Source organism: Platichthys flesus, chromosome 12 (assembly GCF_949316205.1).
Source record: "Platichthys flesus chromosome 12, fPlaFle2.1, whole genome shotgun sequence".
In the NCBI taxonomy this organism is placed as follows: domain Eukaryota; kingdom Metazoa; phylum Chordata; class Actinopteri; order Pleuronectiformes; family Pleuronectidae; genus Platichthys; species Platichthys flesus.
This window is the reverse complement of record NC_084956.1, coordinates 7,782,884-7,854,972: the sequence shown is the minus strand read 5'-3', so window position 1 is coordinate 7,854,972 and position 72,089 is coordinate 7,782,884. Positions and strand designations below refer to the sequence as shown.

The window sequence follows — 72,089 nt, the reverse complement described above, 5'->3', positions numbered from 1 at the left end:
GCTACAAATCATTTCTGAAAGTGCCCCAACTCTTGTTGTTACTTACAAACCCTCTGTCTGTACAAAGCTGTGTTAAAACAACGTTATTAGGACAACACTGTGCTACAGGAAGGGCTGCTGTGTGTTGACACAGAAACAGAGTGGAGAGAAAAAGAAGAGGAAAAGAAAGAAAGATAGGCTGGTTGGTTGGTTGGTCCACAGTTCTTCCTTCAACGAGACAATGAACCAAAGAATCGGAATACAAAAACTAAGAAGTTAAAGGACCAGCACCGTCTCCAGAGCTATAAGACATTCTTAAAGCAAATTACCATATGAACTTCTGAAAAGGTGGATCAATTCTTCTGAACAATATTTGATATCTGTTGTAGGAATATCGTTACATGTTTTGTTCACTAAAGAAAATGTAAAACCAACTTGAATTATATACTTCAATTTAGTAACACACAAATGACCAAATTTAATTATTTTAAATCTAACTTGACAATTGTGTTAATGTGCTTGTTAACTTGAAGTTGAACTAACTTAATTAGTTTGTGCGTTACCAATTAGAGTATTTTGTTAAGTTGGTCCAACAATTTCCTTTTTTCGTAGAAGTGCAACAAGAAGAGCCCATGATTCATTGATTTGAAAATCTCCTGTTGTTTGAATGTTCAATGCTTTCATTTCAGAAACACTGAGACACTGAATTCAGTTAATTGAACTACTGGAAAAATGGAGGTGTTCTCTCACTTTAGTGTTAAACTGTAAACACCCTCCTAAGTGTGTAGGTCTGGAGGAAAGGTTGGGGAAACACTGCTTGTATAATTAGAAACCTCCTTTCAATCTCGTGCTGGAATAACCAATTTGCCTGTGACCTGTGTCATACGGCTTTAATTACCTCTATCCAATTAGATACGACTCTTTAGCCCACCCTGCAGCCAGCACCTTGAATTTGCTTTTACAGGAATATTCCCTTTTGATTTCAGGTCACTTTTCATCATGATTGTGCTGTCTTTCAAAACCATGCATGAGACTGACTTGCTTCGATTCTGCTGAGTCACAGCCTGTATGCATGTGTATCTGCAAGACAGAAGCTAGAGAATGATTGATTGAATAACTGATTCATTTATTTATTTCTATTATTGCCAGATGCACATTAAGATCAAACATTAAGCAGAGTTTCCTCAGTGCCTTGGGCTGACGTGACAAACGTACCAGATACAGTAAAAGAGCCCAAGTGTGCAGTGCAGTACAGTGTGTGCATATTTGGGCCAAAAAGAAATCAATGGGCACTGGATGCTGCAGAGAAACATTCAATAAGCAGTCGGCCTTTATGTCCACTCTGCGGAGAGATCAGTAGTGGGTGTTCAAGAGCGCTAGTGTGTAAACCCAGTGATGAGTAAGCTCTTCCACTATTGCTCCTGACAGATCTGACAGCTTCTCTCCAGTAACACGGAGCTGCAGCTTCATCTCAAGGGTGTATGAATTGAGACAGATTATTCGGGGAGTGATTCAGAACTATCATTATTAAGTCCTCAATGCAATCTGCCGCGATTCAGCGGGGCTGCCTCGAACGGAGGTTCCGCCAGAACAGATTCTGAGCAAACGTCCGCGTGTGAACCGGTTGTCCCACTACACGGGGTGTAGTGTTATGACTGAGTGCGTGGAATTGGAAACAACTGAAAGAAAAAGAACAAACAGTGGGTGAGAGAGGGGATGTGGGAAGTGTTTTTCAGCCTGAGAGCAGCTGATATATTTATGCATTTCCGTGATTAGAATTTCTACACAGCTAAGGTCCTCTGCTCCAGGTGATGTGTGTTTGCAGGTCTTTGTGTGTCTGCAGATGAAGCACTGATTGCATCTGATTCCACAAATGTCTGTGTGTCTGTAGGTGGAATGCAGATCTCCAGAGCCGATCATTTTATCGCCTTCTCACTTTGCATGCGTGTTGTTAAGGGCCCGAGAAAGCTGTAAATATGAATAAACAGATGACCAGCGCTCTGTAGCAGCAGCAGCTGGGATTCATGGAGGTGAGTGACATTGTCAATCACAACAACAGCAACAACAACAGATTTTTTTCCAGGTCTGGGTTCAAACTTTGAATAAACAGGCTCTGCAGATTCCACCGGGTCCTGCAGCCGCTCTTTTCTTGACACGACTTAATTACTGCATGTCAGTTTTACAGTCTAAGACAGAAAAGCAGCAACCAGGCAAATAGCCCACTCCAAACAGGTAGGATTAGAACAGCCACTGCACTCATGTATAATAATGAACAGTGAAGTGACGTGACGTGAACATGGATGTGTGTGTGTGTGTGAGTGTGTGTGATATATTTGTATGTCTTATACTCACGTTATTCAAACAGCCGGCTGCAGGTCATTACACATCATATCGATAGTCAAGTTGAATTAGACCAAATGGAGCTGAATATTATTATGATTTTAATCATTACACTGGAGAAATCGTATACATTTTTAAACTTTATTTAACGTATACATTTAAGCATTGTCAGTATCATTTTTGAACACCAGCTGCTTTAACACCCCCCCCCCCCCCGAGCTGTTTTCCATTTCATAAAAGATCGGAAGGATGCCAAGAAAACTGCCTTAATATTACATTTACCTACCAAAGTAATTGACAATCTATACTGTAATTATATGAGCGGAACAGTGATGGGAATTAGTAAAAAGAGCTTGAGGGGCTTATCGAACAAAACATTTTCAAAATGCCTCATGAAATCTTTTTACATTTTACAGGCTGACACAGTACGGTTCATTTGCCTGCAGGTTAGGGATAAATAACATTAAATATAAAGTCATTATCAAAAGGACAGATAAATAATGATCACTAAAACAAATGAATCTTTCAAAGTAGGAAAAGCTACTGCTAGTGGAATATTTTATACAAATACGCATTAATGTAAAGATGATTTAAAAGGTGCATAAAGTTTGATGCCGATGAAAAGTCAGTTTCGGAAACTGACATGTCACGTATGCAATATATTATAGTGCTCGGAAAAATGCAGACAAGCCTGGATGCCTTTGAGTGACACGCATAATCCAATTTAAATACAATCCAATTTAAATACAATCCCATGCTGATGTGCCCAACAAGGTTAAAGACACCGAGAGTTACTCAGTCAAATATTGCGTTCCTCGGTAATAAAGCTCCGTAACTCACGGCTCAAAGACGCCATGTCAAAGGGTTAATCCCCTGATATTCCAGTGCAGTCTGTAATTCTGGCCCACTAAAGGGCCGGTGGGGTTTGTTACCATACGAGCCCAAATGGAAAAGCTGATGAGTAACAGAGATTTAATTTGGATGAGCATTGATGACATCTTCACGCATTAGCAAACTTCAAAGCCTTATTTGGTGAGTCACAAACGATGGCCGACTGAGGGCGGTTTTCTGGAGTTCTTATATTAACCGAGATATATCAAAGTCTCCACTATATAAATATATGTGGGACTTTCTTTTTTTAATCCATCCCATTGAATATTATTCCAAAGCTGATTTCTTTGACAGTGCAGCACAGTGTGTATGTTTTTGTTGTGCAATCCCAATCCTCAGGGACATTATTTGATAAAAGATAAACGCAGCACACAGCACATCTGATTAGTTGCTGCAGTATGTGGAGCCATCGAAAGACACATCCTCCACTTTGAATCGGTGCACGTGAAAATGAATGTGAACCGAGCGCATCCAGCACCGCTGAGGCTCACAGATCATTTCTCACTTTGAAGTGTGCTGTCGACCGGAGCCTGCAGTTGGTTATGTCACAGACTGGGAGCAAACAAAATCTGCCCATTATGTAGAGATGGTACCCCCCCCACACACACACAAACACACACCACACACCCCTTCTACCTCCCACGGACAGATGCTCTCAGCGCCGCTGGAGAGACTCAACAATTAATAATAAATTAAAAAAGAAAATTGGTAACGTCAAGACCTTTTTGTGCACAATGTGGAAATATTGAAGTGGCTGCAATGTAGTGTGAATGGAAACCAGAAATGAGTTGCAATGCTAAGCATTTCTTTGTATTCACTTTTTGGCCAATATGTGATTAAGAGCAAGATTTTTATTTTTTGGATAAGTCATCACATGGAGAGGGAGTCAAGCTCACAAGGGAAATAAACTGTCACATCCATCATCAACTTCATGCTGCTGTGTTGTGGTTACAGGCAAAGCAACAACTGGTAACATCAATAGTGAATACAAGTAGGAGGAAACCCTCTAAATCTGTTTGTACCACATTTGCTTTTGCCGTTTAGGCAGCATTTGTTCAAGGAACATAGATGTTAACTTGTCAGCTGGTTGGTCCGGTGCTTCAAAGCTTTGTTCCAGAGTACAACATCTTAACTGCTAAAACATGTCATTCAAGGAAGATGTTCATGGCCCCCAGAAGATCAAACCTACAAACGTTAAGTACATCCATGAGATTGACATGTCTGCTTAAGAGTGAACCTTTGCCACTATATGCCACTGGATTTTATTCACATATTCTATGTCCCTAGGGGATAGATTAAGATGAGTTTGGCGATTTTCTTCCTGCGTCACCCGCAGGTGAAATGTCTCCTTTCATCTCTACTTGATTGATTGGCGTAAAAAATTGCTCCAAATTTCCATGGTTGTGTTGCTCAGAAATTCATTACAGATTCTCGTGATCCCCAGAGGATGAACTACATGTTCATCCCCTGATCTCTTATCTTACATCATCCCCAAGTCAATATTCTTGTTTGTCCAAAAGGTTGGTTCATGACTCAGGACCTTCAGAGCTAATGCCATGCAGCACCAGCATCTCAACATTGTGTTTACAAAGCACAGCTGTATCTAAGTAAGTCTGAGGCCTCACAGAACCATCAGCTCGGCTGCAGACTGGTTTATGTAATGTGCGTCGTGCTGGTGTCAAATCAACCGATCCTCTGCTGAGTCAAGTGTCACCTCTCAAAGTTTCACTGGCAAACACCATCTCTTATAATTGAATTATTCTGATCAGATTTTTCCTGGTGTACAAACATTAACACTCTTCAAAGAAACTGTGACAATATACAAAAAAAACACAGCAAAGGGATTTGTTCCTTCTTCCATGTCTATCGTTGATTAATCATACGAAAGCATGCTGCTCTAAATCCCCAACACCAGATTAGCTGTGTTTGAATGTGGTCTCAGGAGGAGCGGGCACACAGTGTGCGTATGCAAATAGATTTACACACAACCAATTACACTGAAAACTCTTCAAACAAAGGGAAGCCACAGAGGAGAGACCTGTCGTTCTTCCCTGTTCAGAGTTACAGACGCGGGAGACATTTTTATTATAATGTATTGGATTAAATTATAATTTGGATTTTGTATTTATATTAGGTATGGGTCAGAGGGCCACACTTCATAACGTCAGTGTGTTTGGACTGATTGTCGTTGTGTTAATACACCATAACAAATAGTGATCCAGTAATCATCTGCAGCCATCTGGGGAATAATGGGTTATGTAACATTTCTATATTACTTTACTTATTTATTTGTTTCTCTCTGTGTGTGTGTTTAAGGGCTTATTTTGTATTATTAGTTGAGAAGCTTCTCTGTGGGAGTTTTTACTAATAAGCTAATTTTCCACTGACAATAATAGTGATTAATGGGTTGTGCTTTCAATGCTTTTTATTGGGATAAAACTGGAGTGATGGTTCTGTGAAAGCATAGAGCAAGAGTCAGGGCATTAAAACCTGTTCTCTCCCTAACAAGTACAAGCTCATTTGACATTATCGCAGTTTTGGAGTACAACAGTCTGTGTGTGTAATCCTTTCAGGAGTGGGCGTGGGAGGTGGATGATAAATAATGTCATAATTACTTCTTAGCTCTCACTGTTAGCATGCTACCAATTGCTTATTAGCACGACATGGAAAGTACAACTAAGGGTAGTGGGAGTTTCATTAGTTTTACATGCATTTGGTCCAACATCTCCTTATTGAACTTTTGATGTGTTAACAGTAAAAAGTTAATGAAAGTTATTCTGATCAAGATGTGAATGTCAATAGTACATTTCATGGAAATACGTTCAAAACCATGAGTGTCCAGTCATGAGGAAACATCCCCGGGGAACCGCCAACAGGTCGCCAGTCCATCGCAGGGTTGTCATGCAAAGACAAACTCAAACTCACCATCATACCTTTAATCAATTTATTGTGTCTGCCTTAGTCTGTATGTCTTTGGACCCTGTGGAAAACCACAGGGACCAAGTTGAGAACATGCAAACTCAAACAGTAAGACCCAGACCTGATAAGGATGCAATAAAACAACACAATAAAAGTCAAAAATGAACAAGTCATGGTCTTATCAAAGTCAATTGGGTACAAACCTCGGGGGAGCATCAGTAGCTTTACCGAATGTCCAACCCAGTCTCATCAGAAAACGTTCAGTGGCAACGTTGGTCCACTTGGAACGACGTTACCATCTCACAATCTGGCCTCTCAGAGTGTGAGATGGTAACATTTTGTCAGCCCATTGTTTTGCATTGGCGTGTTCTCACGTCACGTGACTCACAAGCTCCCGTCTGCGGAGAGGAAAACATGGCGGATATTCCTTGTTTCTCAGATAAAAATATAGTTTTGTAACTTAGTTTGGGCATAAAAATACATTCTGACACCATTTCTAGCGAGAAATGTGCTCTTTGCTTCCACAGTCTTCAGCCAGTTCGTGCTTATGATAAATATTTTAATAGTTATCGCGAATGTTTTTATCGTTGCTATGAGGGTTGCTATGACGCTGCCATGCCAGCACGGCGCAGCGTGCTGTTAAAATCACCGTCCCTGCGTGGTGTCCCTCAGTGATCGTGAATGTTATTCACGTTATATAATATTAATATTTGAGGCTAGATTACACCTCTAATGCGAAGGATCCTGCGAGACCGTTCATCCCGAAGGGGGACCGACTGCGCCACGGACGGACCAGGCGAGCGGAACTGGCGTGTGGCTTTTAGTAAACATCCGGTTCTTTAACTCGGGGCTGCGTAGTAACCACCGAGCGCTGGGAAGACAAACGATGTCATCTTCCTTCTGTCAGGTGAGTAGTTTATTGTTTTTAAAGATCGTTACGATCTAGGTTTACAGTCCGAGTGCTGAGACAGCGGTTGCGGAGTCCGTTGATACACACAATGCTAATCTTCAGCTAATACGCCATTGTTAGCCACATGCTACGGCCCACCGTAGCCTGTGCTACCTGGGAGGTGAATACATGGTTGTTGAAACCAGTTCAAGACGCTTAGCTCATCATTGAGGGACGCTACAATATAAATATAAACATGAATTTGATATATGAATGCTTTAGATTAATAAGGAGTGTATTTCTCTACCATTACTCCAAAATATCAGATCAATTTGGTTTAATGTATAGTATGCAATATGACAATAATGTTTCCATGTTATGGAGTTGCAATTCATTTTATAAAACAATTCCTATGTTCTGTTTTTTAATCAAGGACGATCCAAGTGAAGGTACAGGAGTTTCATTAACGTCAATAACTTGGACCGAACACTTTGTTTTGCTTGATGAAGAGCAGGAAGGGCAGCCTGGAGAGAAAGAGAAGCCGGGTTGAGCCCACTACCATCATCCACGTACCACGAGGAAGATGCGGGAGAGAAATTATCCTACCATTAAAGAGGTACTTTTAAGTTACATACCAGAAACACCATTTTATATAATATGCCAAATATACATTTTTATAAAATCCCCAAAGTACGCTTGCTGACATACAAGTTAATATCACACTGAAAGAATTTTGATCAATCATGCTTCCCTGCTGTGATTGTTTAACTGGGAAAACAACTTTTTCCACAGGAAGGCAAGTCAATTTAAGGAATACATGTTCAAAGTTTTCCTCTGTTATGTATAATGATGACCCCCATCAAACATAATGTTAGCAATCTTTACACCTTTTAATTTATTCTGATTATTTCTGTCTACATGTGTGAATTTGCCTTCATTAGTTTCAGAAAAGAGCGATGATGTATCGGTCACGGGGCGGCAGCACGAGACTCCGCAAACTAGTCTGTAAGCAAAGTAGACAAAGGCATCAAGGTTGCGGCCTGCCATCATTGTTATTTTGCTTAAGGGACTGAATATGTATCATGTAGAAATATTAGCATTTCCCTTATATCTACCAAAACTGCTTGTTTCACAGACTGCAGTTTTGTTTTGGTCCGATGTGGTGTGCAAATACAACCGTATCGGCAATGGGTTGTGGGGCATTAACATTTGTAACTCTAATTTTGTTTTGACAGACTGTGAAAAGAACGTTGAGAACATCGCCACTCTACAGGAAGACACAGTCCAGTAATGGGTGTCAGAAGTTCAGTAGTGAATGACAGGTACTGTGGAAAATGTGTGTCATCGTTGTACAATGTCCTTTGACTCTGTTTACACAAGGTTAACACAAAAAGGTTTGATTGTAAACTGATATTGGTATGAATTCATGTTATTCTCCTCTTCACAAGAAACAAACAATCCAAATTACCTGCAGAACGCCCTTGATGGACGCTTCAGATGCATCGTCAGACTTGCGAGACAGCAAGATGCCAACTTTAATGGCAATTTATTTGTGTAACATTCTGTGACCAAATGTATAGATAACTTTTTGTAGATTGTAAAAAAAGATAACCCATTTATTAAAAAAAAACTACACTAGAATTACCGCACTGCGTTGTGCGGTAATTCATATTTTCTCTCGTATAAATGACACTGTGTCTCTTGACAACTGAAACCATAAGATGAGGTCACTGTGGCCTTGACCTTTTGACTTTAACACAAATACACAGTTAGACAATCCGAAAACATACAGTTATGCCAAGATATCTTTGGTTTCACATACTAGATGGCATAAGCAGAGACATCAACTCAGGGAAAATATTTCTGTAGAAAAGAAAGCCCTGTACGTGTGAATGTATACATCAATCATGCTTCCCTGGAACGTCTCAAACGTCTCAAACGCACTATTGAGACGTTTTGTTTTTTATCATATATTCTCAGGAAGGACTGATGCATGTACTGAGACGGGACGTGAGGGCCTACTCTGCGTGCTCAGAGTTCAAGCCCAGCAGGGTGCAGCGGGCCTGACATATTCCGGAACAGCAGCACAGTCTTTGGATGACTCCTCTGAAGATGAAAACATGGCGAGGTACTTCTCCACTGATGAAGAACTGTGAGGGCTGTGATTAGCTACACTCTCTTGCTACAAGGCTACTCTTGCTACTCCCTGGCAGCCTTAGGAAGGCATTAGCTTGCTGTTGGGTAGCTGTTAGCTTCAGCATTTTCAGATTTAGCGGCCAGTCTGACGTTTATGTTTAAAAAAAAAAAATCGGAGGAAACCATCTTCATAATTTAACACTATGGTTTGTTTGTGTGTCCTTCAGTTCTTCTCAAGAGAAGCAGTACAGGTGTGCCTCAGCTCCAAGGTCCCTCCTGCAGCCTCCGCTCCTGATGCTAACCTCATGTCTCCATCACACCAAGCAGCAGACCTGGAGTGACAGACCTTTCTCCAGAGCTGCTCCCTCCCTCTGAAACCCCCCTCTCCAAAACACTATTTGTGGCGTTTTTAAAGTCTTATTTGCATGAGAATTGTTGATCATAACATTTCCAGCAGATGCCTTAATGTAATGTTTTTGAACAATAAATGACATTTATCATAACATATTGGTATTTCCTTGCACTTCTACACCATGATATTGTCAGATAACATTACATTAAAGCAGTGAATGCTCTGCTTTAAGCAACCTAAACACACAATGATTCGATGGATCTGAAGTAGAATGGGCACATAACATTCTGTAGAGAATGCCTCAGTAATTGAAGTCAGAAAATAAATTTCTTTATCTGAGGTTCCAGTCATTTATAGTCACAGGAAAGCACACAGGTCTGGTTGTCTAGGGACAACCCATATCATATTGTTTAAGATGTGTAACATCAAGTTTGTGTATCAGTGCAAAATACATACCGTCATTAGTCAAGAGTTCACTCTTGTTTACACAAAATTTAGGTGACCCAGATGTTTCACAATGCATCTGATAAGGTCTTATGAGAAACATTCTTAACATTAAAGAAATGAACACAGAGGATAACAATATATGTTTGACTCAAATCAGTAGCTGGTAATCAGCAGCCTGACTTATTCAAACACATTAATACTACAATGAATGAGGCAGGGGTTATCTATCAGAAATCAACTATATCGTCACATTAGGTTTCTCTTGAGCTCATTGAAATGACCTTCACATTCAACTCACTGTCACCTGAACCATACTGTTGTTTCTGTATCTACAGTGACTTTTAGGAAATCATGTATAAAGCAATGTATAAACAATAATACATCTTATTTATATAGAGCTTTTCAAGAAGTGCAAGTACTTCACTGAGGGACAGCTCATACAAACAATATATATGTCATAAATCCATGTGATGGGACAGCCTCACACTTGAATGTAAACCAATTGTAAAACACATTTGCTTATACTGGAGATCTTTTAAATGAATGTCCCAGAAATGATTTCTGATAGAAAACCCCTGCCTCATTCATTGTAGTATTAATGTGTTTGAATAAGTCAGGCTGCTGATTACCAGCTACTGATTTGAGTCAAACATATATTGTTATCCTCTGTGTTCATTTCTTTAATGTTAAGAATGTTTCTCATAAGACCTTATCAGATGCATTGTGAAACATCTGGGTCACCTAAATTTTGTGTAAACAAGAGTGAACTCTTGACTAATGACGGTATGTATTTTGCACTGATACACAAACTTGATGTTACACATCTTAAACAATATGATATGGGTTGTCCCTAGACAACCAGACCTGTGTGCTTTCCTGTGACTATAAATGACTGGAACCTCAGATAAAGAAATTTATTTTCTGACTTCAATTACTGAGGCATTCTCTACAGAATGTTATGTGCCCATTCTACTTCAGATCCATCGAATCATTGTGTGTTTAGGTTGCTTAAAGCAGAGCATTCACTGCTTTAATGTAATGTTATCTGACAATATCATGGTGTAGAAGTGCAAGGAAATACCAATATGTTATGATAAATGTCATTTATTGTTCAAAAACATTACATTAAGGCATCTGCTGGAAATGTTATGATCAACAATTCTCATGCAAATAAGACTTTAAAAACGCCACAAATAGTGTTTTGGAGAGGGGGGTTTCAGAGGGAGGGAGCAGCTCTGGAGAAAGGTCTGTCACTCCAGGTCTGCTGCTTGGTGTGATGGAGACATGAGGTTAGCATCAGGAGCGGAGGCTGCAGGAGGGACCTTGGAGCTGAGGCACACCTGTACTGCTTCTCTTGAGAAGAACTGAAGGACACACAAACAAACCATAGTGTTAAATTATGAAGATGGTTTCCTCCGATTTTTTTTTTTTAAACATAAACGTCAGACTGGCCGCTAAATCTGAAAATGCTGAAGCTAACAGCTACCCAACAGCAAGCTAATGCCTTCCTAAGGCTGCCAGGGAGTAGCAAGAGTAGCCTTGTAGCAAGAGAGTGTAGCTAATCACAGCCCTCACAGTTCTTCATCAGTGGAGAAGTACCTCGCCATGTTTTCATCTTCAGAGGAGTCATCCAAAGACTGTGCTGCTGTTCCGGAATATGTCAGGCCCGCTGCACCCTGCTGGGCTTGAACTCTGAGCACGCAGAGTAGGCCCTCACGTCCCGTCTCAGTACATGCATCAGTCCTTCCTGAGAATATATGATAAAAAACAAAACGTCTCAATAGTGCGTTTGAGACGTTTGAGACGTTCCAGGGAAGCATGATTGATGTATACATTCACACGTACAGGGCTTTCTTTTCTACAGAAATATTTTCCCTGAGTTGATGTCTCTGCTTATGCCATCTAGTATGTGAAACCAAAGATATCTTGGCATAACTGTATGTTTTCGGATTGTCTAACTGTGTATTTGTGTTAAAGTCAAAAGGTCAAGGCCACAGTGACCTCATCTTATGGTTTCAGTTGTCAAGAGACACAGTGTCATTTATACGAGAGAAAATATGAATTACCGCACAACGCAGTGCGGTAATTCTAGTGTAGTTTTTTTTTAATAAATGGGTTATCTTTTTTTACAATCTACAAAAAGTTATCTATACATTTGGTCACAGAATGTTACACAAATAAATTGCCATTAAAGTTGGCATCTTGCTGTCTCGCAAGTCTGACGATGCATCTGAAGCGTCCATCAAGGGCGTTCTGCAGGTAATTTGGATTGTTTGTTTCTTGTGAAGAGGAGAATAACATGAATTCATACCAATATCAGTTTACAATCAAACCTTTTTGTGTTAACCTTGTGTAAACAGAGTCAAAGGACATTGTACAACGATGACACACATTTTCCACAGTACCTGTCATTCACTACTGAACTTCTGACACCCATTACTGGACTGTGTCTTCCTGTAGAGTGGCGATGTTCTCAACGTTCTTTTCACAGTCTGTCAAAACAAAATTAGAGTTACAAATGTTAATGCCCCACAACCCATTGCCGATACGGTTGTATTTGCACACCACATCGGACCAAAACAAAACTGCAGTCTGTGAAACAAGCAGTTTTGGTAGATATAAGGGAAATGCTAATATTTCTACATGATACATATTCAGTCCCTTAAGCAAAATAACAATGATGGCAGGCCGCAACCTTGATGCCTTTGTCTACTTTGCTTACAGACTAGTTTGCGGAGTCTCGTGCTGCCGCCCCGTGACCGATACATCATCGCTCTTTTCTGAAACTAATGAAGGCAAATTCACACATGTAGACAGAAATAATCAGAATAAATTAAAAGGTGTAAAGATTGCTAACATTATGTTTGATGGGGGTCATCATTATACATAACAGAGGAAAACTTTGAACATGTATTCCTTAAATTGACTTGCCTTCCTGTGGAAAAAGTTGTTTTCCCAGTTAAACAATCACAGCAGGGAAGCATGATTGATCAAAATTCTTTCAGTGTGATATTAACTTGTATGTCAGCAAGCGTACTTTGGGGATTTTATAAAAATGTATATTTGGCATATTATATAAAATGGTGTTTCTGGTATGTAACTTAAAAGTACCTCTTTAATGGTAGGATAATTTCTCTCCCGCATCTTCCTCGTGGTACGTGGATGATGGTAGTGGGCTCAACCCGGCTTCTCTTTCTCTCCAGGCTGCCCTTCCTGCTCTTCATCAAGCAAAACAAAGTGTTCGGTCCAAGTTATTGACGTTAATGAAACTCCTGTACCTTCACTTGGATCGTCCTTGATTAAAAAACAGAACATAGGAATTGTTTTATAAAATGAATTGCAACTCCATAACATGGAAACATTATTGTCATATTGCATACTATACATTAAACCAAATTGATCTGATATTTTGGAGTAATGGTAGAGAAATACACTCCTTATTAATCTAAAGCATTCATATATCAAATTCATGTTTATATTTATATTGTAGCGTCCCTCAATGATGAGCTAAGCGTCTTGAACTGGTTTCAACAACCATGTATTCACCTCCCAGGTAGCACAGGCTACGGTGGGCCGTAGCATGTGGCTAACAATGGCGTATTAGCTGAAGATTAGCATTGTGTGTATCAACGGACTCCGCAACCGCTGTCTCAGCACTCGGACTGTAAACCTAGATCGTAACGATCTTTAAAAACAATAAACTACTCACCTGACAGAAGGAAGATGACATCGTTTGTCTTCCCAGCGCTCGGTGGTTACTACGCAGCCCCGAGTTAAAGAACCGGATGTTTACTAAAAGCCACACGCCAGTTCCGCTCGCCTGGTCCGTCCGTGGCGCAGTCGGTCCCCCTTCGGGATGAACGGTCTCGCAGGATCCTTCGCATTAGAGGTGTAATCTAGCCTCAAATATTAATATTATATAACGTGAATAACATTCACGATCACTGAGGGACACCACGCAGGGACGGTGATTTTAACAGCACGCTGCGCCGTGCTGGCATGGCAGCGTCATAGCAACCCTCATAGCAACGATAAAAACATTCGCGATAACTATTAAAATATTTATCATAAGCACGAACTGGCTGAAGACTGTGGAAGCAAAGAGCACATTTCTCGCTAGAAATGGTGTCAGAATGTATTTTTATGCCCAAACTAAGTTACAAAACTATATTTTTATCTGAGAGAACAAGGAATATCCGCCATGTTTTCCTCTCCGCAGACGGGAGCTTGTGAGTCACGTGACGTGAGAACACGCCAATGCAAAACAATGGGCTGACGAAATGTTACCATCTCACACTCTGAGAGGCCAGATTGTGAGATGGTAACGTCGTTCCAAGTGGACAAACGTTGCCACTGAACGTTTTCTGATGAGACTGGGTTGGAATGTCACAAGTAACTATCCAGTAGTTGTTGGGATATTTCACTTAAAATAAAAAGTGGAGAAGTCAGGTCTTCACCGACGTCATTACCAAAATCATGATACTCCATGATCATTTATCCAGTGGCTGCTTAGGTATTTCAGTCTGCATCTGAACGATGGACTGACATGATGGCATCTTAACTGCATATCTCTGAAGCATGATCTATGCTTTCCAGCCGATCCCATCACTCAGCAAAAAGTTGTTTTTGCAGCAGGTGTAGATCAACCTCTAATAACGAGATATTCCTTGTTTATTCATGTTTGTGGCTGAATGCAGTGATCTCACTTGTTCCGATCCCCCATGCCTTTGCAGAACACAATGGGAAATACTCATGAATAATTTAGATAAAAGATAAGAATTTGATGTTTACTCCTATGGCTGTTTCATATGCTAATGCCACCATTTTACCATTCACCTGGGGATGTTCTGAGAGGCATTTGATTTGACAGTGCACACTTCCCTGTACCTCTGGGACTCAGGAGAGCCCAGTAGAGATTGGGAAATGAACTGGAAGAGATGGAATAGGGGTTTTGTCTGAACCTCCACATTTGCCTCTCAATCTTTTATGCAACGTCTGCTGTTTTCCTTTCTTACACATTTATTTTCACTTTCCCGTTCCATTTTTCAAATAAACACTTCCCCCGTGTTCAGTGAAATATGACAACCTTAAAGTGTCTGTATGTACAGTGGCCCTGAGGCTCAAGCTGTCCTCAGGGATCCAACAGTAATGAATGGTTAAGCTGACAGTCATCAGCAAGTACCCTTTTTTTGCATAAATCTGGACACTCCCCTCACAGCCCTTGGCAGGTCAATAAACAGCATGGTGGGGATTGGAGAGAGCGGTGGCGGCGGTGGTGGGAGGGATTTTCCCTACTTGTCAACTCATTGTTGTTCCACTCATTAAGCACAGTGATATTAAGCCGGTGTTGGGACCGAGGGGGAGCCGTGGTTGGTGGCGTTTTGGATTGGCATGCATGCAGCGAGCACAGCCAGGAGCCCGTCATAGGCCCATGAGCAGGCAGGGCTGGGAGGAAAACAGACAATTAAATCAATAAGACGGCAGTCAGCAGATCACCGCACCGGCTACCCCCCCCCCCCCCAGCCTTTTGGAAGAAAATAAGTCATTTGAAAAAGCTTTTAACCTCTTCAGCTGCAGGTTACTTACATTAGCAAAGAACGGTGAAACTTTGGTGCTGTGGTCGATTCCCCTTCTCACCGGCCTGTCCTCGCTTCAACCTGTCACTCAAGAGCAATCAACCTAATTAAAGGAAAATAGACAAGCACAAGGTAAAGTGGTCTTTGAGATGCCTTTCAAGGTTTCAGTCTATAATCTTCCTCCTGCAGTAAATGACAAAAACTTAGAATTTACTCTCGAATTGACCAGTACAGTGAAGGGTACTTTGGCAAGATTGAGAACAGGCTTCACTCTGGAGGGCGATCTCTTGAAGTGAAGTGCCAAACAACGACACTCGGCATGACTCCCCCGAAAATTAAAAGGACGACATCACAGCCAGGCAGCTGCGAGTTCCTACTACTTTAAGTTTTATTGTGGAAGCATTTGAATACAGAAGAATATTTACCGTATATTCACAGACTGTATATTCGTATGAAGAACAGACTGTTGACAAAAAATACATTTGTGGAGGTGGTTTGGCAACTACTGCAACTTTGGCTCGCTTCGCGTTTGGGTTCTTATTTAAGTCTGTCATCTCCTGAGAAATACCTCGATTTTTTGCATATTTCCTGTCTTGAACATCCACTTTACATTGTTGTTTACTCAAACTTATATTATTATGGATTTGATGTGACTTAAAAATGCAGTATTTAGTGCAATCCTTTAACTGTTCATATAACATGTCCATGTACTTATATGTTCTTTCTCTGTATAGGACAGAACCTCATACATTTTGAAAAATGTATTATAAATAGGCAATTGGAGATGTCCACAGAATCAATATTCCCATTTTTCCGGCGACCGTTTCTCTCTCGCTTCACTCTCTCACTGTCTCTATTACTCCCTCTCATCATTTCATTTCCTCTCTTGTCTCAGATTCTCATTAACACAGCTGCCCTGTTGCCTCGCCGCCTCCTCTGTTCCCCCCCTTTTGTGCAGCTACAGAGACACTTCTTCTCCGGATTCAGCCCCGCTACACCTCCCTTCATAAACAATGTGTGGACGTATGAAAGTACCGGGGGGGGGGGGGGGGGCAGGAGACATCCAATTAAAAGCACAATGCATTATTATTTCACAGCTCCCCCTCTCTGCCGTCTCCCGAAGCCCTTCAGATTATATAACAGCTCATTGTCAACGCAGCCAGCCTGTGGAGGACAAGTTGAAGGGGTCTTCGGCGATGATGCAGCTCAGAAACTCTGGACTTTCCCAAGCAGCTTGCGTGCTACCCCCCCCCTCCTCCTCCACCTCCTCCTCCTCCTCCTCCTCCTCCTCATCCTCTTCTTTCCTCCCTTTGCCATATCCACCCACCCACCAGCCCACCTCCTCCCTCCCTTCCTTACACACACATACACACATAGCTGCACTCAATCACGAATGCACAGGGATTGCAGCAGCGGCGGCACCGCGAGATGGAGATCTCCGCTGTGTGTGTGAGTGCCTGTTCCCGGTGAGTGCAGGGACAAGAGCGAATGAGTGTCAGCGATGCTTGAATGAGGTGTGTGAGGGAGACCAGGGGGGGAGAGAGTGGAAGGCAGGAGAAGGGGGGACATCAGCGAGGACCCCGTGTGGCTTTTGAGGCAAATGTCTGTCTGCTTCTCTCCCTCTTTCATCTCGATAACCTGAATCTTTGCCGGATGTGCCACAACTACTCCAGCTGTCACTGCGCCGGCTGCCTCGCTCTCGGTCCTCCCGCAGACTGCGAGAGCTGCTCCAGTGGCTGGACGGTTCCCCGGCTCCCACTGAATACATGGATGAACACTGGCTCTGCGGGGGATCTGTGCTTTCTCGTCCTTTGCACCTCTAATCAGTTTGTCAAGGTAAGAGTTACACTCACCCCCTTTGGTTTTTTTGGGGAGTTGCACACATATTCACAGGTACTGCAAAAGGAGTGTGGGGAGGGGGGGGGGGGGGGTTGATCTCATCAGTCTGTGCTTGAATTTTAATGAAATCAAAGTGGGATTCTGAAGCATTCCTAGGTTAGGATGAAATGCTGTCAAAGTGTTGCACACATGTGTGCATGATCCCTGCATGCATGAGATAAGGATACATTAGAGAGGGGGGGGAGCATCTCTGCATCCAAGCAGCAGAAGGTTTAATGACTGATCACAAGACCAAGTGCAATGTTTTCCCTCAGAATTAAGATGAGCTCTGTTGTGAAATGACTCTAAATAATTCACTTATCATAATGCGTGTCTTCGCAGCCCCTGACAGGCATGCAGCTTTTATCTGATGAGGCAGGGGCTGATCATCACGATTGCTCTACTTGGGAATTGCTTGAGAGTGAGAATATTGATAAGCGCTCACAGACTAATTGTATATCGTACTGTAACGGACTGTCAGAGAGATGGAAGCTTATTGGAAAACCCCTATGTAATCAAGTGGCGTAGACGACATGACATTCATATGCGGTGAGTGATGCGCTCCTAAAGGCTGAATTTGATGAAAGACGGATTCCGACTTATCATGACTAATGACATGTGTGATCATGGGAGGCTCTGGGGTACTGCATCACATACAGAGCTGTACTTATATTTGCTCTCAGCTGCTGCCTCCCTCTCCCTCTCTCCCTCTCACTCTCTCTCTCTGTCTCCCGCACGTCATTCCTTGACTACCCAAATTCACCAGGGAACACACAGGGTCCAGATTTGAGGTGCAAACACACAGCGACCTCTCTGTCTTGTCCTTATTTGCACTTGTTCAATCGTCTTTTACATTTCGCCCAGAGTTAATGATCACATCAACCTGATTACGTGTTTATGCCCCACAGCCCAATCCTGCATTAATCAATAAACTCATCAGCGAGATGCACTACAGTTGTAAGCTGTGAAGAGATGCACATAGACACTGTCTTCCTTCTTATTTTAGACGAAAAGAAAACCAACAATAGCAGGAGAGTGTGAGTGTCACAAAAAAACAACCCCAAATGCCCTTCTCGTTTTCAGCCTGTCCAAACTCTTCCCAGGGATCCATTTCACAGCCAGTGCTCTCATGCAGGAGATACATGGACGGGAGCTTTTTTAAAACCTCCATAACAAAAAGTGCTGCTCAGTGATAAATCTTTTAAGCCAATGTCATAAAGCAAACTTGCACAGGTGTAGCCTGCAGCCCGGATGGATACAGATAGCTCTGGATGACAGCTGGTGTTAGAAGATGTATACTGTGTGTGTGTGTGTGTGTGTGTGTGTGTGTGTGTGTGTGTGTGTGTGTGTGTGTGTGTGTGCATGACCGTAGGAGCGCTCAAAGGTGGCTGAGGTTGTTTTCAAAAGTTGAACTGAAGAAAATGTAAAACTCCGGGCTCGGAAAGGGGTTTAGATTGTTGCTGTGAGAAAAGCCTGATGGTGCATTGAGAAACAAGATAACAGGAGCACGAAGCATATAGGAGCCGAACCTATAGTATACACACAGTACTGTACTGCAGGAATGCAAACGACTACACACACACAAACACTCACATTTTATGGACTGGTCAAAAGGGGCTCATTTATTCTATGTTGCGTCTTTTACATTGTGCTTATGAAGGCCTAGTTGGTGCAATGTCACACACTGTAATTTATGCACCCAGGGGGAAAATGGATACACTGCCCAGTCCCAATGCATACAGTAGAACACATGAGCTCAGCATCAACCATGTGTCAGGACAATGAGGAGCCAATGCCTTGTTGTGGCACGTGTCAGGGTAATGACGAGCTGTGGCATCGGAGAACGTGCCGGGGTTTGCAACGCACAGAGTTTATACCGGTGGTGCAGCGGCCGCTCGCCGTGTTTGACGAGACCGAGGCCACCGTAATGACATTACTTCACCATTAATGAGAGTGGCTAGACGCTGTTATCCTATGCAAATACTCTGCAGATGCACTTCACTAATAATTGCGTTGCGGTGTGACAAGGATGTAAAGCGATCCACGCAAAGCCACCCCTCTCTTTCTCTCTCTTTCTGCTTTGCGATGGGGCATAAATCATGAGTCAGCAGTGTTGTATAGACCTGCTGGGATGGCACGCGAAAATGAATCCGGCCCACGAATTAACATCCTTTACAAGCAGACACGTTTCCACAGCATTGTGGTCAAAATAAATCAATCATGATACCGTCTTTGCCATTTTTCTCTCTCTCTCTCTCCCCCTTCTGCTCTCATACAAGCAGCCTTTTAGCGTGAAGAACTGAAGGGCAATTGGAACAGACAACGTGGTCTGCCAGGGTACATAAGGAGATTTCAGAGGATTACTCTAGCAATTTTAGAGTCAATGCATTATTCATAATCCTTTGGATAGCTGAGGCCAAATCAGGGAAGGACCTCAGGTCATTAGCAGAGATATAGTTTGCTTTGAGAAGAGGAGGAGGAGGGATTGGAGGAGGAGGAGAAGAAGAAGAAAGACGACAACGAGGAAGAGGAGATTCTCGCTTGACTTGAATGTGTGTCACACAAGTAGTTCTCTCTATCCGTGTGTCTGTCTGTCTTTCCTCTCACTCTCCCTCTCTCCGTGTGGATCTGACTTCCAACAATAATAAGTCGCTGAAGAGCTTTTTCCTGATTCCCTTTGTGCGAATTACCACTTAGCTGCTTTACATGCCGCACATGGCTGCATGAGAAATTGTATGCGCACAGAGGCGACTTCCTGCAGATGTGATTACCTTTTCAGTGGTGTGAGATTGGTATTCCTGGGTGTGAAATAGTATGATCCCATGTGAATCAGCCTCGAACAAATTCTTTTTTATCCGTGGCACTGCTTCTGACAAACAACTTAGGCTAAAATCAAACTGCATACTAAGCTGTGTTTCAGAACAAATACCACCCTGCAATAAAACTCTGCTGCTCCACATTCCAAAACAACTGTGTATAAACTCGTGGCACAGCATGCCATATTGTTCACGTATAATGAGATTGAGCTAATTGCTTGGTGTTTTGTTTTGCTGCCTGTCTCATCTGGCACCGAATGCGTTGCAGTGACTGAAGTGACACTAGAAGCTGTTGGCATGCAGATATTTTTTCTCCCCGGGCATCAACAGGAAGCAAGATGACTCTAAATATATTCCATTTCATCAGTTAGTGCTGAGGGTTAGGTTACAGTGGACAGTATGCAAGGTGAAACATATGGCAGGACTCCCAAGAAAAAAAAAAAAAAGTCCTTGTCTGCAATGTGTGTGTTTGTGTGTGTGTTTGTGTGCGTGTTCTTTACATTGTCGGCAAATGCCCTCTCTTTGAAAAAGGTGAGAACAAAGCTGACACAGACCAATACTCGTTCTTTCTCTCTTTGCCTCACTCTCACAGACACAAGACTATAGCGACCGTGGACTCTATATGAGGACGGACCACACGTCTCCACTTCCTCTTTTACAAAAACACAGGCAAAAATGCAACGTTCTATGAGGCCAGTGCTCCCAGAAGTAAAAAATGGTATTGAGCAACAGTATTGAGATCCCGCCCACATGTATCCCTGGACCAATCACAAGCTAGTCTCGGCTGTTTACCATGATGTTTTACCAATTCAAAAAAGAAAACATACACCAATATGATGAGAACTACATAAAATGTCAGAAATCAACTTCGAGGAAAATGTATTTCACATTTACGTTGTACTTACTTAGTTTCATGTCCCATCTGCTAACAAGGAGAAGGTCGGGGTTATGACCTTTACTGCAGCCAGCCACCAGGGGAGTAAGCAAAACTATTTAGCTTCACATATGCAAACATGTGTGAATACATGTGAACAACAGCATTTGCATGTACACAACCTTAACCGTCACAAAATAGTGCAGAGCCACAGACAGTTTTCCATCATTACAAAAGTAGTTTACTTTTCATAGATTCCGTCATTACATTAGATCAACTGCACATTAGAAATTAGCATCAGTCCACTCTACCAGTGCTTGTCCCTACACATGACAGATGTGTAGCTACAGTGAGGAAATGTCTCTTCAGTATAAATGTCCCCACCACAACAATCACAGTGATGGATTCACACTGTCTCCGAATGATAAAACATGATTACCTTCAGCGGCTTGCTTTGTGTGGTAATAAATGATTCATCGGAGTTTATTTATCGCATCCGTGTCTTGTCATCTGAAAATGATTAACCAGCTCTTTCTGATGTTTCCTTTCAACCATATCAGACATCATTTAATTTCCTCATGCTGCTTTATATATTTCCCGCACAAGCTTTGAAATGTGTTTCATCACGGACGAGACAGAAAAATGCAATATTTCTCATTTGATCGTAAGGATCTTAATTCTGAGCTCTTCAATGGGGAGCAACTCTAAACTAACTTTGTTGTCTCGTGAAAGACATTTTAACTCATTTGTGTGATCGAAGCTGTTTGTGGATTTTGTGGCTTAATCAATATAAATCAAGTTATGACGCTGGAAATAAAATACACTTGACATTAAAAGCGATTGGAGCTATTTTGTAATTACTATTTAAAAACTGAAGTCGCTAACTGCATGATGAATTTGTGGTAATGGCCTTTGCGATATTTGTATGACAGCAGTAACTATAAATAAGATACATCTTATGAATGAGGAACATCAATTGGCTCATTGTAGTGTTACATTTACAAACACCAGAAATTATTGAAGTCTAAATAAATGATTTGTTGATCTTGGATGTCTAATAATATTCAAATTTATACAATTAAATTTCGGTACTAACCAGTGTTTTATAAACCATATGCTAAAACAGCTGTTGGAAAATATGCTGAACTCTTTTGTAGACCATGACACTCTTGCTCTGAAGTGAAAACAGTTTCTCATTTACAAAGATGTTTCATTATTCATGCGGTTGAGTAGTACATTGTATTTTTAACTGTTGCATCTTAATATAAAAAAAAAAAAGTCATTTGTGAACATTAAAGGTTTAAGGTCAGCTCAGCCACACGGAACCGATTTATGATGTCGTCCCAGGGTGTGTACATAGTTTATATTAGGTGTCTGAGCTCCGACCTCGTCAGTCCACTCAGCCAGCAGAAACCTGGGATGGATGATAGTAAATTTTCCTCTGGGGAGTTTAGAGTCAGAGCCCACAGGTGGATACATGTGGAGGAGCTTAATATCAGCCATTATGGGGAGTCTATGTGTGGGCCCCAGCTGCTGTGCGGTCATTTCCTCTGCTTTGGACCTCAGAGCACAAAGGGAATATATTATAGAGTGAACACCTTCGAGGGGACCAAGCACCAACCATCCCACAGCCATAACAGAACACCTCAAGCAACTGCTATGACAACACAGCAACTCCTGAAAAATGTATCTTATGTTTAGTCTTAGTATTGATAATTCGATAGCCACAAGTGTGTGGGCAAGAGCTCAGCAGGTCAGACATAATTATGATATGAAAAATAGTAAATTGAACTGTCACATTAACCTTTTTTGTTTAACCTGGAACATAAAATATGAGCCATGTGGACAAATTACAAATAGGTCTTTCCTGTGTACAGCAAGGCAAGTTAGAATCATGTTAAAGGAAATTGATATTATATGAACCATTTCTCTGTAAGAGAGACCAGAGTTTGTAGTGAACCCAAAAGGCGACTCCAAACAAATGACACCAGCCAAGGGGGAAATAAGCCACAAACCCAACTCAGCCCAAAACACTCATAATCCTGAAATGTGAGTGTTATTATGTTACTATAAAATGAATCAATAAGATAAATGTGTCACAAGACGTTTGTTAAGTAATAGCCAGAAGAAAAATAATGTTTGCCACTCGAAGTGACTTGAGGTCACAAGCAGGTCGATGGAAAGTCGGGAACAATAAAACAAATAGCAGCCCTGTAGTTTCAAGATATTCTCAAACACATGTAACAAGAGCCAAAATACAACTTGAAGTTGTTGTGAATTCATATTCTTTACGTTATAAACGTGTTACTTAAAGGACACATGTTGTGTTAATATTCAGGTCCGTAATATTTACTTAAAATAGTACATGTTAAAAGTTAACATGCTCTACTTTTGCTGCAGCTCTTCTTTTCAGCCTCTGTCTGGAACGCTTGGTTTTAGCTTCTGTTTCTTTAAGGCCTGCCCCCATTCCCCAATATAGTCCATTCTGCTCTGATTGGCCAACTGGCCTACTCTCGTGTAATTGGTCAACAGATTCCAGCACATTTTGGAAATGTAAGCCTCTGCTCTTGTTATTTAGTTTTGTTAGGGTATGTGCCAGATAAGCCACTAGGTGTGCATTATAAAAAAGTATGACTCTGGTGTCATGTGACATCAAAATGATGAGGACATTTGCATAGTTAAAAGTAAGTACATTTACAAACAACTTTGAGGATAGAAAAATAGAAAAACTGAAAAGAAGATAACACAAGTTAAGACTGAAATACCTTTACCTTTAGCTTGAGGTGTTTATTTATAACAGTCAGTGAACTTAGATCCTGATTTTGGCAGCAGCAGCAGCAGGAAATATAGTAGAAACACAGTAAAACGTTCTCACTGAAATCAGTTAGAAAAAGGTTGAGTGATCATTTCAAAAGTTGAAGAAATGCTTTCAGAAGGGTTGATGGTCCACTGCACATTAAAACAGAAGGTGAGAAGTTAACTGCAACTTCCAAGGTGCATTTCTTCAAGGAACATCCAGTTCCTGACTCTGAAGTTCTATTGCATGCGTCACTAATGCTGAGTGGACACTAAAAAATGCAGTGATAAAAAGATTTCACAATCTGCAGGTTGGATTAAATCCAGGGGATTTTTTTTGAATAGCAACTATGGTCTCATTAGCATCAATAAAGCATTTTGAAACGGTTCCAGCTCTGACTCAGTCGTCGTCTTCACCGTTGCGACGGTGGCCGTGGCTCCTGGGTATTGCGGTTTTTAAGAGCTGACTGCCATGCCAAATCAATTGGAGTGATTAAGTGGTGTTGTGCATAGCATAAATGTATGAGATAGCTGCATTATTCAGGAGAAGGGAAAAAAAACTTCTGAAACATCCTGTCTGTAATTTGTGTGAGACACAACTGTATTCAAATACATAAAAGGGGTCTGGACGATTGATTGATTAAATGTGGTTATTCTTGTGTGTTTTGATGTTTTAGTTTTTTAATATTTCCCCGTACTTGAATTTGGAATTCGGATCACAGATTGTTCCTTTATCAGAAGCTTATAATGTGTTGCCAAAATGTAAATGATGTTCCCAAAAGGAGAAAAGAATCAGGTCATCATAACAGAGTAACACAAAGTCTCTGATTACATCTTTTATCTTTTTCAGGAAATATGGTGAGCAAAGAGGACACCACATACGTTGTACTCTCAAACTCAGACGACTCAGATTCAGAAACAGAACAATCACACCTCGATACTCAGTCCGGACCGGAATCAGGCAAGCCGCAGGTGAAGAAGAGAAACAAGGCCCTACAAGTGCGATTTAAAGATATCTGCGAAGCTCAGAATGAGCACCAGGGGAAACACTCCAGATCCATTTCCTGCAAAGTGACTCACAGAAAATACATGACCATGCCTGCAAGACGCTCCATTCCGAATGTGACCAAGAGTACTGGTGTCCAGACATCGCCAGACCTCACCAAGCGATACAAGACTTTCCCTTTTGAGAGGAAAAAGGGACACACGTTCAAACACACTGCTTTGGTGGAAGATTACAAAGGACAAAACAATGGGTTTTTGAGTGATATAAAGACGGCAGGAGAGGACGGACTACCTCTCGGGGAGTCGTCGAAGTACAAAGGTAAGATTGTGGGGCAGACGAAAGCACTGCTTCACCACACTGATGACAGCAGTGATACAGAGGATTTGCTTTCCAGTGCCAACTGTCTGGATGGACCCTCGTGCCCGGAATCGCATTTCTCGGAAGAGGGCCATCCGAGCAGCCCTCCTTCCAAAAGTGAACAAGAGTACCAGGTTTGTGGGACAAGGACCAAACACAAAGGATTACCCAAAGAAGGCATGGATGCTGGCACGTCCTCAAAGCGTCAGCTGGCTAACTCTGAGTTTTCACAGGAGAAGTCAAAGGGAATGGGCCCCGTTGAGTGGAACACTATAACACAGGTGGAGTCTTTAGGAAGCCCCTCTGTGAGCTGTAAGCGGAAAAAGGGCACACAGTTAAACAAACAGCAGTCACAGACACTTCCCCATAGTGCCAAATGTTCTGTACAGTCACAAGGGCAGTGTCGGACAAGGCACGTGTCAGCCTCCTCTAAACTCCAGCAAACAGTCGCGGGTGACGAGGGCTTTCCTCAAGGAGACACGAGAGCCCCAGGCATGGGGAGCAGCCAGCAGATAATGCCCGTATCAGGAGACAAGGATATCAAAGCACAGCTGCAGGCCATGGAGAACCTCATCAGCTCGAGCCAGGAAACCATCAAGGTCCTGCTTGGAGTTATTCAGGAGCTGGAGAAAGGTGAAGCACAGAGAGAGGGGTGAGTACAGTGAGATTTACAGTGCCCAAATGTACACATGCAACCCAAACATGCATTATACACTGTGCACATGCCCAATCCAGAGTGCTGTCAGGAACAGAAGAAGTTATGATGAAGAGGTTACTCTCTCATTTAAGTTTGGCTATAATCTAGAGGCGTGTTTCTAACCCCTCTCTGCCGTTGTGTTCTTTTAGTTTCATCGTATTTTTGAATTCAGTGATTCAGTGATTTAAGTTCTCCGTCACGTTGATGGATTTCAATCGGGTTCCAGAGAAGCCCTGCATGAGGTCAGTGTAGATCCAAGGAGAGACAGAGGGGAAAAAGCCAATAGAATGGGGATGACACTGCGAGTGAGCATGGCAGCTGATTGACCCAAACTCAAATATTCATGTGGACTAAAGAGGGTCCAACAGTTTTCTCAGCTGCCTTAGGGGAGTGACTGCAGAGTTTCTCTGGCTGCAGGCCAAACAGCCAACTACTTAAGTTTCAATTCACCATACGTGTAGATTTAACGGCGAGCCTCTTCTAGCCTGCGCTTCAAAACAATACAATGTGCCCATGTTTATGTATCAGTCCTACACCTAGAAGAAACCCCTTTAGAGGTGTGTAATCAGTGTTTCACAAATATTAGCAAAATATCGGATGACGAAGTACATTTACGATTGCATTCTTCACTGCTTCAAACAAACACTGACGGCAAATTCATGTTTTATGGATTAAATATGATATGGAACTTCCTTTATGTAATATAGAAAGAATATAAGTTTATCCACATCATTTGACCCATGGTCTACATCAGCATGCTAACCTACTCCCAATCACAATGGTAGAATGAAGGAAGTATAGCTAATCCTCTAGAAACCATCAACTTGTGTACAACAATAGCAATCTGCTAATTAGACCCTAGGCTATTTCCCTGAATAAGTGAAAATCTTTATCTGCTGGTGGTGCTGGAGGAAAAGCCATGGCTCAAAATTGAATTAGTAGTGTTACATGATACTCAATCAACATTGTGTAATGGGGCTTTTCGAATACAGTACAATTCACCTCAGTACCGTCGGCTATTTATTGTAAGACCAAGTGTCATATTCCATTAGGGATATACCTTTATCAGAGAAAATGTATTAACATGCTTCACAAAGTCCCCGAGCCATGTCCAGAGTAAGACTCTTACAGCAGTATAATTCTAAAAATCAATGAACTCCATCTCTAAAATCCGTGGAAACACAAACTGTCTTTAAGCCGTATCCACATCCAGCGGAGAACAAGGCACCCCAGTGTGGCTCTGTGGAAGTGGGTTTTAAAGGCCCAATTACTGCAGCTTCATAACACATGCGCCTTTCAAATCCACAGAACCCTTTATGCCATAGTGTCTTCACTGCATTGTGTTCCAGTGGTGTTATTAGAGAAGAGCAGTCACAGGGCACAATGCCCGGCATCAGTATGTTCCGCAATACTTGTGGCACGTCTGGAGAGTCAGATTACATTACATTACATGTCATTTAGCTGATGCTTCTATCCAAAGCGACTTACATTTTTAGAACACTCAGCATTTATGAGTGGCCATTTAGGGGTTCAGTATCTTACCAAGCATGCAGATGGGATAGAGTGGGATTCGAACCGGCAACCTTCTTGAGCACCCGCTCTATCCCCTAGGCCACGCTCTCCCCTATAGATAGTCGTAAAACTTTACAGTTAAATGAACCAAAAATAAACTTTAAACCTGTCGGTTCTCACCACAATGACCTCAACACAATGTCCAGTTATTTGAATGGCACTTCTTTTAGCATAAAGAGTGTACCACTCCACCCATGTTAATTCACTATCTCGTAATGTCAAAGCAAAGTTTTCCATTAATTACCTTGAGTGGCAACCAGCCACATTGTAATTTCTCCTGCCACAGTTTCGAAATGAGCAACTCATATTGAGATAAGAGATCTCTTACTTGGTGTTTTGCAGCATTGAATAACTGTGTGCTATTTGCCGCATTCTGAAGTTTGCCCTTAATGCTGTTACCGTCCACGCAGACCCTCAGACCTCGTAGTTTCAGCTGTAGTTGTGGGGCATGTGCACCCCTGCTTACCACATAGATGAAATACATTTTCTAAAAAACCTATTTCTGCCTATTTCTTTGGATCTGCACCAAAACAGCATAAAAAACATTGGACTTCTCATTTCAGGGTGAGTGTACTTGCTGTCCCTCGCTTGTCTCATTAACCAGTAAAAACATGAGAAATATTCATATTTAAAATAGAGAAGGAACTACAAGCAGTTAATTTCCTTGTCATCTGTTTCATCTCTCCTTAAGTTGAATTTACATTTGATTTCTTTTCTTCTTTTCATCTGCATCCTGCAAAAGGAACCACAAAAAGCTGTTTCATATCTCTTCTGGCCTGAATAAAGTTAGGGCAGTGACACATTATGATATCTGATGTTTGGCTCTGTTGTTCCAGTTTTTTACTCAATCTCAGCATAACTGAATATATCTTAAGACCTCAACCAGATTGTGTATATAAAACAAACTCTAGTGTTCAAGGTTTTTATCTCAAGGTGGTTGTAAACGATAAGGCTTTTTGGTCACACAGAGGATATTAGTCTTTTGCACAACATCATATTTCAGAGTAACACTAGTCTGGAGCTTCATTTTTGTGTGTGATGCATAGAAACTCAGAGTCATGCCGCATTGATCAAATTGTCGAAATCCCTGTGTATATACACAGTTATATACAATATGAAGGTCTCTACTAATACTTGTCAGGGAACCGCAGCGTACAGTAAATGTCCTCTGTGCTCCGTCTGTATACAGAGAAAATGTGTCGGACATTGGATAACACAAAGCGTTAACCTCTTACATAAAGTGTAGAACGCCACATGAGATAATGTCCCCTGACCTGACCGTTGCTTTTGCTCACACGTCATCAATCAAAACATGACGCAGCTCTCAGGCCGGCAGAGCTTCAGGCACGTACTGTAGGTGTGGACAGTGAGACCGGAATGATGAGGGTAGGACATATCCCAGGACAGCTGACGTGGGCAAACAACACAGCAGCGCTACTGTGCCAGCAAACAGTCAGCTCAGAGGATGACTTTCAGAGGCAGCAGTTATTTGTTGTAATACGTGAGCTCATACTCTGTGACATTCTGCGCTTTTAATACAGTGCCACTGCAGTATGCTGGGTCACGAAACGTCTTACCCAAAATGGGAAAGAGAACCTTTTATCTCGTTTTCAATGCTGAGTAAATGTAGAAATCATAAATTAAGCTTTAATTATAAGTGCGAGGCTTTTTAATTTACAGGGATGTACAGGATAAGCCCTGTGACGGCACAGCGCTAGTGTGGACATTGTCTCCGCAGTGAGTTACTGTCCTTGCTCACAGCTGTTCAAAGGCACTTCATTTCAGAACAGGGCAGGATGGATGAACTTGTTGACTTTGAGCCCCCCATCAGCTCCCCCCCGATGAGGTCACCTCTCATGTCACAGTGACCGCTGAGGTCCAACCCCCCTCCACATGTCATCCATCAGGGTGAAGGGCTACGGCGACAGCAAGCAATTACATGTGCAGCTCTAACGCAGCCCCTCCCCTCGGCGCCCATACCGCTGCAGCCTGCCATGGCGTGCAGGGACACAAGCATGAATACCAATACGCACACCTGCATAAGTAAACTCAAGTGAGGCAAAATGAATGAAAAACGTCCCTTTTCGATTTGTGTATACATAAGCATCTGTTTTTCCAAATTAAATAGCTTGCAGTTGAGTCTTTGTGGACGTCCTTTGAAGAAAACAGTCCCCGGGGGAAATGTACCTGTGCCGTATACAAATGAGACACAATTTGTCCTGTTAATTTGTATTCATTCTTGATATATGAATTATGTCTGTGGCAAATTGATTTGGATGCAAATTAATGAATATGTACAGGAAAGCCCAGATTGTCACGATATAGATTTTCCATTACACTTGATTCATGCTGCATTTAGCTCCCACTTACTTCCTGTTTCCTATAGGCTATAGAATAGAGACACATACCACCTTTCTCAACTATGGCTACGGCAAAACAAGGTAATCCTGTTATGTACAATCAGCAAGTCTACACACTTGATTAAGCGAATCTGAGAGAACCACAGGATCAGATCCGCTGCTGCATATTCACATGTTAGGAATAAACAACACGGGGGGTGAAAACCATGCCGAACAAATCTGGCTGTTCATTGCTGATGCCCCACAGCTGTTGAAATGCAAAGCTCAAGCCTTTCTCTGGAGATTCCATAAATATTTTCATCTGTCTTTTCACAGGCTCTCCTACCGAACAGGACAAGACACAGCAAATTGTGACACTTGTCGAAACAGCGCATGCATCATTTACAGGTGGGCACCCTACGTTTCACTGCCAGTGTCAATAATGCTGTTTTCCTGTATGATGAAGTGCTTCAATGTGAAACAGATGCTGACAAGAACGCTAAAGTGCAGCATTGCTCTTCTGTACATTTACAGTAGTGATTATTTGACCGAGGCATACGACTAAAATGGTATTGCCGTGGTTAACCCTGTCGCCTCACAGCAAGAAGGTTCCTAGTTTAAATCCTGGTTCGATGGTGGTCTCTTTGTGTGGAGTTTGTTCTCCCTGTGTGTGTGTGCGTGTGGGGGGGGGGGGTTCTCTAGGTACTCCAGCTTCCTCCCACTGTCCAAAGACAAGCAGATTGGGGTGAGGCTAATTTGAAACTATAAATTGACCCTTGGTGAGAATGTAAGTCTGAATGGTTGAGCCTCAAGGAACAAGCTCTATAGATAATGCATGGGATGGATGGATGTGGCTTAAAATGTTGAATAAATGGAAAAAAGTGACGAAGTCAAAAGAGTCAGGAAGATGATTATCTCCTAGAATACGACATAAAATAAATATTACTTCCAATATCATTTGCAAGGGTTTCTGTGGACTGACAAACTTAATATCACCGGGAAGTTAATTCGATGAATTACAAATGACCTTGTCACAAAGAACAGGAGGAGTTATGACTTATATCCCATAAAACGTATCAAATACCTGCTTAGTTCTGTGCCCTTGTACCAATCCTAGTCAGCACACCCCCCGTTTTTTTTTTTTCAGTTTATATTTTAAACTGTATTCCTGTCAAAACGCACAACAACTCTGCAAGGTGCTAGTGTGTTCTCGTATGTTCCTGAGCTGAAAAATTGGCCGAGGAGCAGGTGGAAAATCCACTAAAGCTGGAACCTTGTGTCATTTGTCACTTCAATCCAGAAGCTTCCATTGCAGAATCCCTAAAATAGAAAAAAGACAGTTGCTTGGAAAATACCCTCAAGCCCAGGAAGACACTTTGTGCAATGGAACCTCTCACTTTCTTTCATGTGGACTTGAGTGACTGCAGCAGACAAAAAATGCTAAATCACTAATTAGAGATGAAATATTTACAGTGTATCCTTTGTGTATATCCTAATCTCTGCTTCATCCTTATCTCTTTACTTTCAAAATAGTCCCTGCATAATGCTAAAATATGTTTTATAATGTTAAGATAATAAGAGCTGTTTGAAAATTGAAATACTTTCCTGTTACTACAAGGATCTTTCTTTAATATATATCAGAGGCACTTGGATGAGAAATTATTGTGTCTCATTGAAAAACCACATATGGACACATTTGTGCCTAAGTCACTAATGTCCATATATTTAGAAATGTCTTTTGGGCACAGATAAACTTCCCATATGTTCCAGGTCTTTTGCATGAGTCAGCATTTTCTCCACAAGAGGAAAAAAAACTTGCTGCACTTAATATGTCTTAATATGAATGAATGCAATGTGGTTGTAATCAAGTAATCAACAATACAACTAAAAGCAAATATGATACAAACAAGGGAAATTAGAGCAGCGTTGGAGTGTGAGGACTTACCTCTTCCTCTAATGAATCTTGCTGTCCAGGGGAAACCCGACAGTGTAACATCAACTATAATGTTTTCTCTCGTCCATCTCCTAGGCTATCATGCCTCATTGACCACCTCCTGTGGCTTGCCTCGCTCCGGCAAGATGCTCCCTGGCATCTGAATTCGTCTCAGGTCATTCCCTATTTCAGTCAGTATGGCTTTGCTCACGTGACAAAGACTGATGAAGCCAATTTGAGTCTTTTTTTTTTTTTCTGATTTCTAACAGCAGGCTTTTTAATTTGTTGGTGAAGGTGCACCACTCGGGAACAGGCGGTACACATCAAGTTAAAACTTGGCACCCTAGTAACAGTAATGCCTCAGGGGGAAAGTGCAACTGAAGAATAAGAGCATGGTCATGTTCCTATCAGGCCCAAGAGAATAAAGCTCAGACTGGAGATTTTGATGACATGTCCCCTGATCCGGGCTGCACACTATTAGAGTCCAGCTCGGACAAGATCCTGACATGACCCGCTGGCTTGCAAGACTAAAGTCTGTCATGTTTTAGTCCTGATGCATCAACAAAGGAGCTTTATTCTGATGTCAGTCAGGTTAAAACCCCAAATCCTAACAAAAGACTTTATCACATCAATACCTCTACTACACATAACAGGATGTAAACTAAACAGAGCCCTAGAGCTTCTCCCACTCCTCCCACACCAGTGTAAGAAGATAGCAGCTTTGGACTGTGGTCAATAAAACTGGAGAGTAGATTTAAGCTCCTTCAGAATGAACCCGAGTTTCTATCAGAGGATCAGGTTCCACCACTGAAGGGAAAACACCACTTCTTAACAAGAATGGATAAACTGACTTGAATCATCTTGCTCAGACAAAGTCAGATCTCAGCGACAGCAAATTATTTCCCCTGATTCTGCTATTAGAGAGATAATAGATTGGCAGCAGTTATGGCTTTAAAGCTATTGGTCACTTCATGAACTGCTGTCTGACCTAACTAGATCCTTCAAATCCTGACTATCTATTCATCCGTAAAGACGCTCCATGTACTCAATGTTGGACTAAATAATGTTTTTAATAGATGGACCTCACCTTAAACAGTGGTTGGGAACCTTTCTTCCCTAGCAAGAACAATTTTATACTATCCTCTGAGAGCCATGTTAAATTACTTAGCACACATCCCACTAACCTCTCTAATTGGGTGGTTAGAACTGCTTTGCTTTAGAGAGGCAGCTGATGTATGATGATGATGATGATGATGATGATGATGATGATGATGATGATGATGATGATGATGATGATGATGACGACGATGATGATGATGATGATGACGGCAGCCCCAGCAGGTTTTGGCAAAAAAACCTAAGTGTCTTATGTGGCTTGCAAAGACAGCAATTCTTCCCTTCATAAAAAAACTCAGCAGGGCTCCCAAGCACAACAATGGTTGGTCGAGTGGTACTTGCTTGGTCTGTTGTTTCCCTGTAGTCCAGAGAGAAAAACCTAGGAATCTGTTTACACTAAAACCTTCAATACATGCAGCTATTTTGATATATTCTTTAACTGTTGGCGTAAACAAGGCCATATTTAATCAAACTTCCTGCATAGAAAACTATATATCCATTGTCATTGGCTTCCTATGTAGGTAGAATTCATAAATGTTCTACTAATCATGGCCCTATCTTAGTCCCAAGACTTAACGGATGCATCGTGTAAGAGAGACGGCCAGACATGAAACCACTGTAAGCTGTAAACAACATTAGACTTGATTTGGGCTGGACATAGGAAAATTATATTGTAACTTTATTATTGTTTCCATTTAGAATTTCAGTTAAAGCAATTTAACTTAAATGTATCTTATTAATCACCTCTTTTAATCTTGTGGCTGATCTGTGTATTTATTGTGGTGTTCCTCAAGGTTCAGTCATGGGCCCAGGTCTTTTCTGCATTCCTGAATATGCAGCTACTATAACACCTATCAGCTAACATGTCATCTATTTCATTGTAGACAGACCTTTAGACAAATAAATACATAATTGTATTTACATTGTAGACAAAGTAATGAACATGCCCTCATCCTTCAGCTAACAAAGTAGCTTCTGTCAATAAACAAATTAACGCAATTTGTTTTTGTACTTTTTGCTTAATCCTGCTGACAGGCGAATAAACCGACAGACACAGGTGAACACATAACCTCCTCTGCTGAGGTAATAAACCTGACCTGAGAACTGCTGCAGGGTTTTTCCAAGCAACAACATTGAATGGTAAATAATTCAGGTTCCCTCGGCTTTATGGAGCTTAAAATGAGAAAAATTTGATCCGCCACAGATCTATAGTATCAACACTCATATTTTTATCATGGAGAATTGAGGCAGTTTCCAGTGTCAGCAGATAAATTACAATACGCTGTTTAGTATCACAGTGTTTGTAATTTATTTTGTGTCCTCATGAATCGTGCAAGAATCACAAATCTTCACCTAAACAAAGAGGATTTTCTAATTATTAAAATCCATTTTATCTTGTGTTCATCCTCCTCCAAGTCTCGTTTTATTGGAACATTATTATCTCTGCTGTGTGTGTGCTTGTGGATTTTTGTCCATATTGATCGTACAGGACTTCTCATTGATTTGTTTCATAGCTTTAACCATTACTGTTAGTGTGGCTTTCAACATGGGGATTTAAACAGAGCATGGGAGAATATTAAGAACTCTATAAATAAACGTCCATGGGTCTGTGAACGATGCCGTGTGTGTGTGCCGTGTACTTTTTACTGTATCTATAGTTTAACGACGTCTTACTGCAGATAAATGGCGTGTTGGAGTGCATTTGTGTTTCACTGAACTGAGAGGGCAACATTAAAGATGTAGCAGTAATGCAATTTGTAAGACTGATGCAAGAGGCGCACTGCATAGAGGAGAGAAGTCCTAAAGCGTACAGTCGAGTTTCTCCTTTTCTTTATTTCACTGATCATATTTAGATTAAACAAAGTGGGCCAACTGTGTGTATCAGTGGAGCTACTTGGCTTAATTAACAAACTCTGAACGACTCCTGATGGCGAAAGACGTCCCTTCAGTTTATTTTCACTAAACCAAAGTCATGTGGTGCGGTGACAAAATCCCAATGAAGATGGATTCTGCCCGAGTAATAATAAAGTGGAAGATTGTCATTTCGTCCGTGCTCTCCGTCATTAAACAGTCGTTGATTTGATTTCAACCAACTGGTTTTTAACAGTCACTGGATCGAGAGGAGCTGTGGTTGGCAAGCAGGGTAGTAATCCATCACAGTTCTATCTGTCTCTGCCAAAGCAGTCGTCATAAATATCTTCAATTCTGCAAAAAGTGCTGTTTAGTATTCGTCTGCAAAACCCTGCAGCTCAAATCTTCCTTTAGCATTTTTTCTTTATTGTCACCTCTCTTTATGTCTCTGCTCTTTAATACTTTTTACTGTTTAACTGTCGCATATAGAGCAACCTCATTACTCAAACAGCTGCCATTCCTGTTATTATAAAACACCTATTAATCCGTAGGTCACTCTGCTGATAGGGCAAAAGCAATAACCTTGCAGGACAAACTATTCCCTGAGACAAATCAATGGGGAGGGCCGAGTACAGTGAGGCAAATTAAAACAATTTAAGTCTGGACCAAAGAAGCAATTACCCCTCGAGGTTAGACAGCACAACCGCAGCCAAGATTAGCAGCTCGCCAGACGAAGCCCTTAATTTCGCAGCAGACCAAACATCCCATGTGTTCGATAAATTTGGGAGCGGAGCTGCAGCCGAGCTCAGGTAGTCAATCTGTGGGTGTTATCCAGACTTCAGCCCTGGCCTGACAGGCTCCACAGTATTCTGCAGCATCTCATACATCACGGCAACAAATAGGGCATACATATGGTGGGGCGGGCGGGGGGGGGGGAGATAGGCTGGACGTATAGGCGATATACTCGAGCAGGAAGGATAATGATACTGTCCTTCACGTCGGGGGGGGAAAGAGTTCGCTAAAAGGGTATGTCTACCCATTTTGCAAAAGAAAGAAACCCACCTATCTCTATAGAGTATCTCCTAATGCAGACGGTTTAGGGTTTGATTGCTCACATCTGTGACAGACATTGTTGGGCTAAGAAGGAAGGTGGCTATGTTTACATGAACACCAATAATTACTCCGTTTACTATGTTTGATAATGACTCACGACAGCATGACATCCATAATGTCATATGTCCCATGTTCCCAACAACATTTAAAAACCCAGAACCCTGAAATAGTTAAGTGCACAATGCTACTGTGGAATACAATCAGGGTTTTCTTTCTAATTTAGCAAAAGCTTCAACTCCTTGTTATTTTTGTGTCTTATTTACACGACCCGGGCCGTGTGTTATTGAGCTGTAGGTGACTTCTGTATGCTGATGTTGCAAACTGCTGTAAAAACTCCATTAGGGCGTTGAATTATGACCTTGACATATATTGTTTCTACTTCGTGATGCGCAGATTGTAGTTATAATTGCCTACTCATGGTTGATCCTCAGGTCGGGTGGCTAGGATTGTAAAAATGAACATGTTAATAGCAGATGGGTTCAGGTGGGTGAAATAGGCCTCATACATCTTTAATGTGGACAATATTAATAACGTTATCTAAAATGTGAACAACATATTTTAAGCTTAGTTTTCCCTCATGCATGATTTAGCAGACACCAGATATTCTCTCAGATTCCAGGTGCAGAGACCTTTAAAGTCTTGAGCGGCAATGTGCAACAGAGACAAAGATGATCCAGGAGAAAATGACAAAGGAGAATTAAAAACAAAAAAAAGGAAGTTCAGAAAATTCTCTAGTGACTATATAATGCAACTAAGGTCAGAACACTCCACATGTTTTAATTTGATTATTGTTTATTCCATGTTTGACCTCATTCAGTTTAAAATAAATATTGTTTTCATGGCAGTGTCTTATTCAGACTATTGTCTTCATTGGGCTAAACTGTAGTATTGCTACATGTAAACATGTGTATTGTTGCGTAACTGTTTCACTGCTGGGATTCAAGTTCTTTAGAAAAAAAACTAATAACCAGCTTATGAAGGACATGGTCTCCACTTCACGTCTCCTTCCCACACTCATCTACAGTACATGTGTAATTCAAACAAGTTCTGCCAGAGCATCAGTTGCAAATTAAACGTGGCCCACCACTGAGTCAGCGGGGGCTGCAGCAGGAGGCCCAGTAACTAAAACAGCAGCTCAGATCAAATGATTCAAGTCTTTTTTTTTATTTCTATAACGCTGTGTTGAATTTGCATCAAAGGACATAACGCAGTGTTTCCAATTCCAAACTAACAATGACTTTGAGAAACAGTTACATCCTGGGGAAAGGCGACTGCAATGAAACATAATGAGACGCAAGGAGCTAATTAGTGCTCGTGTCCCACACTGAGATGGCAAAGCTGTGGTTGTTTTTGGTGAAGAGTTGTCAAGACTCTGTTTTCTTCTCATTAACGTTGTGTTTCTCACTGTGTGTCTGTGGAGCAGAAAGCCATGTAACAGCCAACAGAAATAAATCTGATAGACATGACGGGGGGAGAGTTTTCCAGATCTGATTTACATAACCTGTGGGAAGTTTATGCTCCGACTGCTCCCTGTCAGCGGAGGAATTCACTGTCACTCTCTGGTGGTTTAATTTACTTCACCCCATCATGTTGTTCGGTAGATGTTACACCGCACAGGGCCTCAACCACTCATCTTGTCAAGTGCAGACTTTGAACTGTGAACGGCCGAAGGGGAATTCACGGGTGGGGAGATGACTTTGAGCTGCAAGGTGCCGGTAGCAGGAAAAAGAGTAGAATAGCAGGTACACACTGTTGAATGGATGGTGTGTGTTGTGCATAAAAGGCCCCTCACAGCGGCCAAATCCCTCCCAGGAGCACCGAGCATTGAGCGGTGCTCGGCGCACCACGACCGCAGACAAACAAACGGCTCGACCACTGATCACAGCAGCAGCTCCTCACGCTGCATCACTAAAAAGATGATTAATCTGCCAAGCTGAATGCCCCAGAAGAACCTCCCTGTCCTCCTCCGCTCGGATCTGTTTTTTGTGCCGAGGTGATCTTAGATATTGGGCTTGTGTATGCTGAAGCACCTGCTTCCTCAGCGCCACCCGCATCGTACAGTGCCGCCTCTGGCTTCCCACCGAGGCACTTGTCCACAGCGTGCAGGAGCTGCGGTGATCTGCCAAGTGATTAATTGCTCAATAATTGCCGAGGCTATTCTACGCTGCACGGCGCTGCTGCTGGGATTCTGTCAAGTCGACATTATTTAAAACGGCACTTGTAAAGGACACAACGATTTGAACATAAAACAAAAGATACAAATGGAGATAAAGAAAAAACCCAAGAAGAAATGAGTCGATTAATAATGAGAATAAGAGAAGTGTCTGCAGTTCTGCTGAGGTACAGGCTTCGTGTTTTTTACATTGTCAGGGAATTCATCATTCAGCAGACCTGCACGTTCTCACCTTTCATCTGGACTGCAAAACGAGATGAATAAAGAAGGAGCAGAGCACAATACAACAAGAGGACCCCCCCCCCCCCCCCCCCCCCCCCCGGAGGCTTTAATAGAGCTGTGTTCTTAACTGACACTTATCTTACGGGTGAGGACAGTTCCCAGGATTCATTATGTCACTCTGAGTGTGGAGCATATCCTTCAGTGAACTAATTACACTGCCCATCACAGCGGTTTCCGTATCGGGCCCAGCTTTGTACTTTGACGCCCATTTTGTCCGCCTGCAGACGAGGGGAGGACTCGTTTGACCTTGACATGTCAGATGTCATTGCTTTTGGCAGATTCAGTTAAATTCCTCAGTTCTTCAGTTCCCCCCCTCCCCTCCCCCACCCCTGTAAGCCGGAGTGGTCGCTGAGCTTTTGAAGTGCAGTGTGTAATGTTGCCGGATGATGCCTCAAACCACAGTGAAAGTCATTCTTTTTTTAGGGTGAGTCGTCGGTGCAGAGCAGATGATCCTTTCTCTCATGTTTCCACGATGATGCTTTGACAGTTTATAGCATATCGCAGGAATAAATACATTAACAGAGCGCTGGAGATCAATAGCAATAAAACGAAGGGAGATGGTGTATAAAAGTGCATTTATCCCACGCTTGGATGCGGGCAGTTAATCAAGGTCTGCTTGGCCTCACAGTGGTTTCGTTTGGATGGGATTTAGCCCCCCCGCACATATATCGCAGGGCCCGAGAGATTTAATCAGAGAGAGAGTTCAGCTACGTTTGCCGGAAAACAAAATCAGACAATGACCAGGCCGGGATTACACTGACGACTGATGTCAGGAGCAACCCACATTCAGCCTCTCTCTCTCTCTCCCTTTTTTTATTACAAATATAATCTATGCAGGAAAAGCCCTTTGACTGCATGCATAAAAAAAATACTGGGGTGATGCAGAGGAAGCCTATAACTCGCAGGACTCTGAAATATGGATGTGTGCCACAGGAGATATGTGCTGCCAGGGTGTGTGAACGGCCCGCCTCCCTCCCAGCCTCCATCTGGACTTCAGTGGATTACCAGCTTGAAAAATAAGTCAAAAACTGAGTCATAAATGATAAAAAGACTAATAAATCGCTTCTAATGCACCTGATGTTGGTGTTGGGCAATAAATGTGAAGTCTAATCAAATCCAAGCATATATTTTAGATTTTATTGTTCACTTTTAAGGCTCCTTCTGGACTTGCACGTGAGACCATTTCAGTTCTTTTGACACCACATGTGCCCGGTCGTTACCTGAGGTCCTCAGTGAAGACCTGACTCGCCATTCCACAGTCCAGGTTGAGGACCAAAGGTGGCTGGGTATTTTCAGTCAAGCCTCTCACTCCTTGGAACAATCTCCCTGAAGAGGTTGTGTTTTGGGGGCAGGGCTTCCTCCATCGTTGCCCCAAAACTCTGGAACTCTCTCCCTCCCATCCTCCCATTCTCCCCCTCAATGGTAGTTTACTGACAGGCTTTGTTCTTCAGCCCTTCAATGTGAATAAATTGTTGTGTAATATTATGGGTTGTTGTTGTTATAATTATCATTGTTATAATGGATTGTCTTATCACTTTGTTTTGGAACGCACTTTGGATCAACAGTGCTTTATAATTAAGGTTGAAGTGGGAGTTGAAGAGATACTTCTTATCCTCTTTTAAATCTCTCTTAAAGACTTATTTTTCATCCGGGTCCATGAAAAATTCTCCAAAGAAATCAATGCAAATGTTGACAAATATTTTCTCAAAACTCCTGGATCCCCCCCCTCTGATTTATTGGGTTTTCCCCTTCACAAACAGCACATCCTTCCAACAGGTGAATCTGTCCTGTAGTTTTTGTGTAATGCTGCTAACTGAAAGCTGAACAAATGACAATGCAAACATAACCTCTTTTACCGATTCTGCGTGTGTATGTTTGTGTTTCAGTGTGGAGCTGGACTTCAAGCTGCAGGAGGACAAGCTGCACCCCCTGATGAGGAGGCTGTGCCCCCTGGACAGCCCACAGTTCCCTGCCTTGCCTTACTCCAACGAAGTGTTCACCTCCACCCCCAAACGCAAGTCCAAGACAGAGTCCAAAAAGCACGCTCGCTGGAAACTCTGGTTCCTTTGAATCCAACACCAAGGCTTCGGAAAACAGCCTTTGTATCGGGCACATTAATACTCCTGTTATTCTCTAAACGGAGCAGAAGGAGCAATCAACCCATGAGGATTGATAACGACGGACACCGGTTCAGTTGAGTTGAGACATCACGTCCAGTGAGCTGAGGGGACAGCAGACACAAAGAAGAAAGAAAAAACATTTTCATTTCTGTCAAACCTTTTTCTGGCTCTTGTGCTGGAGAGGTGTCGACAGGCACCTGCGGAAAACTAGGTGAGCTTAAGGATATTTGTACATGTATTTTTTCAAACCTGCGTAACGACGGATGTTATTTATATTCTGGGTTTAATGCACCTCTCACTTTATGTTCACATGGTTTTATTGCATCCTCCAATGCAATGCACTTTTGGTCTCTCTCCCCTCAGAGCATATTGCTTGGCAACGAGAGGAGGCGCCGTGGGGGGGGGGGCCTTTTGTGAGCGAAGCTATAATCTTTGAATGGACATCCGCCCGACCTCCGGCAAAGCACAAACATTTGACTATTGACAGGAACATGCGTAAAGAGACTGAAACACAGTTCAGTACATGACAGTGTGTCGCTGCTGCTCTTATAAGCCCAGTCTCCTCCTCCCCCCCCCCCCGTCCCCCTGATCTGTTCACGTCCTGCTCAGTTTGTGCGTCTGACTGAACATCTGCCTGCTTCTGTTAATAACCCCTGTCTCCTCCCCCTGTCTCCTCCCCCTCTCGCTCTATCCCTCCCTTTATCTCTCTCCATCCCTCGTTCCGTTTCACTGTGCTAAAACTGTGTCTTCCTTTTCTGTTGGCTACACTAACACATTATTTTCAGAATCCATATTTGAATGATACTTTTTTTGTTTTCGCAAAGTTGAAGATGACATTGAAAACACACATATTTGTTAGTGTGTGTGTGTGTGTGTGTGTGTGTGTGTGTATATGTGTGTTTAGGCCCCTCCTCTTGAAACAGGCAAATGTCTTGTTGAAAATGTCTTCTGGGTTACAGAGTTTTTAAAGCAGCATATACAGTCTAATGTTTTGACTACTTCTAAGGCAGAGTATTTTCTATGATAATGTAAATGATGTTTTTTTTTCCATTTTCTTTTTTTTTTAGAAAGTTTGATCTATAAAAAGTAAAGGCTATTTTAACATTTCTCCAAGAGTCCATTAAGAGTTTGCCTCTCAGTCATTTACTGTGTCACAGCAACGCTCTGGAACTGAATCTATTTCAGGTCCATTTATCTCCTTCATCCAGTTGGCATTTTATTTAACATTCAAAGTGCTGTTGTATTGATTTATCTTGCGAGTCCCATCTTGTAAAATTAAATAACTTTCTCTTCTTTTTCTTTTCCTTCGCCACCGAGAACAGGAACACCACACATCTGTCTGCCCACCCCACACACAAACACCCGTGCACTGAACTTGCGCGAGTAGAAGGGCTATACACAGTGCTAGAGGATCCACGGTAGCAATCGTATACACCAGAGAAAACATGTAGCCAACAGCTTTGATTCAAAAACTCAAAACAACAAAGGATGTAGCAATGACACTGAACTTGCTCGCTGTTATTTACTGGATTCTTGGAGTTCATGACAGCGACATCACTGTTTCATGTCAGGAACACACACGCCGGCCTCCCATTCTTAGATCAAACAGTAGGCGACATTATTCAGGTCATTTCCATGCAAAGATCTGTACCTTGAGAAAGTGCAATTTCGCGGTTATGTGCAATATTATGCATTTTTCTACTGTTTCTACATCATTAAAACATTTTCAACTGAAGGTGATTTGCTGTTCTCCTGTGTCCACTGATGGCTAGAAGCATTGTGAAGTGTCGCCACAGCCAGAGCTGCTTTTAGCCGGTGTCAGGCCGGTGTCAAGCCGTCCACGTTGAACATCTTTTGTGCTTTATTGGAGCAGAGCTGGACCATGACCGGGGATCAGCGGCAGCAGCAGTGGCAGTGCGGTGCAGCTCTGTTCTCTCCTCTCTTCTAATGTGATTACTTCTCATCCTCCAAGTGACGACTGGGAGGTGGGCGGGGGCTGCAGTCGATCAAACTGAGCGACCTGATCCCACGTCTGTCCGTTCAGCCGTCTCCCCTGAGAACTCCCACTGTGTCTGTCTCTCTGTCATTCATCCGAACAGCATCATTTCACTCCTGCACCACTTCCTTCCTCTATTTCCCCCCCAGGACCACAGTTCTCTCTGTATTTACCTTCCTCCTCTATCATTGTCTTCTTACTCTTAAGGACATATGAGTTCCAATGTTCGGTTTCACTTTATTTCCACACACAAATCAGTTTATTGATCACATGCAGTTCACAAAAATCCTGTAGTTTGTAACAAAATATATTACATACTTTGAAATATCAATACATTTACATTCCATAGTAAATCACCATACCTTATAATAAGAGATTATAATCAAGGTTTATACAAATAGTGTGATGCCTTTATATAAATATAAAATTCCCCTCTGCAGCATGATCGTTTAAAATGTTTGAATATCATATATTTTATTTTTATAAGTATTCAAATGTGTAGAAGCTCAATCCTAGAAAAAAGTACATTAAAAAGTTTTACTCTTTGTTTGAGATAGTGGGTCAACAATGAACTTTCTACAAATTCAGAGTCAGACTATCCTGTCAAAAGTTCCACTAATTCAAATCTAGGCTGAAAAGCAGTTTCTGACTGGTTCCCAGTGTCAGGTCTGTTAGACCACCCTCACTGTGACGTCACAGCGTGATGTCATATCAGCACCAAATCATGTAGAAACTATGATTTATTTGAATGAAGATCCATTAGTTATTCCCCTGGGAAAACAGGTGTAAATGTCATAAATCTCAAAAAGCCGGCGCTCATGGGCCTGGTCAGCAGGCATGACGACGTACTTGGTCACAGTGTTGAGGTGGTAGCTCCGTAAATCCACCAGCGCTGACACACAGGTGTTGTAGGACTGGCAGAGATCAGGGCTGGAGCAGGAGGAGATCAAGTCCTGCAGAGGTTGAGGGAAATACATCATTACCTGTCTCATCTTCATGCCGGACGCACAGCAAAGCATTGAAACACTGAATGGCTGAACTCTGGGCGGCACTGTCGCCTGATAACGAAATTGGCTCATTGCTCACACCTTCATACAACAGCCCTGTTGGAAGCATCGGGTTGTCTCCCCACCTAATAGAGTTCAAAACCATAAGCATGTCGTATTAGCTTCCTGTTTAACAGTTGCAAATCGAGGCGTGTGCTAACATTTCCCACGCTGCCTTGTGCAGCGAGGATGAAAAGTTCAACAGAACGGTAAGAGGGGCAGATAATTATGATGCATTGTGAGATAAATCTGCACCAGATGAAATAAATATCAAAAGCATAATAACTGCAGTATGCAGAACGTCGTACGGAGACTGAAACTCACCCTGAGAGGAAAATTCTAAATTTTCCATGAAAGGCAGTCGGATCTACGTGATGTAAAAAGAGCAGAAATCCACTTCTTCTAATTACCTTGAATTCCATTGTTTTAATATACATCACAGCATGAAAATCTTTAAATTCAGACTGGGCTCGGTTTGATTTAAACTTATTGTGCATGAGTCTGAAAGTTTCCTTCATCTTCCAGACTGAGTTACTTTGATGAGACCCTTCTGCACACCACTGAGGTCAGAGGTTTTCACCATCAGCGCCCCCTGGAGGTTGAAAATCATCAGTAAGAGAACAAGAGCAAACAAACACAGACAATCAAACGGACACACAATAGGCAGCATCAGTCTGTCATTCAGAAACAGTTGATGTGAAAGAGGAGCAGTAACAGCACCCAGTACGAACCATTATGCCTGAACTAGTTGCCATCTCGACAAATAACGACACAATGCAAAATCCCCTGCAACTCTCTTCACCAGGTAAACCGGTGAGAGCGTGGCCTAGGGGATAGAGCGGTTGTTCTGCAACAAGAAGGTTGCTGGTTCGAATCCCACTCTTTCCAATATGCATGCCTAAGTGTCCTTTACAAGATACTGAACCCCTAAAATGGCCCCTCATAAATGCTGAGTGTTCTAAAATGTAAGTCGCTTTGGACAAAAGCGTCAGCTAAATGACATGTAATGTAAAAAGAAACTATCAAATCCATGTTCCTGTTTTGTACCTCAGAGGAGAACCAATACTCAAAATATCTCAGTCCTTCTGCTATCAGGCTACTAAACTCAGACAGTAGTCATTTTAAATTACATCTTTGATGACTGTGCTTTTAAATGATATAACGAATGTCTATTTATTGGGAACATTTTTTACTGCTCTTTATTTTACCTCCTTAATGTTTATCTTGATGCCCTCACAGAACTCTATTTGTTTGTGTGATCGTCAACTCTGTAAACTGCCAATGAATTGACCTCCTAAGGAGTAAAAAGGTGTCAGAAAATTAATCTGAAAAAACATGAACAAGAAATTGAAACAATGGAAGAACCTTTAAAAGTCAAAAGTGGGATGTTTAGCCAACAATGTTTGCAAAGTGGCAATTTCTGTCTCTTACCCTAAAAGGAACAATATCAGGACCTCATCCATCGTAGCCGTGTTTGTTGCTGTCAAAAACTCTCATTCTCTGCACTGCCATGTTGTGAATATATCGCATAACAACCTCGCTAATGTAAAAGACACATGCAGGTTTAAACAGACACGTCTCTTTTCATATGTAAAGTAAGATGAGTCTTTAGATCTATTGTCACAAGAGCATCTCCAATGTTTTTCAAGACCTAGTAGGATTTCGATTGTCGAGACAAACATTGTATTTGCACTTTGTGTTTACCAAAGCACCTTTTATTGATGCTAATTCTCTCTCAGCTCCACTTATGAAGGTTAATTTAATAAAAAGGGCCAAGTACTCCATGCGTAAGGTTCACGTGTTCTCCCTTTACCACCTGATGCTTTAGGTTGAGTCTTATGCAAACACATATACAGATCCCACAGAAGCTCTTAATACACTTGTTCTGCTCTGGTGGAAGCGGAGCTGGAAACACTCATTATTCAGAGGGAAGGTGTAGAATTGTCTCCAAAATCTATTGTCTTGTCCTGCGACAGCATCTAAATCTGATTCCTTTGTACTTCAGCTCATATGAGAAACAGAACAACAGACGTATTATGTACACCCCCAAATTCACTTCAGCATGAAATGAGACAAATGACAGTTTTGATTTCTGGTGACATTTATTTCCACATTCCCATTGTCTGTTTCTCCCTGGCACCTTGTTATGCTTGCACTGTTTGGAACACATGTATAATACGGGCTGAGACACATCAGTCAACACCCAGTGAGTATATTTAGACGCCCAGTGAAATGTATTATTTTGACCGGGGCTGGGCTTCCTTGCAATAAACATCATTATGAGCTCAGTCCAAATACCAAGAAAACTCCCATCAATAGAATAAATACACAAATAGACTTACATCAATGTTTAATTATCTTGTGTCGAATCTCATCACTTTCCAAATAAGATGATGCCATTTTAGTTTGTGTAGATTGTTTAGATGTGATTACATTGGTAGTAAAAAGTATGGAAGCCCAATCCCGCCAAATAAAAAGAACATTAAAAAGTTTGACGATTTGTTTGAGATAGTGGTTCAATAATTCACTTTTCAGTCATTTTGATTGAATATCTTAAAACAATTAGTCAAACTATAATCTTGCTTTTATTTTGATCGGCACCAAATGACATGATAGAAACCAAGATTGTGTCCCAATGTTAAAGGAAGCACTACAGAGAAATTCCCGGACCCCCCCCCCCACCGATCTGGATCAGCAACACAGTTGAACAGGATATTCTGTGACCTCTACTGCATCTTTCCAGCAGGTTTCCTGGTAAAAGTGCCCTGTAGGTTTTGCATCATCTTGCTTACAAACAAACAAACATACCACAGCACAGACAGAGGTGAAGACATCATCTTCGCTGAGGTAATATGTGACATTTCGGTTTCTTTTGACGCAGGTGAAGTCTCTAAGATCAGTGATTTTTGTGTATTGTTACGAGCACTCTTGAGGAAGACCATGAGGTCGGATCCGCCGGTCCCTTTGAGAGAAGCCACGCCTCCGAGCGGGCAGCTCACGGCTCTGGCCTGGTTAGCAGGCATGACGACGTACTTGGTCACAGTGTTGAGGTGGTAGCTCCTCAAATCCACCAGCGCTGACACACAGGTGTTGAAGGCCTGGCAGAGATCAGGGCTGGAGCAGGAGGAGATCAAGTCCCGCAGAGATGGAAGAGCAGAGAGAGTCTCTATCAGCTGACGGTGGGCAGGAGGCATGTTATCCCTCATGCGTGTCAGGTAGGCTCCTGGATCAGTGAAGGGAACAGAAAAGAGAAAACTACAGCTCCTCCTCGAAACAATATCTGTCAGAGCAATCAAGTGACTGCACAAACAGAGTGATGCATTCATGAGAAGCAGCGGACGGGGGTCAGAGGTCGAGGGAAATACTTCATTACCTGTCTCATCTTCATGCCGGACGCACAGCAAAGCATCGAAACACTGAATGGCTGAACTCTGGGCTGCACTGCCGCCTGATAACGAAATTGGCTCATTGCTCACACCTTCATACAACAGCCCTGTTGGAAGCATTGGGTTGTCTCCCCACCTAAAAGAGTTCAAAACAATAAGCATGGCGTATTAAAGGGATAGTTAAAAATGAAAATTCACTCATTATCCACTCACCCCTTTGCAGATGGAGGGGTGGGTGAAGTGTTTGTCTCCACAAAACATTTTGGGAGTTTCAGGGGTAAACAGTGTTTCAGCCAAATCATATACATTTTAAGTAAATGAACGACCACTTCTTCAAATGTAAAAAACAACGGCAAAAAAATGTAAATGCCCAAACGCCGTCATTAAGATCACATTGTTTGCCTAAATTACCTCTGTTATTCTCCTCTGGAGCCATGTTCATGTTCGCACACACACACTGAACATTAGCTCTCGCTCGAGGTGCCGTGGTAGCATCGCTACTTCGATTAGCATAGCTACTTGTGGTGGCGGACATTTAGGCTTAAAACACGGTGTAAATATTGCCGTATCGAGAAAAATTTGAATCTCTGGACTTAAAAACACTTCGTTCACACAAGAGCAGCAGTATGGAGGCATGTTGTGTATTTTTTTTGTTTTTTTTTCTTTACATTTGAATAATCAGTCACCATTTAATTTAATCGTATTGAATTGGGCAGTAACACTGTCTAACCCTGAAACTCCAAAAAGTTTTTGATAAGATGAGATAAATATTGAAAGCATTAATAACTGCAGTATGCAGAACGTGGTAATGAGACTGAAACACACCCTGTGAAAAAAATTCTCAATTTTCCATGAAACGCAGTCGGATCTACGTGATCTAGAAAGAGCACAAATCCACCTATTGTGATTACCTTGAATTTCATTGCTTCAATGTACGTTGCACAATGCAAATTTATTAAATTCAGAGTGGGCTTTGATTTAAACTTACTGTGCATGAGCTTGAAAGTTTCCTTCATCTTCCTCAAAGACTGAGAAACTTTGATGAGACCCTTCTGTACGCCACTGAGGTCAGACGTTTTCATTGCGTGCATCACCATCAGCGCCCCCTGGATGTTGAAAATCATCAGTAAGAAATAGGCAGATCTGTCTGTGGTTCAGAAACAGTTGATGTGAAAGAGGAGCAGTAACAGCAGCCAGTTCGAACCATTATGCCTGAAATAGCGGCCATCTCGACAAATAACGATACTATGAAAAATCCCCTGCAACTCTCTTCACCGGGTAGGGAAACTATCAAATCCATGTTCCTGTTTTGGAAAATGCATGAGCACCACATCATCATCACACTCTGAAAATCACGTGAGGGACCAAGTTTTATTTTCCTTCTACTCACCCAATTTCCATTGCCCTAAAATGAAAATGAAAGAAACAGTAGCATCAGCGGAGACTGTTCTTATCTCTACGTGACTGAAATACAGACCCTGCAGTTTAATGCTGAGGTTTCTGCCATGATAAAGGAGCGGGTTTGGCCTCGTGCATCAAGTAAAGACACTAATAAGGCAGCAAAAGCAAAAAACAGTGCTCACCCTTTGGGGTCCTTCAATTTCCAATTGGCTAAAACTGAATCTGCATAAGTTAAGATGGGTGGAAGTCCAAGTCTGCGAGACACCTCCCAGTAGGGACAGGCCAGTGCTTTAGGGAGAATCTGTCAACCAAGCAAAACAATGCTTTCAATCATGAGGTTTCCGAACATGTTGGTCTCCAGGTAAAATAGTAGCTTTCTGTGGACTGTACATAAACATGGATGAGTTAATGGCTCCCTAAAAGTGAAATCAAAGGGCCTGGCTGCAGCATAGATCATAAACCCAACCTCCTCCATGTTAAATGATGGTTTCTGACCTTCCATTTGTAATTCTCATCACACTGTTTGTTAAAGTGTTTGTTTTTCTGGTGAAGCTTCATGATGGACAGCTGATGACAGCACCCGTAACTGGGATATTATAGCTTCATTTCTGGACGTTGGGAGGCCCTTGAGAAATCCATCTTTACACACACTCAATGGTTTAAAGAAATCACCATCATCAGTTCCACATTTGTATTTCTCCAAAACTTTGGTTTATGACCAAATATTCACAAAAAATTACATTTCCTCAGGAATTTAGCTTGAATCATTGCTGTTGTAAAGTACAGCCTCCCAGAGCAGCAGGTACTGCAGACTTAATGTGTCACCTTGCTTTTAACATTAATTATAATAAAACAATTTCAGCCATCCCACCTTCCAGTGCTCGGCAGTTTTTTACCTGAGCAGGTGCATGTCGTCCATTCTGCCATACGTATCCCATGGTGAGGAACCCCAGCACCAGCTGAGCCAGCCTGAGCTCCCTGTGGCTGCTCAAGACATGGGGACTCAACACCGGCATCTGGGCACACATACTTTTAAGATTCCATGTTCGAGAGCAACAAACACCATCAAAGCTTTGTTCATTCTCACCTCATGAACCAGGTCCCGTGGTTTACGTGACTCTATCAGAGGTGTGAGGTTATTTGCCAGGTCCAGCCACAGCCGATAATAGTCTGGAAGGTTTGTCTAGATGATAAAGAGTCATATGAATTGTTCATTGATTGACTGATTTTTTTTCCGTGTAGAATGTAATAAGTACCATCATCAGCTCATGTTTGCTGTGTTGCCTGACCTGCATGTCAGGGAATGACTGGTGCTATCCATCAGAGAGAGACACCAATTTAAATGAGAAGGCAGAAGAAAGCTGAGAAAATGAGTCGGGTAGAAAATGAGGGAGGCCCTGATGGGAAATCACTATGTAAACAGGAGAGTGGGCTGTGCTTCATCCCACTGTTTGATTTTTTAGTTCAAAATTAGAAAAGTAAATGCCAGAGTTGATTATTTATCATTCTCACAGGTTGATGAAAGTGTATTAAATTTCAAAATTCAAATATATGCAGTTTAGTCCTTCGTTCTGAGTTTCTTTATCGAAAATTTGACAACATGGGTATATACGGAACTCTCATTCTGCTGACCACAGAGAAGGTCCAGTCATGTGAATGGCTCAATAGAAACCTGAAGACACAGGCTTTCAGCAGATCAATAACTGTCTATAACCTGACTCAAAAACAAGCATGATTATCATTTTCACCCCAGATAGACCAATCTGCATCCTTGCTGGTAAACAAACATGTCTCTGTTTGTGCAGTATTTAAAGTGTTATTGTCATGACATTCTGCCGTCCTGTTTCAGATCTGCTTTGATTACTGTATGGTAAAAAAACAAAGAGTTTTTATGAGAAGAGAAGAGATGACAATGAAACTTACCAGTGGCTCCTTGAGGATAAATCCAAGCTCCTCAGAAATTTAAAATGCATCAAAGTCTGCCTGAAGTGCTTCGGTGTTGATAGTCGCCATATGTTCTGCCCTGTGCTCCGCTGCAGTGATGAGAAGATAAACTCAGACTGTGTCTGCCACCCAGATCTGAATTGCTCAACTTGATGTGAACGTGCTTTTACTACCTTTGCCTTAATACAAGAAGCTGAAAACAACATCTGACGCCCACAAACAGGGAAGTAATAATACTGTCATGTCACACATTCACAGAAACAACCCAGAGACAGATCATGTTCAATGATTCCACCACGGTGTTATTCAGGTTTTGAGATATATACCAAAAGATCCCTGAGGCTATAAACATGTCTCAACCCAACTGCTGCATTAAGAAGACTCCCTAGGCATTGGGGAAATAGCAAACTATATGTTGAGGATGTTTCTGTTTTTTCAACACTGGTAAAGAAAAAAGTATGTGACGGATATCTGGAGATATAAGAAGCTGGAAACAACAAAATGATCTACGTGTATTGAATAAGGGGCTTTCTGCAGAAAGGATCAACACAGGGAAACCACAAGGATCTCAGAGTGATGATGCAGAACAGTCGAAAACACATATCTTATATAGGAGGACTTAGGGCTGTCCCTCTGAACCAATCCAGACAGGTTCCATGGTGGGGGAAGGAGAGTTAATTTATCCACTACAAATATTTGAACTCTTCTGTTGCTTAATGCTGTTTGAACATCGTGCCGTTGGTCCAAAAGTTAGCCATCCAAAAAAAAAACATTTTAACCATGTCTCGGATAGATTGTGGCTGAGGCCAATTTTTTTTGTTGAACTAAATGTCGATGTATTTGTCCAAATCGAAGTTCAAGGCCCCTTTCACACCTGTTATTTTGCTTTGGACTCCACTGAAACGTCTGCAGCCCAAACACTGAAGGTGTGAGAGCGCCCTTAGTGCTGTTTCACCCAGTCGTGTCTTCTGCTCATGCAAAGCTTATATTTACATTTCTGCAACAAGAAATACACTCTGACCCTCACCGGCCTCCATCAGCAGCACTGCTGATCAAAGACTCTGACAATACAACTAAATTTAGAGCGAGCAACTGCCGCGACTCTGCGCAACCTGTATGACACTCCAGCTTTGTTTACATATATTCAAGCCATTTGTAATATTCATCTATTCGCCATCAACAGAGTACACAGCGAGGTGCAGGGCTGTCGTTAAAGGACCAGATTGAGACAACATTTTGCAAACTTAACCCAAATAGCTTAAAGAGTCAGAAACCCTCTTCCAGCTCATTATCTGAGGAAGGAGCGCTTCAAAAACCATAAAATCAAACCTGAATGTATTCTATTGTTTTTTCTTGGTGTTGTTGTGTTGACAACAGAGGCTGTTACTTTGAGGAAGGTGCCTGACACGCTGTCATATCTTATCCAAAGCTAAACAACAGAGGCTGTGATTCCAGTGCAAACGGATCGTGTCAGTAATTCAAATGGGACGATGACACAGTTTCAATTTCCTCCCGCAGAATACTGTGTTTACTAATCAAAATCATGTGAGCTGCAAAAAACCAAAGTATTGTTTTACTTAAATATTTGATTAATGATCCGAGTATCACAGACAAGCTTTGTCTTTCGAAATTTTGTAATTGCCTCTTGCCTTTTTCCACGAACAAAGACATATTATTTACATGCTATATTGTATATATATATATATATATATATTATTAAAAACAGATCTAGCATTGGTTCAAGTTTTCCTTGTGTGACTGCAGTGAAGCCAAAAGTTCAGGCGAGATGACCCCTCTAGAGAAAACGGATGTTTCTAGAGAATTAGGGACTTAAAAAAGGCACACGTGACTTCATTTACAAATCAGTGAACATGAATTCACGAAAACAGAGATTGCCAACGTGGTGGAAAGTCGCCAGATTTGTCGCTAGATCAAACACAGGTTCACTTCAGGGTTGTGTGTTGTTTATACACTGACAGCTGCAGGACTTCTCAGGAGAGCAGGTTTGTTAGGATGTTTTCTTAGACACTGTCCTCTTATCTCTACTTCAGGGTTCAGTCTGATGATGGTCCTGCATTACCCCGGAGTTTGTTAAATAGTGTGATGATAATAACCTCGACCTCAATGCATCAAAAACCAAGGAAATGATTAATCACTTCAGACACAATTCATTCACTGAATATGAAGCTAGTCTCATGCACAGAGAAGACGTCCAGATTGTTTAATCATCAACTTAACTTTGATAATAACACTGAGTCTATTGTCCAACGTGGACAACAGAGAGTCCATTTGACGAGGAAGCTGAACTTGTTGAATGTCAGACAGCGGATTTCAAGTAACTTTTATTATTCATTGATCGAAGGTCTTTCAACTTTTTCTTTTATCTGTTGGTTCAATGGATTATCCAATAAAGCCCAAAACGGCATGTATAGCTTCATCAAGGTTTGCTCCAAAATAATTGGAGTTATGCGAGAATAAGGTGAAGTAGAAGGTGAAGAAGAAGGTGAAGAAGAAGGCAAAGAATAAAATCAGCCAACGTCTTCATGTTTTGTCTCATGGGATCATGGTGATGCCTTCAGGCCGCCGTTATCATGAACCTCAGAGGAGAACTAACTGATACTCAAAATGTCTCTTTCCTGCTGCTATCAGGCTGCTAAACTCAGACAGTATTCGTTTTAAATGACACTTTTGATGACTGTGCTTTTCACAAGATATCACAGATAGCAAATGTGTATTTATTATGTAATTATTGTTTATTATATCTGATTCCATTGTACTTCAGCTCATATGAGAAACTGAACAACAAACGTTTTATGTACACTCCAAAAATTGACTTCATCATTGATTTTGTTGACATTATTTTCACTTTCTCATCCTCTGTTTCTCCCGGACAGCTTGTTATACTTCCACTGTTTGAGACACATGTATAATACGGGTTTACTACAAAATAGTTCTCCACCACACTTAGTTATTTTCCACTACACTTTCACCCTTTTTGTCATTTATGACAACATATAAGAGAATGCACAACTACAATAAAACATCAAATACATCAATTTGCTGGACGTCCGAACAGAATCTCAAATGGACTCCATATTTCGGTCTGACTCTCATTCTCATATGCATGAGAACAAGAGAGAGCCTCAGTCCTTGACAATCCAGTTTCCTGACAGCGTTTAGCCACTTTGTTGTTTAGTGTTTATTTTCTCTCTCCACTGCTCCACAACCTTTCACGGTGATGTTCGGCAATTCCAAAAGAATCGCACGATAACGAAGCCAGCGTGCAGCAGACAAATGAGATGTCTTTTTTTTTCAACAAAATCCTAGACATAGCATGTGGGACCAGCAGAGTGAGTGGGGAGTATCCCACTAAAGGTCAGGAGGCCATTACAGTCTCCTCTGCAGCTGCTACAGCTCTAAGACAAGTAGGCAGGACTGCAGCAACAGGATCAAGGTTTACTGAGAAATATGCCACAGGTCTCTGTTAGCCACCATGTTCTTGGAGTAGCACTGATGTCATGTAGTCCCCCCTCCCTTCTCATCAACTGCCTGTGTGAAAGGTCGGTCAGGGTTAGGGAGACCAGAGGTCAGGGTCGATTGTAAGGTCAGCTCTAAGTCAGTGAGAGCTTTCTCTGTGTCATCAGTCCATTTGACCTCATGTGCTCTTAAGCCTCGCCCGTGTGGGACTGCTCTGAGCTGGCGCCTCAAGGAAAGCATAGTTAGAAATAAATGATCTGCAATACGGGCACATTCCCAGGAATGTAACGACTTTTTCTTTGTAACAGGTTCAGGAATATTTTACATTTCCTTAAATTGCCCTAGGTCCTCGGGGTCCACTCTCCCTGACAGCTCTGATCACCGCTATGATCACATGGCCATACAGATTAAACTTGTTCTTTTTTTTCAGACTTGCCTTGTGGCCCTCGGTTTTAGAAGAGCCACAGATTCCTTTTCACATTGTTCTTTAGTCCGAGAACAAATCATTACCTCATCATCATATTGAAAAGTGCACTTCCAGGTGTTATCTTCAATGAGCTTAAGCCCTTCCTTTAGTGCCTGATTGTAAATGGTCACTGTAAATGTTGTTTGTATCATGTTAATATGCGTGTGTGTATATTTGACGTCTGTATGTGTGTCTGGTACCAGTCGATCAGTCCTGAGTGTGTGAACATCCAAAGTAAATCATCTTCTATACACTTTTAAAAATAGAATATACTGAACAACAGGATGTTATGTGTTTTCCCAAATGTCAGCATTGACACATTTCTTATCCGAGGTCCCAAATCTTGCCATTTATCATTTCTGTGCTCTGACAGCAGGACATGTGGGTGTGAACAAGGACCGTCGAAAAAGGAAGCAGCCTCTGAATATATGTGGAGGAACTGAGAGTGAGACTTATTTTTTTAATTTGGGTAAAATTACAGTGTGTTCATTGCAGAACATGCAACGTTTACGTCTCTCTTACACTACTTTCTCTAGAATTTACTCTGAACCTCTTCAAAACCTGAATCCTTCCCTTGATGGATGTGACAACAGAAGAACAGAGCTTCCACTCACATGCATATTATAATGAATCAGCATTATACTTAATGCATGTGTAAATCTGCGGTGGATCAAGACCACTACGACTCCTGTTGATGAAAACGAGAGAAATGCCTAAGGGACACATTACATCTATTCCCATCATATTAATTGGACAAAATGAGGAGATAGCAAAAATGAACTCTTGAAGCTCCCTGTGACACTATCACTAAATAATAAGGGAGTCGTGAATTTCTCCACCACAGTGTTTCCTGAAGCCCCCACAGATCTAACAAATCATCCGCTCCTCTTGAGAGTTGTGTCAAACATAGGGTTCTTGATGACTGAATGAGCCGCTCCTGAACCTACAAGAATGTACTCTCTTTCACTACTACTGTGAGCGAAAGCAGAAGACCTGCTGGAGGTTTTTCTGAGGGGTAAATGGGTTTCCTACATGTGACGGCTTTATAGGGTCTGATTTGTGGCCGCTTGTGCTGAGTTATTTCACTGGGATCTGATCGGATCGGGAGTTTAAACCCACATCGAGCCGCTCGGTCAAATGCCTGAATCACAGCAGCAACATTAGCAGTGCCCATGCCTCCCCGCCACTATGGTGCGAGCCCTCAGGTCCTGCTCCCCATTGTCAGCATGCTTTACTGCCACTGCCAGCAAACCTGCAAACCGTTTAACCATCCAAGTCGGCAGGAGAAACCAGCAGGACGGGGAGAGGAGCAGGGGGCGGGAGTGGAAACTGTGGTGCTCGGATTAATTTCAAGACCACTTACCAAGTCATCACACACAGGGGGCGCAGGGGGACAGTAAATTTACTCTGCAAGGGGAGAAGGGGATATATTGGTAAGAGAGACTTGAGATCAGGACAGCAGCTGTGCAGTGTTATTCTTCAGAGAGGGGCCATAGCAGCAGGGATTTGAAACTGAGCATCATTGTACAGTGCTTCAGTCACAAATCCCACATGCTGTCATTCCTTTATTTTCTTTCTGGGTTTTTCACTCCCTGTCTGACATCCCCCAGTTTGTTTTCCCTCCTCTCCCACATCCACATTGTCTTGAGGCTAGAGAGCGGCGTCCAACTGGCACGTCTACTGAAGGAAAGGGAAAAACGCTCGGAGAGATGCTTTCCCACTTTGCACTCCTTCGAATGTTATTTATTACATTGTTTGTAAGAATGTGATTAACAGGTTGCAGAAATATTTAATATCGTCCATAGTTAGAATCTTTAGAAATTGCAGTCATGCACACGGCTCTGTGCTTAAGGACCTTTGAACCTACCGAACAAGGTTCATTGTTAGATTCTATTTGATCCTGACCATTTTGGTCATAGGCCACATAGACAAGTGTGTATCTGACAATGGCAACTTATAAAGTCGGTCGATAGAATTCTTCCTGTTTCATTGTATTTAATAAAAATGCATTTTTATTAAATACATTAATGGTAAATAAAATGCATTTTATTTACCATTAAAATAAAATGCATTTTATTTTAATGGTATAACCACCAGCATGAGATCGATATCATCCGAGTCAAAAGTCTGGGAACGACTTCCGCTTCTTCTTCTTCTTCTGTTGCTTAATTCTGTGTCAACTACCTTGGTTCAAAGTTCCTAACACTATCAAAACAGTGCTTTTCAGTTTGATCCGTCCTGTCAGGTTATTCGCTCAATATGTTTATTGATTTAACGATAAAGAAAACTTTTGTATTTATTTAAAATCACAGTAAATTATAAACCTTTCTTCAGCAAGACAATCATTAAAATGTAGCTTGTTTTTCTCTCAAAGAATAATAATAATATTTGAACCTAAATCCCTGTTTTAAAATTAACTAATATGCTTATAAGGTCTTTGGCTTTGTCATCTCAGGGGGCAAGATTTGCAATTTTCCTTATTTGTATTTCCTTCAGAATAATTCCCTGTGCACAGTTATCCTGGCTGCAGGCGAATTAGGGAAAGAAACTGACGTGAAGGACTCGTCTAAATGTTCTTTATGAATTCTGTCAAATGAAGTGTCAGATGTAAGCCTGTTTAAGTCTGACGGTGCTGTCCTCAGGGGAACTTTTAATAATGTTCCCTTATTCCCGTTCTTATTTACCCGTAGTTGTACTAATAATAAAGTCAATTTCACAGTAGTTCACTCCTACTGCTCCTTCACTGCTCCATGCTTATTGCACTGGGCTCATTAACAGATGAACCTGGTTGATTCTCTTTAGACACTTATAAGCCATCAAGCTGGAAAGCTGCAGTGATAATTGGCGAACTTTTCAACATCTTTGTATCTTGAGAAATCCTTTAAGATCCATCACAACCTGAGATCCAGAGCTCAGACTTCTCAGCCGGAGGAGGAACCATTAATTGGGGCTAAACAGGGTCAATGTGGGGTTTTGTTCAGACAGAGCATAGAAGTTAAAATGTCAAATGAAAATCCTCTGTGTGCACATTAATTACAATAATGAACCACTCAATCATACAAGGCTGTAGGTTATAAAAGTAATTTTATATAATAGTATAATTTTATATAATTGGGTGGTAAAAAACATCACATGTACGTTAATTACATCCATAGCTGCTTGAAGTTCACAGTAATGTGTCAGTGGATCAGTGCATCCTTGTTGCTGTGGTTTCCATTGTCATTCAGTTTCAATTCCAGTTTGGCTCAGTTCTTTCTTTATGGAGTTCCCATGATTCCCTGTGTCTGCGTAGGTTTCAGTAGTCAGAGTCCTGCCTGTGGTCAGATTCCCGTGGGTACTTATCAGATAACCAGCAAATAAGTTGTCGAAGGGGTGAAAATATATATTAATACAGGGGCGGGGGGTGAAAATTCCAGAAATTCAAATGATGTGCAGTATTTTTAACATCTAGTTGTCAGCTGCAAGTTGTTTTATTGTGAAAGCCTATGACACCACCTTTGACTCCTTCACTTCCACTCAAATAACTATCACTGCCCACATCGAACTCTAGCTACTGGGCTACATCAACATGTTTCACATAAATACAAAGATAGCCAGTGGTGAACATGTTCACCGCAGCTGGACGCTACAATAACATATTTTATCATTTGAACACACACATTTTGTTAGCAGAATTTAAAGTCTACACTTGGTAAAAAGTCATTCATATTTTGCATGTGAGAACTATGAGTGAACTTAATGATGAGAAGTATGACAAATTATAACAGCCAATATGTTGGTCTCCCTTGTAAACCCCATCTATATATATATATATATATATATGAGGAGGGTAGTGTAGTGTGGGTTTTGTATGTGTGTGTGTGTGCATCCCTTTCAACATCCTCTCTCTGAAGCCGTCTGAAGAGAGACACATCCAAGGGTGGGTCATTAGTCAAACCCAGAGTCTGGAGGAGTGTGTGGTATATTCAGTGCTACAGCAACATGCCCCTCTGTCTCTGCCTATATTATCACCGAGCTGGAGCTGAAACAGACAGAGGATGTTTCTCTTCTCCTTCAGCCCCTCTGTAGCCAAGTCCATATTTCAACTGAGGTGTCAGGGAGAGCGGACCCGAGGACCTGGAGTCACCACTGAGGATCAGCTCCACATGAAGTCGACAGCACAGCAACAGAGTTATCAGATTATGATAATAAAGGTATTTTAATGCGGTAACGTAGTGTAAACCATCATTCACCAGTGAGGGGAGCTCACTGGATTGCTTGGCCACACTGGTGATACCGTCTAGTTGAGTCTTGGTAAATATGTGTTAGTGCATTGTTTACCAAGACTCAGGACCTAATTATCGGTCAGGATGACCACATTCTGTTTTTTGTGTGTGAACCCGACCAGAATCCATTATTTTCACTCATCACAGGCACGAGCAGGAACTAAGCTGAACCTGAATATCATTTGAAAATATTTATCAGAACCAGGCCTGGCTCCTCGGTCCTCATTAAAATATTTTAAATCTGAAATAACGTGCAGTAGTAACAAATTCTAAGGAGTGGATTATGGGTTATGCACACTCCTGTGTGATCCTGGATCCCGAGAGTCATTGAGAACCAAGATGTCCAGAACCTGCTCATATATTTCTTTAACTGGATAATTGACATGTTATTGAGCTGAGGGGCCCTTAGGGAAGCGCTGGTGAAAAGGTTAAGTGCATTTGTTTATATACTCCTCTTGACACTCCCATTAGTAGCAGCACAGTGTATTATTTTCTTTTTCCCAGAAAGCACAGCAGCATAAAGCTGTTAGATGTTGACCTTTGCATTATCAGAGTGAAACTTTTCTCATGGTCCCACTTCACTGTGACACCGTGGATTGGATGCTCCACACTTGGCCAGTATTGACTCCAGTGTGATACAGTGTACAAGGGATATTCACCATCTAGTACTATATTCTAAAATGAGATTGACTGATTTTTTTTTTTATATGTGAATTTGTGTACTTAATGAAACTACAAGGTTTACATCCCTTTTTAGTGTCTATTTTACTAATCCAGTGGATCAAGTTCATATCCTATCTGCCTCTTTGACTGCATACTAATATATATATGATCTGTACTTAAATGTTGGTTGTGTGCTTATATGTTGTTTTATGTATTTATTGTGTACTTTATGTTTACACTGAGGATCATAGAGAAAGATCATTGTAATAAAGGATATCAATCTTTATTTAAAAAGTCCAGAAAATCTAGGATGTGCAATTTGGTTTTGGTTTGGTTGACAATTAAGGAACCTTGGTAGATGTGCGTTTTAATGAGTGCCCTTCTAGTATTGATTATTGTGAATATGTGTCATAATGATTTACAGGCATATGAGTGATGCAGCATGTGTATAATTCAGTGGCTTTCGTACCGTGGAATACATCATTCTCTCCTGAACTCATGCACCTCCTGAAACATATTCACACAGCCTTCATTTTCATAACATTAATATTTTATGGTCATTTACATGTCTTCTATTCAAATGTGAAATCTGACTAGTTGAGCGTTCACTGATGCACAGGCTGTAAAGATCTACAACCAAGAAAACATGGACTTAAATGCTAAATATTGTGTTTTGTGTATATTTTTATGTAAAACGGGACAGGCTATGTTGATGCCCTGCCCGGACCGCATCCCGTCTTTACTATAAAGATGAGTAAAGGTGAATGTTTTCCTGCTATTGTTATGATAAAATAGGCAACAACATGTTTGCTTATGTGCGCATTATAGTGTGAACACCCAGGGGCCAAAATAAATGAAAGCAGGAAATGAAAAAACTCAACATTTTACTTATAATGCTTAAAATAAAATCATAAGTTCGGAATTTGTCTTTAATGCCTGTAGAGGTGCAGGACCCGATCTTTTATCTATAACATATTCATCTGGCCAGTCAGACATCCTGTAACCGCAGATAAATGCTCACTTAATAGTTGCCCTTGAATAAACCCTCTGATGTATTAACTGTATGTGATTAATGCATCTCGGAGCCGCAGCGCAGCAATGATTGTAATCCACTATGTGAAAAATAAGTTTCTTCCTCTGTGTGCTTCTCAGCTATTCTCTCTAATGGCTGCTGGCTGTGATAAAGTAAACATCACACAACAAGAGTTTTGGCTGACTTTCAAAAAAATAATTTACATAGCTGCTGCTGCGGCGCACGGGCGGAAAATAAGAACCAGAGCATAAGGAAAGTTTCCATAGAAAGAGGGAAACAGAGGGAAGATACTCTGAGTGACCTTAATGGAACATTTAAAGTAAAAAAAAAACACACATTCAAGGCTCTTCAGTCTCACCTTGAGTTTTATGTGTTTGCTAATTTTGATGCTAATTGGTGTGTGTGCTTGCTTTTGAAAAGATTAACAACACATAGCTTAAACAATAATATCACAGTAAAATAAAAGAATATAACTGTGGGTATGACAGACCAAGGTAAAGTTTGGTGGAGGAGTGGACGGTATTGTTATGTATGATACATAGTGGGAGTAAAGCTTTTAGATCTGAAGCTCTTAATGTGGCCGGGCACTAGCTCGTACAAAGGAGCATGATATAAAAATGCTGATGTGCAAAATGTAACTTCTGTCATTGTTGAAATCTTGCAGTTATATACATGTTTTATTAAAACCATTAGTATAAAAGAATAATTTATTCAGATTTACCAGCATCACAAACAATAGGAACATTTATGTGGTCGTGGAACCAATTGTCAATTCGTCCAGTGTTTACCGTCTGTTTCCTGTCCATAAGGCTGAAGAAGATCCAAAGGGTTTTTAGTAAAATATTCAACATTGTGAATATTGTTTTGGTTCCAGCAGCCTGTCGGGCCTCTTCCTGTACGTTTTTCAATTCTGTCGACATGAAAATGACTTTTTTCAAGTTGAGAATCAGAAGATCGGAAAGAGAAATGCTTTATTGATCCCCCGGAGTCAAAACTGGGTTTCGTTATATTTGCTCTTGCCGGGAATTAAATTTATTCAGACCAAGAAAACACAAACTTAAATAAAAAGTTTTTTAAAAAGAAAAAAATGTTTGCATGAAGCCGAGGTAGAGCCGGTTCTGCTACGATTCTTAGTCCTGTCTAGTTTATTAACAGTTATCAGGTTATGCTTGTTTTCTCCGGTGTGCTGGGTGAAGATAGTGAACGCATCTTCTCCTGGAGACATCCAACACTGAAAAGTCTCATCTCTTATGAGGTTGAAAGTACGTCCTTACTATCAATCCATCAGAATTAAAATCAGGTTTTATTTCCAAGCAGGTCGACACATATAAAAATTTGGTGTAGTGCAAGTTTGAATATCAATAATATAAACATAGGGAACAAAAATGTTATGTAAACATACTGTAAGCACCAGGGGAGGGATGGTGCAATATTTTGTAACGCCAGACTGAATTGTGCAAGTAATAGTCAGTCTTTTATTTGCCACAGGAAGTTACAGTGTCAATCGTGTATCTGTACCATTTATTCTTAAAGGGTAATTGGCACATGGGCGAGATGAAAACACTGCAACCTAAAACAACCAATGTATCGTTGACACGTAGAGACAAATGACTCTTCCACTCACATTCACACCAAAGGTCAATTCAGAGTCTCCTGTTAACCTCACTCAGCGTTTCTTTGGGCTGCGTGAGGAGGCCGGAGTCCCCGGAGAAAACCCACAAACCGGGATGCAAACCAAGAGCCTTCCTGCCAAGAGGCGACAGTGCTAACTTCTGAACCAAGTCCAAGTTGTTGTTATCCAAATATAATTTTTTTTGTAGCTGAGCACAAAGAGTACATTTTTTTAAGACTGTGGGAATTCATGTTCCAAAAACTGCTAAACAAGCAGGTGTCAGAGACTAAAAGCTGCTACCATTTAAATAATCACTCACACCCATGCTGTGTTTAATACAGTTCTTCTGTTATGATCCGTTTCATGTTGGTGCGCTCAAAGGATGGATTTTAACAAACTGAGTATTTGCTTTTTTTTAATTTGCCCATCCCTCAAACCCATAGTTGCCACAGTGAGTAATACAGGCAATGTTTGGTACCTGCAGGTATCTCTAACATGCAAACTGTTGGTTAATTTGTCTTTTGAGGAAACAGCAGGCCTAAGCTGTTGGATGATGAAAGGTTTTTGTCTTGGATCACCGTTGGGCCTGTGAGCACTGGTCCCATTAGCGCCACTTCTGAAAACTCTGACGTGAGGCCTCCTCATGATGCACTGGACCAGACAGTCTGTCCTTGATAACCGGCCTGCAAAGCCTCCATAGAGGACCCGTTCATCAACAGCTAGTAAAACTGATGGAGAAGAACAATACCACAGAAGACGGAGGGAGCGCAGTAAAAGATTTTATAAATAAAAGATATGAGGAGACATTTAGGTAAGACAAATGGAGAGAATTGATGAAATAAAATGGAAAATACAGACAATCATAAATATTAAATTATGAAAAGTGTGTTTTCTCTCGTAATTGGATCAGTGCAGATGAGAATACCGAACACGATTGTCGCCTGTGAATCAATAAGCTCAAATTCATGCATGGAAGACGTGGTAGTGGATTCCTGCGCCACATGCAGTCCAGAGCACTCACAGGAATTTATTTATACGTTCTGCACTGACAGCCAGCTGTAAATAATCATTTGGCTTGCACAAGTGGCGGAAGTATATTGTCAGAGGAATAGATTGCTTCCTGAGATTCCTCAGCTGCCTCCTTGTTTTAATTCCCAGACAAATGAGACGTACGCAAGTTTTGACAGATTGTCTGTCACTCAGTGTGTGATCGTTTTTTGTCAACCATTAAATTGACCACTTGCATCCAGAAATATCCCCTCAACCTGTAAATCAGTTTTAATAGAACATTGGAAACCACATATTTGAATTGTTCCTCCGACCGAGCAAAAAAATAAACACTTCAGGCAAATAATGACTGATATGCAAAGAAAAAAAATGTCCACATCAAATGTGCAAAAAGATTGGATGAGTCAACACACACTGCTACAGCAGCGCTTCCTCGTTTCTTTTTACATATTGACTTTTGTCATTGCTCAACATGAGTGATGTTAAATGGAAGCAAATGGTGCAGTGAAATGTGGAAGAATGATGCCCCCCCCTCAGGGCAGGAGACCTTCACAGCACCAGGGAATCTATCTAAAGGTTTCTCTCATATGCCGGGGAACACGTGAAGGTTATGTAAATGTGAGTGTGTGTGTGTGTGCACGCGACTGTGTCCTACGACTGTTTTGTCGGTCCATCTCTAGCAAATTGATTTCAGTAGGTACAGACTGAGGCTCCTGCTTCAGCCCTCCCCCTCCCCCTCCCTCACCAATTATCTGCCACCGTGTTGGCTGCTGCTCTCTGACATGCGGGCTGCAGATGGCCGTCCGGTGTGACGCTGCCAGGACAGGGGCAAGTGTTCCCCGAGCAAAACAATTGTCAACAGTTTTTCACATCACACTTTCGCAAATAATGACTCACTCACTTTAAAAACGCTGTCTTTTCTGAGGGCGTGCAAACACAAACAGGCCTTTTCCTTCGTCCTCACACAAAACCTTGAAGACATTCCACAATCGTGTCAGAAAACAACGTCAGGTTTGTTCCTCAGAGGGACGATGAGTTTAGTATAAATCTGTTTGTCTAGAAAAACAACCCAAACTTTTCAAAGTTTTGCACGGGAGAGAAAAGCTCCGTTGAGAATGGATCCTCCCATGAAAACACGTTGACCACAGGGGACTTCCACCTGCCACGCACAGTGGATCGTTCTAATTCTCTCTCCCGTACTCTATCACCATTGCAGGAGTGGAAGTGTGATGTAATTGCCAGCCGTACGGGCAGATGGTCCCTTTACTGCATGTTTATCATGTTCCACCACACATTCAGCTATATTTTCATTTGTGGAACCTCTGTCAGCGGGTCCTGCATTGGGGGGGCTGAAGTGATCACGTTAAGCAGATTCCCATCATAGCCACAATAAACAATATGAGTATTTTAATCATTCCAGTGATAAAGATGGGGGGGAGGACAATCAAACACGAGGCAATTCTGAACATCACAATGTCATCTGGCCCTTGACTCCGGTCCAAACGCTTTAAAGGAGACGGATGATGCAGTATTTTCTATCCTCTAGTGGGATGCTCAGGGTTTCATGTCTGAAAAAGGTTCTGATGTGACAGGATGATGATGCCCCTAGTGCTAAGTCGGACAAGCCCCGCTGTAGAAAGCCAATGTAAGCATTAGCCCAATCATAACAGGATTAAGCCACCTGGCCAATCAGAGTGGGCTTTATCTGGAGGGGGTGTCTTAAAGAGATAGGAGCTAAAATGAAATTTTTCAGACAGAGGCTGAAAAGAGGAGCAGCAGCAATGGACTAGATGAGAAATAAACAGTTTTTTTGTAACAGAAGATACGTACAGTGACAAACTCAATGCTATGTCCCTTTAATGTGTCCAAAGAAGAACCTCCAATGAATTTGCGAGGAAATATTTGACCACCATTCATTTACAGGAAGTAGAAATAATTTAAGAAAAAAATGACTGTCTAGTTACTTATCATGGCCACATTTTGATCTTTTTATGTATTTGTTAAGTTAAAGGGGACATATTGTGAAAATTCCACTTTTGTAGTGCTTCTACACGTTAATTTGGGTATCTGGCATGTCTACCGTCCCAAAAACTCTAAAAACGCTAGATGGCGTCAAATGGGATTACGACCCAAAATACGTCATAGTCTCGCTACATGGCCTTGGACCGACCCGCACCATCATCTCACCGGCTCCCCTGCTTCCCGGCTAGCGTGCGAGCTAACGCGCTCCTCCCTCTACCTGGGGAGACGGAGCCGGGCTGGTGGAGCCCGGGCTGACACTGTGCATTAAGGTGAAGCTCGGATTCCTGAGGAAAGTGGTTAGTGTTCCAGGGGTTTCCGCCTCGACGATCGGCTTGTTTATGCGGCCACTTAGATGTCTAAGGGGTAGCAGCAGCGAGCTAACGCTAGCTTGCAGCATTAGCTTGCGAGCCCGGAGCCCCGAGCTCAAGGTAACCAGCGAGTTAACACGCGGCTAAAGCGACGGGGGATGGGGCACTCAAAACAGGTCAATCTGAGAAGGGCTGTTTTAGACAGGGTAAAAACGTGCTGTTTGAATTGATCCTTGTGGTATTTTGACAAAAGTATGCTACAGACATTTCATTAAGACCCTAAGGAACCATATCAACTTGTTGTAAAATGGGCATACGATGAGTCCTTTAAGAAACTTATCTTCTCCTGTCCATTCCACAATTAGGGAGAATTACACTTATGTATTATATTGAAGACTGTGAGAGGAGAGAGGTTTGTTTTGTGAACATTAGGTCATGTAAACATTTTCAAGCAATAACACAAATTAAAATGATGAACCTGAATCAGACCACAAAAATTCTCCTTTAAATCCATAGTTTATCTCAGTCAAGGCTCTTTCACTCCACGTTGTGTGATTGCAGATGTTTTTCAGCCTCGAAACACAAACAACACTAATTGGTTTTTGGTTTTGAATTTTCAAGAAAAAAGCATACGAGCATCTTCACTTCAGAATGACCTTCACAGGAAGGACGAAAGCACTGCCTTTTTTTTAGGTCGAGCAAAGAAAGTTCTGTATTGTAACGTCCTTAATTCCACCACAACCTGTTTACATATGACCGGTGAAATACCATCATCAAACATGCAGCATCCTGACAGACAGGTGCTGTACTGTACCCTCTGTGTTCACAGTAATAACGCTCGGGGTAATGTGATGGATTCACTGGCTCTGTGGCTTATTTGGAGGTTCATCAGTCAGATCAGCTTCCAGTAGATTACTTCTGCTCAGCGGGAGCGAGATCTTATTGAGGCTGACAAACTGATTATGCCCTCTCCTGCCTCCCTCATACCTGCAGTGTAATTACTTCTATCACTGAGGTTATGACTGTTTGTCATGTCTGCGAGTTAGCAGGGCATCTCAGAGATGTTGGAACAGATTTGAAACGATAGTAGGTGGAAAGCTCAGTCGAATTTAAATGATAAGAGAGAGGATACACAATGTTTTTTCATTATATCTCCATGATGCAAGAATTCTACTTTCCTCTCACATATGCCTGGTGTGGATTTTCAAAAAATGAAGGATCACACAGCCTTGGCAGGGGGACCCACTCGTTTACTTGTTGAGATGGATTTGGAAGAGCTCCTGTCCTGGCAATGACAATTGAACATAATGTAAAAGTATCACTGTACTTCCAGCATTTAATTTATTTCACATTTCATGACTGATCCCAGTGTGTTGTTTGAAATAAAAAGCAGCTCTCCATGTATGACACCAGCAATTACTGTCGCTGGGGGGGGGATAAGGCAAATAATACATTCAGCGTAAGAACACAACAAAAAGGCGAAGGAAACGAACAGATGGCGCTTCTAAAATGTTGTTCTCATGAAAAATGCATAGCAATGCAAAACAGGTCCTTACTGAAAACCACTATTGGCAAAATTGGTGCATCACTGCAAATGTGTAAGAAATCAAATCACTGAAATTAAACTAGGACGAAGTTTTAAAGATTCATTTTCACCTAATGAGAAACCAGAGACCTGGCAGGGCTGAGGTGTGTGTGTGCGTGTGTGTGTGTGTGTGTGTGTGTGTCAGAGTGTCACAAGTGAGGAGTGCACGCAGAAGCATGTTTCAGGCTTACAAGGAAACAAGGAGTCACCGTGGAGCCAATTCAAACACACTTGTATGCCGCTGCTGTTAGATTTTGGCATGACAGCCAGTCCTGTGGGTCGCCCCCCCCCCCCCCGTCACACTTCTTATCTGCGGTGCACCGCGGCTAATCTGCTTAGTGAAAGCAAGTCCTGTGGCATTACAGATATTGAGCTGGTTGGATTGACTTGAATCGAATACAATTGAAACACTGCATTTCATAATAAAAGGTCAAACATCTTTATTGTCTTAAAACAATTAGATCTATGTTATAAATTTTGGGGATTTGTGAATTTACATTATCCAAAATGTTTCCAAAAATGTTCAAACCCAGAGAAATATAAAATGTTTCCTCCCACTGTTTGGGACAACTATAATCACTGTCATTTGTTACGTAACGTGAATACAACTTGAACACATTATTTCATCCGTGAACGTGATTTGTGTGATAGATTTTAATCAGCAATGGTGAAGACAACAACTCCCATGATCCCCTGCTGCGTCATGATGTGATCCAAATAGGTGTTTTGAGTAGCAGGCAAATCACATATTGTACTTAGAATTTCTTATTTTATTTTAATGAATGTTTATTGTTTTCTTTGTAACTTTGTTAAGGAAGTGCAATACAAATAAAGATAATTATTGTTAAAACAAATAAAGGGCAGTTTTGTGTTAGTGTGTACTGTCCTCCATGTTTGCTCATAGAGGTCATTAGTCGTCAGGACAGCGCAATAAGAAATATAATCTCCCCCGTTCTCTGCTATGCTGCTGTTTCATCAAAAGCTGTGCAACGAAGAGCAAATTGAGGACATTTACACCATTTTCCCCCAACGTTTAGTTTCATATTAAAGTTGGAAAAAGAGAAACAATGCAAACAACCTGCTAAGCAAATCTTCCTCAAACACTTATCCCAGTATTGATCTTCCAATGCTCCGCTGCCGCAGACTCACTGCAGGAGAAATGTAGTTTCTGTTTTTCTCTCTTCTCTTTCAGCAGCTGCTTCTGCCAGAGCTAATGTAAAAAGCTCCTCCACGCTTTGCATGAGCCTGCAGAGTTTAAAGCTTATTTAAATATTGATCGCTAGAGCTGGTGTACGGCTGCAAATGTGTCACCTCTTGGTGAAATGCTCCTTATTTGATGAAAATGAATATCCACCTCAGCTGGCTTCAGTCATTGTTATTTTTTTTTTAACTGAGAACCTTCCCTTATTCAAAATGAGCCACCTGCAGCTGTTAATGCCTGACTGCATGTTTGTTGTAGACATATTTCACATATTGAATATTTAGCTCAACTAATATCATCGGAATAAAAGTCTTGATTCTGCCTCTGTGTCTTTCTTTTGAAAAGACTGTTACGGAGCCGTCGAAATACGTCATGTCTTATTTGAAGTTAGGGTTAGGGTTAGAAGTTGAATTTTGAGATTTAGTTTGGATTTGTCATCACCTTGTGTCTGAACTTTAGAATTGTATCTTTGTTCTACATGGAGCAGGGGTAGAAACTAACTGAAGCACTTTAAGAGAAAGAAAAGCTTAACTTTACTCCAGAGACACTATTATTGTGTTTCTAGATGAATTTCACTGATATTTTAATTGTATCACTTTAAAATAATTAACAGTGTTATGACTGATCTGTTTCTGTACTGACTGTAATCAGTTCAAAATGTTATAGTTCTCATTTTAACCATTTCTAATACTAATGGAAATTTATTTGCCTAATTAAGCTGAAGCTAAATAGTTTTCTCAGGCTTGTGTGTTTTGTCTTTCAGCTAAAATGAAAATATTCAGTTTTACAAACATACAACACAGAGAAAAGCAGCTAAACATTCTCATTCGAAAAAGCATCACGAACACAGTCCAGAGACCGTTTCTGAATTGTCACCTCTCTCATCCCTCTTGGGTTTGCAGGTCTAATTATCGTGCTTTCAAAATGAATTTGTCACATCGTATGAACCGAGATTCTGAATGAAGTCATGGTTTGAAATCAGTGTTGAGATGCATTCAGCCAAACCACTGCAGCAGTGCAGCGAGCAGTAAACCAGTCTCTGCAGCAGCCGTACAGTTGCACTGGTGCATCACAAAGCAAACAGTGTAAGGGGAAATGATCTTTCATGTAAATGTGTGTTGACCATCTTTACGCACATATGCTCAGAAACATGCACAAACCCACAGAGATACCTGGCTGTTGGGAGAAGGCAGCATAAGGAGGGAGCTGGGAATTTGTGGGGGACCAAACTGCTCAGTTGCTTTAATCAATATGTTGCTAGAGGGAGACAGAGAGCCAAACTGAATGTTGATCTTGGTGGAGCAACTGTTTCGCCATAAGGTTCCCAATTGACTGTCATTATCTCCTGGGCTAAAACAATCAATCCGTACACAGATGGCTTTGCAAGTTGTGCAAGTGGTGCAGGATCCCGGCAATATGACCACAATCACAATGTGCTGTATTTAGAATATAAGAATATAATGTAAGAAGGTGGTTGGAAGGTAAGGAGGGTTTTTCCTGCTTTTACTTTCCACCTTAAGCTAATTTAAAATAATTCATGAGAAAATACTGAAAATATTAAAAGTACCATTTCACAGGGACCATGAATCCAAAAAGATCAGTTGACCTGTGGAGGTTTTTCCTCCAGATTTCACCGACTAACAAAAACAAAGTGTTAAACTTCGACGGCCTGACTCCTGGGCAGTGAAGAACTCGGGTTGCAAAGTCTTACACCACTAGAGTCTAAGATGAGTTCATTCAGAGACACGATGTTCGTCTCCTGTCCCTTGAAAATGGCACCAACAGGATTCACACCTCAGCGGAAATGTGGTCGTATAAATTGGAAATTTACTGCCACTGAAAGGTCAAGTTTTAAAGTGGGTAAAATACAGCAGTTGGGCTCTTATATAGTGCTCAGGCTTCCAAGTCAATTTCACAAGCACCTGTTTTCTGACAGAAGAAGTTTCCGGATTTCTCAAATTAATTTCATCTTGAGTGTCATCCCTCACATGTAAAAGAAAGAAAGTTATCTCATCCCTGTCCTCACCCCTGTGCTACAATATGTGTGATTGTGCGTCTGTAACTGATTCTCTTTTGGGCTTGCGATTGATAAGGGCAATTGAAAAGTCCTTTTCTAATCATCAGTGAAAAAAGTGATAACATGGATCAAGGAGTCATAGATTCACATCTGCAGGACTCAACTTTTTTCACGCCATTTATTCATCTTCATCCTTTATTACGATGAACCAACTGAAGTGTGGCACTGTGGCACTTACCTACCGTTATAGTTTTATCGCAATTTTTATCGAAAAACTGATTTGGCCAAACTCTATGCGGCATGATTCTCCACGTCCTCCCTCTGACTGTCTGTGATGAGTTCCCAGTTTGGCTTTCATGTCTGTGGCCTCATTTGTCGCCGTTTCATCCAGTTTGCCACTTGTCCAGCCCTGAAACCAGAGAGTGTGAGGTGTTTGTCAAAGATCCACAGAGTGAAAGCAGCACAATGAATATTCTCCTCTGTTTGCCCAGACTCATAATACCTTGTTTGCTGGTCTTGATTCGTTAATGGAACTGTCATTCAAAGTAAAAATCTGGATATGAGACGCTGCAGAAAGTGGAGGTTGTGAAAGAAATCAAAGAACTGCCGGAAAAAGGTTTTATTCAGTTGCTTGTAGTTGCCACCACTGACCATCGAGGGCGCTGTAACAGTGCAGGCAAAGGACGTCATTTCCTGGGGCCTCTGAGAACAGGTGACTATGTTTATTCGCAGAAAAGACAATTTTATTAGAATCTATGATTTTGTTAACCATCAAAATGCTTTCAGGAGGTGAGTAGCTACTTCCAGCGTCATTCTCTTTATCATGAAAATCCAAGGTGCCTGCCTCTTTAATGAGTAGGGATGACTCTGCTGCTTAATAACTGTTCTGCTCCCGTCCGAGCTCATGATGATTCAACTGTTTTCAACTTGCGAAAGACTGTTTTTTATTGTCGAGTTCTCAGAAAGATACTCACTTGAACAAAAAATATATTTATACAGAGAAACAACCTGCGGGCCACACCATCTTCAGAGTTCGATTATCTGATCTACGGCCACTGAGCAGTTATGATATTAGGTGTTATACTGATGGTGTCATGGAGTGAACCGTTTCCTCTATTCTCTTTATCTCTGTGATGAACCTGAAGTGACTCCGGGGGAATAGCAGCGGTCTCCAGTGTGAGGTGTACAGTGGGATGTTAGGGGAATGTTTGTCAGAAGACTTGCAAGAGGCAAACCCTGTGTTGTTGTGTTGTACTTAGAAGTCGTATGTGTTGCTATAACTACACTCTTCAAGACTTTGCAGTGAAGTGCTGATGTTGTTTACTGTCTTTAATCAGCAGTTTAATTGTCGTGTTGTACTTTACTTGTCAACTGCATGTTAATCTGTTAGTTTGCAGGATTATGCACAAACTGGATGGATTATCATAAAACCTGGTGAAAGGATGTAGTGTGGATCAGGGAAGAGCCCATTGAACTTAGGTGCGGATCAGGGAATGGTTTCAGGATTTTAAATAAAACGTTAAAATTGCGAGCAGTCGACATTTTCATTGATTTCTCAGAGAAGAATTCATGTCTCTAAATCAAAAATCAAAAAAGTTGGTGCAGATCAAAGTAAATATCAGGATCTAGTTAATTTAAACGTTGTTTCATTAGGGAACTGGACCTTGGAGGAAAGATGTGCTCTGAGTGACGGTTCAGCAGAAACAAGTGAAGTGTGAGGATTTATGAAATCACATCTTTTCAACACTTGGAACTCAGAGAAATGTAACACAACAAATTGGCAAACTTTTTATGATGGCTGGCGTCGAGCGTCCTCATCCCTGCCAGTGGAGCAGGTGCTTTCTGACTTCTCCTTAATCCCGGTCCCTCCACATGACACACACTCTTGATGCCACTCTGCTGCTTCAGTAGTTTTTTCCTGCATAATTGCAAAATCAGCCGAGCTATTGTAAAAATCAACTTTTTAAAAACCCAGCTGCCTCCTCCACCACAGAGAATCAACACGAGTGTCATCGTTGAGACAAGAGACTTTGTCGTCCCGTTTGCTTTCTGGAGTTTATCAACAACTTCACACAAGAATAGAAGATTTGGCATTGAATCTTTTTTAATGTGCTGCCTTAATAAATTAATCAAGGATAACTAAGCAGATGAATGGGAGCCTGTCTAGTGGAAATATTAGTAAATAGCTTTTCTAGTTAAGTAGCATC

The 72,089-nt window shown here is 41.5% G+C and overlaps 1 protein-coding gene and 2 pseudogenes across 1 annotated transcript; 1 reads left to right on the top strand and 2 right to left on the bottom strand.

Annotated features, from left to right (window-relative positions):
• The first annotated feature begins 24,748 nt into the window (after nt 1-24,748).
• On the top strand, nt 24,749-40,957 carry insyn2ab (inhibitory synaptic factor 2Ab). Its single transcript, XM_062401505.1, has 3 exons — nt 24,749-25,908; nt 30,201-30,272; nt 40,219-40,957. Exons 1-3 carry the CDS (start codon nt 24,749-24,751, stop codon nt 40,400-40,402), a joined length of 1,416 nt encoding a protein of 471 aa, XP_062257489.1. The 3' UTR covers nt 40,403-40,957.
• A 2,231-nt stretch (nt 40,958-43,188) lies between these two features.
• LOC133966560 (indoleamine 2,3-dioxygenase 2-like) lies at nt 43,189-45,006 on the bottom strand (annotated as a pseudogene).
• Nucleotides 45,007-46,220: 1,214 nt separating this feature from the next.
• Nucleotides 46,221-50,294, bottom strand: LOC133966558 (indoleamine 2,3-dioxygenase 2-like; annotated as a pseudogene).
• Between the last annotated feature and the right edge of the window lie 21,795 nt (nt 50,295-72,089).

Excerpts from the sequence above, each read along its gene's own strand:
- insyn2ab (XM_062401505.1), top strand. The coding sequence starts at position 24,749 with ATGGTGAGCAAAGAGGACACCACATACGTTGTACTCTCAAACTCAGAC. Across the intron at positions 25,909-30,200 it reads GGTGAAGCACAGAGAGAGGG|GCTCTCCTACCGAACAGGAC; the intron begins GTGAGTACAGTG and ends GTCTTTTCACAG. Across the intron at positions 30,273-40,218 it reads AGCGCATGCATCATTTACAG|TGTGGAGCTGGACTTCAAGC; the intron begins GTGGGCACCCTA and ends TTTGTGTTTCAG.